The 72089-nt window shown below is 38.6% G+C and overlaps 1 protein-coding gene and 1 long non-coding RNA gene across 2 annotated transcripts; one reads left to right on the forward strand and one right to left on the reverse strand.

The window, feature by feature from the left end:
* Positions 1 to 27188: 27188 nt before the first annotated feature.
* Positions 27189 to 32242, reverse strand: CBLN2 (cerebellin 2 precursor). Its single transcript, XM_038175356.2, has 3 exons — positions 31855 to 32242; positions 29707 to 29826; positions 27189 to 29387 (listed from the first exon to the last, which is right to left on the reverse strand). The coding sequence occupies exons 1-3, from the start codon at positions 32179 to 32181 to the stop codon at positions 29190 to 29192; spliced, it is 645 nt and encodes a 214-aa protein (XP_038031284.1). The 5' UTR covers positions 32182 to 32242; the 3' UTR covers positions 27189 to 29189.
* A 169-nt stretch (positions 32243 to 32411) lies between these two features.
* LOC140001893 (uncharacterized) lies at positions 32412 to 59130 on the forward strand. The gene is made up of 3 exons (XR_011807605.1): positions 32412 to 32502; positions 33058 to 33165; positions 58721 to 59130. It is a non-coding gene; the product is annotated as an uncharacterized lncRNA (long non-coding RNA).
* Positions 59131 to 72089: the final 12959 nt, after the last annotated feature.

Below are 72089 nucleotides of genomic sequence, written 5' to 3' on the forward strand. Positions count from 1 at the left end.
TACCATTTCTGTGTTTCATTTATATATAATAAAAAATATTCACAGAATAACTTTAATAAAATTATTATATTTAATTTATTATATTATTATGAATAATTATATTTAATAAATTTATTATAAATTTTAATAAAATTTATTCACAGAAATTTCCATTTTTGTATTTCATTTATATATAATAAAAATGTACCTCAGTAAGAAACGGTAACTAAGATAAAGGGTACCACACATGTGAAGCATACATGTGATTTTCCACTGACAAAGTTCATTAGAAATACATTCCATGTGCCAGCAGTCAGACACCAAAAACAAAGACATGGTTTGATATGAGTAGAAACAATTTAGAAAAAGCACAAGTTATTTCTTGGAAATTGTCTGAGGAAAAGGCCATTCTCTCAAATATAGAAGCTTTAATTTGGACTTTTGAAGTCACTTATTACTTGTTACTTGTCTCTCTTGTTTGCAAGAGCCTTAAGTCCAAGCCTGGAATCTCCTTTTCTGAGGAATGGGCTGAGGAATCTGATTTGCTACCAACACACAAGGTTTGACACTCACTGCTTTGTGAAAGTTTGAAGATGAAACCTTTCTTCTTTGAAGTCTTTGCGTTGTCACAAAGCTGTAAGAATATGAGTAAGAAAGAAAGGGGAAAAAATAATAATAATAATAATAAAAAAAAATGAGCAAGGATAGACTGGGAATTCAGAGAAGGAAACAAAATAGAATGAATGAATAACACCAGTACATTACTGTTGTTCAAAGGACATTAAATAAATAAATAAATAAATAAATATATAAATTGTGTGATCACTACAGGAATCATATATCTTAATTGTTAACCAAAAGAACAGGACTGCAAAATAGTGTTCATACACAACCCTGAGCACAAGAAAATACAGGGAGGTGCTCTGTTGAAAATTAATTTTAACATATAAAAGTCTGAAAGCATGAACAACTATATTTACAGGTAAAGTTGTTTTTGAGTAATATATTACAATGAAAATATCGTTATGTAAGTCAGTTTTGAAAATTTATATCTTCAGATTAATTGATCTCTTTAAAGCACCAATATTATATTAAATATTCTGTTGAGTTTGCAGGAGTATTTTGGTTTTATTTATTTATTCATTTATTATTTTTGTTTTATTTTTTATGTTGAGATAATAAAACAGATTATACAGTTCAATAGTAAAAAAAAACACAAAAAAACAAACAAACAAACAAACAAAAAACATAAATCATTTTGCATTTTCCAAGATCTGAGATGTTCCATAGCCAGGAATTCAATCTGGCTATTCACTGGATCCAGATAATGAAATATTTAAATATTTTTCTTCTAAATTTATAAGAAAGTATTCAAAGGACCACTACCTTAGTGTTTCTGAGTACTTCCACAGCTGAAACCTGAGCAAAGATTGATTACTGCATGCAAGATTAACTTGTGCAAGCTGATTCATCATCTTCTAACTAACACATGGTAAAGAAGATGGAGGGGAAATCCCCTTTGTAAAGCCTGTTCTTCCTACCTCTTCCAAATATGCTTTAAAGAAGAAAAAATAATGTATTCAATAAAGCAATAAGGCTATATAAATCTAAATAAATAAAGGTGAGTGAAGTGAATTATAATAAGCACTTTTGACAGGGACATCAAATGGAAAAGAAGTTACCATGTTTCAAACAGAAAGAACAAGCCAGCTGGGATAAGTTTTACTTTTTGTTTTGGAAACATTTGCAATTAATCAGTACACTTAAACCATCTGTATAATGAATAGCTGATAGCATATAAATGAAAATAGATTAGACAGATTGGTAAAGTGAGAACAAGAACATCTATAGCATTTTGTCCTTTTTTGAAAAGACAACAGTGAAATTGCTTTAGATAATATTGTCAATGTAATATTCCTCTAGAGCTTCCTGGAGAAAGCAAAAGAAACTGTGACCCAGTTCAACACTCTGTGTTCATTAATATTCTAATTTGACAATAAGATATTTGCCATTAAAATATATTAATCAGCAGAAGGTTACTACCTTCTTTTTTCAGTATTTCTGAATTTAATTGCAAACTAAAAGTCTTATTAGGTATACCCAGCAGTAAACTGATAATACTAGCTAAATGTTCAACAGATGTCTATAACTAGAAGCATAAAATTTTAATAGTCTATTTCTTCAGTATTTAAAGACTATATTGTTATCAACATATTTTTCATAAAGGAAGTCATGCACTTCTGTCAGTTATATTTATTACACTAAGGAACATTTTAATATAATAATGCAGATGTCTTCATTCCATAAACCCCAATGGTACTTAAAGCTAGGATTTTATTACTTGTGCCTAGGGCCAAACAAAGCTATAAGCCTGCTACATTCTAATTCAGATACTGCTGGTGGGGTTTGCATTTTTGTACCATAAATTACAATACAATGTAATCAAATATGTGTAGAAATGGTATCCATAGAAACAGCATTTTCAATTGAGAAAATTTTAAGATAAATGAAAAAAATGATTTATGAACACTTATTTTTATTCTGGAATAACATATTTCTCTTCAAAATGTATGCAAGCTAATATTATTCCAGCAGTATAGGATATTAAATACCTTTGGATATGAAGTGCCACTCAAAGCTACTCACGCTATTTTGTTATACCACCTGCTCCATTCTGACAATATGAACGATCAGTTGCATCAGCTTTGTGTTTTAAATTGACTACTATTGACCAAGTGTTTTATGTAGTAATAATATATCAAGACAATTGAAGTCTATCATGATATTACTTTGTTTAAAATAAGATCATATGCAGCAGTCCAAAAGCCTACCTAATAAAAAGAATCACAAGAACAGGAAGCTCTCTAGTACATTCTGTTACTTGAAGCTACAAAACTTTATAAATAAATAAATAAATAATTAAAACACTGGGATTCCCATAGTATTACATTAAAGCATACACGGTTTTTATATCTAGCAAAACTTTGTTTTTGGTTTTGATTTTGGTGTTGTGTTTTTTTGTGTGTGAGTTCAGTTTAAGATGTGTAGTGCTTGGTAATGCTCATAAGGGAAAATATAGAGCTTGCTTTACAAAAACTGTACTGCTAGACCCATTTTAGTAGTGTTTTTTAAGGCACTTTGGAACAATTATTTATCATGTTGAAGAACAATCACCAGCATGTTGGACTTTGCTGCATTTGGTGCCATACAGTAACATAATATATGGCAGTCTGAGACACATCAGATCTTACAGAAGGATACATATGTGCATATATATATATATAATCATGTATAAATATAAATATAATACTTTAATTTTACAGTGCTACACTGTCTTTCTCATGATAGTAATAGAAATATGGGCTTTTCTTAATGTAAGCAACAAACAGGCCCAGACTGCTTTATAAACTCTCCTATTTTTATTTGCAGTCATGGGGTGGGAGTTGTGGAAGACCCCTCTAACCATCACCTAAAGTGAATGGAAACATGCAAAAATAAGTAAAGTTTGAAAGAGACAAATACCCTTCAGAGTCCATTGTGAAAACAAGTTTTAACATAGAAAAGTGCAAAACAGAGGTCAAGAGGTAGCACATATCAATGCTTATTCCTGACAGCAAAAAGTAGATGCCTCTGAGTAAAGGATCAGAGTTGCAAGTGCTATCCCAACAGTTGAACACATGCTGGTTTCTAGTACTTAGTTTTATTCTGAACCAGGCAACATCCTTCATTTGTGTTCCAACTTGAACTTTTTTCAAACTCTAAAAAACAGATTACAATAGAAACAATAGCTATTGTTATTGAAAACAGCATACAAACCAAGATTTGCAAACACCAAGCAACTTTTTCATCACTCAAAAATGAGTTTTAGCTAGATTCACTATATTAAGAGCAAAAAGTGTATAATGGAGTATGTGCCACCTGTCAGTTAGAAGTTGTGCCAACTCTCTAAAGAAAACATGCCACAATTCTGAACACAATAGAAGAGCTTGAAGTTACAAAACAAAAGAAGACAATTTCCAAGAGGTACATGCATGAGTGCATGCAAAACTTCCTTTCTTCATTTTCTTCCCTTCCCACAGCACAGCAGGAGCAGATTAATTAACAGCATTGATTTATTTAAAACATATAAGAGGGCATAGCATTTTGAATTCAGAATAGAATCATAGAAGGATAGAACATCCTGAGTTGTAAGGGACCAATGAGTCCAACTGCTCACTGTGCACAGGGCAACCTAAGAGTTGTACCGTATATCTAAGAGCATTGCTCAAATGCTTCTCAAGCACTAACTGGCTTGGGGGCATGACAACTTCGCCGAGGAACCTGACCCCCTCAGTGAAGAACTTTTCCCTGGTGTTCAATCTGAACTTCTCCTACCACAAATTTTACCGGTCCCCTTTCATCCAGTCAGCAGACACTAGAGAGAAAAGACCAGCTTCTTTCTCTCAACTTCTCTTTGTGAGGAAGTTGTAGACAGCAATGATGTTACCCCTCAGTCTCCTCTCTAAGCAAAATTAGTTATCCTTACTTCAAAGAACTTGGTGCAGAGAAGCCACAATACATAGTTAATCACTCATCTGAAGAGAACAGTTCCCTCATCATAAAATAACATCACCTCTGCTTTTACAGTTCCTCTGAAGGCACTCTTGTAGGACATGATAAGAATACAATACTGAAATAATGTATTCGGAATTTATGCAGTGGCCTACAATAGTCATTTCAATAGAGAATCACAGAATCACAGAATCACAGAATTTCTAGGTTGGAAGAGACCTCAAGATCATCGAGTCCAACCTCTGACCTAACACTAACAGTCCCCACTAAACCATATCCCTAAGCTCTACATCTAAATGTCTTTTTTTTTTTTTTGACACGGTTTCCCATAGGATCCTACTGGACAAAATGTCCACCATACAGCTAAATAAAAACATCATACGATGGGTGAGCAATTGGCTAACGGGCAGGGCCCAAAGGGTTATGGTGAATGGCGCTGCGTCAGGCTGGCGGGCGGTCACTAGTGGGGTCCTTCAAGGCTCCATTTTAGGGCCGGTACTTTTCAATATTTTTATAAACGATCTGGATGTAGGAATAGAAGGTATTTTGAGCAAGTTTGCTGATGACACCAAACTTGGAGGAGTTGTGGACTCGAATGAGGGTGGAAAGGCCTTGCAGAGGGATCTGGATATGTTGGAGAGCTGGGCGATTACCAACCGCATGAAGTTCAATAAGAGCAAGTGCCGGGTCCTGCACCTGGGACGGAAAAACCCTGGCTGCATGTACAGACTGGGCGATGAGACGCTGGAGAGCAGCCTAGAAGAGAGGGATCTGGGGGTCGTGGTAGACAGCAAGTTGAATATGAGCCAGCAGTGTGCCCTGGCAGCCAGGAGGGCCAACCGTGTCCTGGGGTGCATCAAGCACGGCATCGCTAGTAGGTCGAGGGAGGTGATTGTCCCGCTCTACTCTGCGCTGGTGCGGCCTCACCTCGAGTACTGTGTGCAGTTCTGGGCACCACAGTATAAAAAGGACATGAAACTGTTGGAGAGTGTCCAGAGGAGGGCTACGAAGATGGTGAAAGGCCTGGAGGGGAAGACGTACGAGGAACGGCTGAGGTCACTGGGCCTGTTCAGCCTGGAGAAGAAGAGGCTGAGGGGAGACCTCATCACAGTCTACAACTTCCTCGTAAGGGGGTGTCGAGAGGCAGGAGACCTTTTCTCCATTAACACCAGCGACAGGACCCACGGGAACGGGGTTAAGCTGAGGCAGGGGAAGTTTAGGCTTGACATCAGGAGGGGGTTCTTCACAGAGAGAGTGGTTGCACACTGGAACAGGCTCCCCAGGGAAGTGGTCACTGCACCGAGCCTGTCTGAATTTAAGAAGAGATTGGACTGTGCGCTTAGTCACATGGTCTGAACTTTTGGGTAGACCTGTGCGGTGTCAAGAGTTGGACTTGATGATCCTTAAGGGTCCCTTCCAACTCAGGATATTCTACGATTCTATGATTTTTAAAGACTTCCAGGGATGGTGACTCCACCACTTCCCTGGGCAACCTGTTCCAATGTCTAACAACCCTTTCGGTAAGGAAGTTCTTCCTAAGATCCAACCTAAAACTCCCCTGGCGTAACTTTAGCCCATTCCCCCTCGTCCTGTCACCAGGTACGTGGGAGAACAGACCAACCCCCACCTCTCTACAGCCTCCTTTGAGGTATCTGTAGAGAGCAATAAGGTTGCCCCTGAGCCTCCTCTTCTCCAGGCTGAACAAGCCCAGCTCCCTCAGCCGTTCCTCATAGGACTTGTTCTCCAGGCCCCTCACCAGCTTCGTCGCCCTTCTCTGGACCCGCTCAAGCACCTCGATGTCCTTCTTGTAGCGAGGGGCCCAAAACTGAACACAGTATTCAAGGTGCGGCCTCACCAGAGCCGAGTACAGGGGGACAATCACCTCTCTAGCCCTGCTGGTCACACTGTTTCTTATGCAAGCCAGGATGCCGTTGGTCTTCTTGGCCACCTGAGCACACTGCTGGCTCATATTCAGCCGACTATCAACCATCACTCCTGGGTCTTTCTCCGCCAGGCAGCTCTCCAACCACTCATCTCCCAGCCTGTAGCTCTGCTTGGGGTTATTGCACCCCAGGTGCAGGACCCAGCACTTGGCCTTGTTGAATTTCATGCAGTTGACCTCAGCCCATCGGTGCAGCCTATCCAGATCCTCCTGCAGAGCCTTCCTACCCTCGAGCAGATCGACACATGCACCTAACTTGGTGTCATCTGTGAACTCACTGAGGGTGCACTCAATGCCCTCGTTCAGATCATCAATGAAGATATTAAAGAGGACCGGCCCCAGCACTGAGCCCTGGGGAATGCCACTAGTGACTGGCCTCCAACTGGACTTGACTCCATTTACCACAACTCTTTGGGCCCGGCTATCCAGCCAGTTTCTAACCCAACGAAGCGTGCGCCAGTCCAAGCCAAGAGCAGCCAGTTTCTTGAGGAGAATGCCGTGGGAAACGGTGTCAAAAGCCTTGCTGAAGTCAAGGTAGACCACATCCACAGCCTTTCCCTCATCCACCCAGTGTGTCACTTTGTCATAGAAGGAGATCAGGTTTGTCAAGCAGGACCTGCCTTTCATAAACCCATGCTGACTGGGCCTGATCGCCTGCTTGCCCTGCAAGTGCTGCGTGATGACTCTCAAGAGGATCTGCTCCATGAGCTTCCCTGGCACTGAGGTCAAACTAACAGGCCTGTAGTTTCCCGCGTCAGTCCTCCGGCCCTTCTTGTAGATGGGCATCACGTTTGCTAGCTGCCAGTCAACTGGGACCTCCCCCGATAGCCAGGACTGTTGATAAATGATGGTAAGCGGCTTGGCCAGCTCCTCTGCCAGTTGTCTCAGTACCCTTGGGTGGATCCCATCCGGCCCCATCGACTTGTGCACATCCAAGTGCCGTACCAGGTCACCAACCATTTCTTCACAGATAGTGAGGGCCACATCCTGCTCCCCATCCCCTTCCACCAGCTCAGGGTACTGGGTATCCAGAGAACAACCGGTATTGCCGCTAAAGACTGAGGCGAAGAAGGCATTAAGCACCTCCACCTTTTCCTCATCTCTTGTAACTAAGTTTCCCCCTGCATCCAGTAAAGGATGGAGATTCTCCTTAGTCCTTCTTTTTGTGTTGATGTATTTATAAAAACATTTTTTGTTATCTTTAATGGCAGTAGCCAGATTGAGCTCCAGATGAGCTTTGGCCTTTCTAATTTTGTCCCTGCAAAGTCAATATATGAACTCAGTTGAGCCAAATAATCTGTTGTCAGTCATTTGATTCTACACCAGTGAGAGTGCAAACCTGTTTGTCACTGCTTCTATGCCAAAACCTACCACTCCACGAAGATAGCTCCTGACTCCACACAAGAACACCCAAAAAATCAATCCAGATTTCTGAATGTTGTCCAAACACTTCTTGAACATTGTTATGTGCCTAGATGTCTTTCCCTAAGAAGCCAGAGCATAGGGATGCAAGGATTGATCCATATCTAGTTTTTAGTTCTGCATGGAACTGGAATTCAGCAAATAAGTATTGGGAGTACTAGGATTAACCCAGTGTTGAGAAGTGCAGTCATCAGTCCCATAGTTTAGGTAAAATCACAAATAGCTTAACCTAATCTTCATTTATAAATTCTTCTTCAGACAAACAGATGTTGAGTGAACAATATTGCACAGCAGCACATTAGGGATGTTCCAACAAGATATTGTAAAATAGGGAGGCAAGATTCATCATTCTGTGATCTGAGCCACTCCTCTAGAAGGCCAAGGAGCTATTAGGTTTGCCTGGATTTTGGTGCTAAGGTGGAATGGTTTCTCATATCACTGATGGTGATAAGATTGTTAGATAATTTTCATTAGTCTGCTGCTATTGTTCTATGTTTACTATGAATCTCTCTTACATCTCACTATCATTCACCTCTATCAGTACTGTATATATATAGAGAGGGAGGGAGAAGGTTTCATATACATGTATGTGTGTGTGTGTATACACACTGTATATATAATGAGTTCAGGTGGCAAGGTTTTGGTAGCTGGAGGGGCTGCAGGGGTGGCTTCTGTCAGAAGAGTCCAGAAGTTGCTCCATGTTAGATTAGAGTCCGTTCCAGCCAACTCCAAAAGGGAGTGCCACTGGCCAGAGACAAGCTTGTTAGCAATGCTGGTTGGGCCTCTGAAAGAGCAGATTAAAGAAATTGAAATAAAAAATAAAAATGAAAAGTAAATAAATAAAAAAATAAAATAAAATAAATAAATAAGTAAATAAAAATGCTGCACAACAGCATCTGGGAGAGAAAGGAGTGAGAACCAGCCCTGCAGCCCCCAAGGTCAGTGTACAAGGAGAGCAGGAGGTGCTCCAAGTGCTGGAGCACAAGTTCCCTGTGGCCTATGGAGAGGCCCCTGGTGGAGCAGGCTGTCCCCCTGCAGCCCATGGGTCCCACATGGAGCAGATCTCCACACTGCAGCCCGTGGAGGAGCCCCCTGTGGAGCACGTGGATGTGTCCTGGAGGAGGCTGCGGCCCGTGGAGAGTGGATCCATGCGGCCCATGGGGCAGGATCAGGCCCCAGGCCTGTAATAAGTACTGGTATTTTAATATATTTTTTTTAAATAAATAAACAGCTATTTTTTATTTCTATGACTGCACTATGTGTGCCTTTTAGATAGGGGAATTCTGCTAGATACAGTGTATCTATCAATCAAGTGAAAAAACTGCAACTGCTGACAATATTATTTGCTATACAACCCCTTTTATTTGACTGTAGTACATTTTGATGATCTACTGAGTGCAGCCAACAAGCAGGAAAATACCACTACAACCAGACTCAAGGATGTAGTCAAATGTAACAAAGATAGAACATGCTGCATAGTCCCAGATATTTTCACTATGTATGTATTTTCATAATTTCACATTACAATACATTATTTTCATAATTTCACATTACAATACATTATTATTTACTGTGTTCAGGTTTGGGCTCCTCACTACAAGAAAGACATTAAGGCCTTGAAGCATGTTCAGAGAAAGGTTGTGAAGCTGGTGAAGAGCTTGGAACCCAGGTTCTGTGAGGATCAGAGACACAGTGGTGGCCTGGCTGAGGGAACTGGGGTTGTTTAGTCTGGAGAAGTGGCTCAAGGGAGACCTTATTGCTCTCTACAACTACCTGAAAGGAAGGCATGTGGAGCTGGGGGTCAGCCTCTTCTTGCAGATTAGTAGAGATAGAACTAGACAGAATGGATTCAAAGTTGCACCAGGGGAGGTTCAGGTTGGAAATAAGGAGAAATTTATTCTCAAGTAAGAGTGGTTAGGCATTGGAATGGGTTACCCAGGGCAGTGGTGGAATCACTGTCCCCAGGGGTGTTTAAGGAAAGGTTGGAAGTGATGCTTAGGGACGTGGTTTAGTGGGTGACAGTGTTAGTAGGGTGATGGTTGGATCAGATGATCTTGGAGGTCTTTTCCAACCTTAATGATTCAATGATTCGATGATTGAAGATGGTACACATATTATATAATAGCAGCCATATCAAAAAATATAATGTTTTTGGCCAATGTGTATTAAGTAACTTCTGTCCTTATCATACGCTGCACTGGGACATGTGCACTTCCCTGTATGAATCTTCTGGCTATCGCTAGGTTTTCCTGTTAAGGAAATGATAGAATGACTGTTAATGTAATGTTGAGGAAATTTCACAGCTGACACACATGTACACCAGGATCCTGGCATGGAATAATGAGCACCGGTCTCATCACATAAATTAAAGCTGGAATATTAAGTTACCTTTTTCTTTATAACATAGGGTGCCATGTTGTTTTCATAATCTGTTCAGATGTTGTTGTGTAATTCATGCAGGCTTAACAAACAAAGTGATGCACATTTGAGTCATTGTTGAGATTTGCCTATCCAGTTGATTTCCATATGCAAACAAATACAAATTAAACAACAAAGCAAAACTGCTTTCCTGACCAACATATGACACACAGATCTTTTTCTTTACGTCTATCTCCTCCATAACATCTTCTAAGAGAGAAAAAAAGGAAACAGTTTATCTTCTGAAATTTACCTCTAAAGACGCTCTGTAAAACTCATTTGATCCACAACAGTTGACTGCCATGACTTAAGAAGGGCAACCTATCCAGGGCAACCCTCAACCTATATCCAGTTCCTAAAGGCATATCTACAGCCTGATTCATACAACTATCAGTGTTCCCTCTACTAAAATCTAAAGCACACAAATGTGTAGCTTAATAAAAACTAAAGAAGCCTATGACATGTTAAATTTAAGGTCCTTTGATTTTACTGAATTATGACTATAAAATCCACCTGTTTTTTCCTGTCATCAAATGCTATCACCAACAAAACACAGAACCAATCTATTTTCTTCCCTTTCTCTTAGTACTCTCCACAACTTCTGCAGATCCTGCTTTAAAATGAACCACTCCAGACAGATGTAATTCATTCATTTAAGATGTTTCAGCAATGAAAACATTGAGATTAAGCATCCCATTTCACTGTCCTTGAGTTTTACTGTACTAGCTAGATAACAGACTTTAGCAGCCTGCAGATCTACCAGCTCCACATCACCTGTATGGATTTATTTCAGGGACTGGGTAAAATCTCAGTTTCAGCTGAGATTTCAGCTTTCCCTCTATTCCCTAGTCACTTCTGACCAGCTCGGTGAGCAATATCATTCTGTGATACAATTATGGTCTTAAAATCATGCAGTTCTTTTAGGCAAGGGATGTATCACAGATTTTGGTTAAAGTGGTTTTGGCATTTGATATATAAAACCACACTGAGTAGCTTGAAAGTAGTTGAGAGTAAAAAAGTTTCTAACAGAATAAAATATTGCCCTTTTGAATACATAAAACCAAATGCCAGGAAGGAAGGATCTCAGACTTTTCACTGTTGTTATTTAGGAATATAACTCAGATCAAAACAGATACCTGGAGGGTTGTTCATTCAATGATATGCATTATTATTTTGGCACATTGTGTTAATAGGAAGATAGAAAAGAAGAAAAAAAAAAAAAAAAAAAAAAAAAAAAAAACACATTAAAGAGGAAGAAATATAGAAATATCTTTTGAAATTATTCTCATTTCCTTCAAGCTCATGCTTAATATATATATATTTTTTTTTTTTTTTTCCCCTCCTTTGGTCCCCTTTTGCTAGTGCTCTACTCATCTGCCAGGGAAGACTAAAAAAAGGGAATAAAACTATATTTCAAGATTCATTAAATAATTCTATACCTATTTAGGAAAAGAGAGACCTTTTCTTAACAGCTAAATTAATATGTGCTTCTCAGGACAGTTCAAGAGCACATTTCTACATTTCTTTCTATGCTGGTAGGTTAGCCTTGGCATGGCCACCAGATACCTATCAAACTGCAGTCTCATCCCACCTCCTCAGCAAGGCAGGGGGAGAAAATAGGATGAAAAAAATCATGAATTGAAATAAGAACAGGGAAATCACTCACTAAGTCTAAACTCAGTTTGGAGGAGATTAATTCTATTGTCAATTAATAACAAAGTAGGGCAATGAGAAATAAAAAATAATGCAATATAAATAAGTAAAACTAAATCCACTTTCCCCTCACCCTTTTTGTTCCCAGACTTAACTTCAATCTATTCTACCTCCTTCCCCACTGAGTGGCACAGGGTGATGGAGAATAGGGATTGCCATACGAAAGTCCATAATGAAGTCTCTTCCACTTTTTCCTCCTCATGCTCTTCCCCTGCTCCAGTATGGGGTCCCTCCTATGGGATACAGTCCTTCATGGATGTTCCAGTGTAGGTCCTTCCCACAGAATGCACTTACTCAAGAAATACTCAACATAGGTCCTTCACACAGGATGCAGTCCTTCAGGAACAGACTGCTTCAGCATGAGTCCCCCCTGCAGTTACAGCGCAGGATTGTCTCTGCACACTGCAGCTCTGCCTAGAGCCTGTTCCTGCATGGGCTCTCCATGGGCTGCAGGGAACGTCCACTTGCTCCAGTGTCAGGCCCTCAATGGGCTGCAGAGTAGATATCTGCTCAAATGTGGTCCTCCATGGGCTGCAAGGGAAAAACTTGCTTCACCATGGTCTTCTCCACAAGATGCAGGGGAATCTCCTCCAGTTCCTTCTTCGCTGACTTTGGTGTCTAATTGCTTTTTTTATCACATTTTCTCACTCCTTGCTCTCACAGCTGTTGCACAGAGATTTTTCCCTTTCTTAAATATGTTCTCACCAAGATGCAATCAGCATCACTCATTGGCTCAGCTTTAGCCAAGAGCAGATCCCTTTTGGAGTTGGCTGAAGCTGGAATGGGGCAACTTCTAGACTCTTCTTACAAGGGTCACCCCTGCAGCCCCTACCACCCCTTCCCCTCCCCTTTCCCCCCCTTGCCACATAAACCCAACAATCTATATTTTCTCAACACAGCAATAGAGAAGTTCTTTTAACCTCCTCAAAATAGGTTAGAATTCCTTACAACTGGAGGCAGGAAAAATAAAAATTATGTATTTTAGGGAAGGACTACTGTCTCTTAAAATTTTATTTTCATGAAAGTTCAGTTCCCAGATTGCTAAAGCTTCCATGGAATTTTGTGGCTAAGGGCAACTATAGTTAGGAAAATTACAAGATTTAAAAGCAAGAACAAAAAGTAATTCCAAATCTATCTGTTTGACAAATATGTTCTGACAGACTATCCTTTGTTTCCCTTGTTTATTGTTTTTGGTTGGTTGGTTGGTTAGTTGGTTGTTGATGTTATTTTATTTTATTTTATTTTATTTTATTTTATTTTATTTTATTTTATTTTATTTTATTTTATTTTATTTTATTTTATTTTATTTTATTCCTGTTCAGTTTGTAAATTCTTCAGGTTGGGACCTTGTCTTCATATATTTCTATAAGGCACCTACAGCACAGCATATGGAATCACAATTAATAAACATCATCTCTCCAGAAAATCAACAGGGTTATTCTGCTGCTAAATTGATATTGAAAATATCAACATTAACATGCACAGACTCTCTCTTTGGCTTCAGGAAGCACTTGAAGAGGGATTTAGGTAGGATCACTCTAGGCTTCTGAGGCAGTGGATTTGCCATTAGGACTAGCTGCTTAGGGGATGCTGCAGAGAAGCTGTAACTCTACAATGATATCTATGCCTCAAAAGATCTCAGGTCATCCGTGAGCTGAGAGGGACATACTATTGCCAGAAGGCATATCATATTCCTTCACTGCAAGATAAAGTAAAAATGCTTCAGAAGGATCAGGTTTTGCTTCTCACAGCATCTTAGCCTGCTGTAGCAGTAGACAGATGACCTATGTACCAGCAGATCTGAAACCACTGCTAATATTGAAAAGAACAAGAATTTTATTCCAGCCAATGAAAACTATTTTAGCTACTTTTTTTTTTTTTTTTTCATTTTAAAAACAGGATTAAGAAGGCTATTTTATTCCTTCAAGAGAACTCTAATATTTCTCAAGCTCAAAGTGACATCTCTTGTCTTAGATAAAGTTAGCATATTCTTTGCAAGAAGAGTTCTGTATTCCATTACTTTGTGGTTTGTAGTTCTATGCAGAATATGAGTATAAAGTGGATAGTAAATTCTCCAGTTCACATTATTTTATAATCTTCCAATAAATTGAGATCAAGCTCCTTACACTGATTTAGTTATGAGATTACATAGTCCAGGAATTGTTTCCAGAGAGATGAATGGTGAATCTACTGGTGAATATAGTAATAATAATAATAATAAAGTAGACAAAGGTAATGATACTTTATTTCTTTATATATTTCTACAATTCTGCAAAAGTGACTTTCTGTGTCTCTATTTAATAATTATAAACAGTGGGTAACCATGCATATGCATGTTGTTGATGTGAAGTTTAGTTTCTAAAAGAAAAGTCTCAGCTAAAACAAAACAAGACAGATTCTGAGTACTGCAAGTCAATGCTACTATTTTACACAGATTAAAACACCCAGTTTCACAAAATAATAATCACAATATTAACAATAGTAACAATAGTAACAATAATAATAGCAATAATAATTATTATTGTTATTATTATTATTATCACAATTGCTATATCTTTGCTGTAGAGTTTGCTTAATCTATGGACTTGAAGAATTAGCAGACTCCACAGCATTAGGGAAGCCTCTTATAAATTGGCTTATTGATTCTGACCTCCAAACTCCTAAGATCTTGGGCTTAAGAAAGGCATCTCTGTAGAATACCCAGGAGTCCTCAATCTTCAAGTCCCACTGAAACACAACATTGACAATTTAGGTTCAAAGTTTCAGAATATATATTTCTGTTACTACCAAATATGCTGTTTTCTAAATCTCGTTGTGTTTGAAGATATTTTCCTTTCCTTTGGAAATGTTTAAATTAAAGATAAAACTTTTTTTTAATTTTTTTATTTTTTTTCAGATTTATACTTTCCTAATGAACAGAATTTCTGGAAAATAAGCCACTATAAATGCCAACATCATTTTATTAACTATAACATATTTTCAATTTTCTGTTAAAAAAGTTCACAAGTTTTTTGTCCCTCATAGACCGTGGACAAATTATCTCCACTCTTTTGATGTAGAAAAATGCTAGCAGTTTTTTTGTTGGTTTTGTTGTTGTTTGTTTGTTTGTTTGTTTGTTTTATTCTAAAGTATAATAGTTTGCCCCATCAGATCTAACTTGTGGATCTCCCATAGACATGCTACTACTACTAGAAAACACCAAATTCTCTTTTTCTGGGGCTGAGAAGAGTAGAAAGATCAAGGCATTATCTCCATAGCCTTTCTGAGGTACTGTGTCAATACACGTATCATCAATATAACTGAGAATTCCTAGCTGCTCGCAGATTTAGTATTATTACCTTAAGTATGTGATCTGGAATACATTACTCAGCATTGCTTTATGTGTAGTTGTGATGTTTCTCCTTAGCCTGCTTTCTGAACAGATGATATGCTGCCACCACGCATTGAAATTGCCACAATAAACCATCCTTCGCTATCCACACAGGATACAAGACAACTCTAATCCAAGAGAGACCTTCATTATGTCCTTAAGCCCTAATGATGCAGGAAATTATTGCTGTTTATTCTGTACTCCAGAGAAGTTTTCTGTGAACCACCTAATACATGACATTAAGATAAATGACCTTTAAAGAGATTTCTGTCAAACCATCTTTTGTGAAATGATCCTGTTAAAAAAATAAATAAATAAATCATGTAGGGACATAAATCTCTATTTTCAACCTTATAAGGAATCAAAACTTCCTAACTTATATATTTTATGCTGGTAGGAAAATGTTCTTCATTATAATTTAAGGAATGGTTTATGAAGTCACAAGAACCCAGTAATGGAGTCCTTTCTGATGTCATATAGAGAGAAATTCTCCGTAATATAGGGATTATTGATGAATTATTGATGACTTATGATTACTGATTACTGATTCTGATTAAGAAAGTTAAAATTATAATATTTCCGTACAGAAGCTGTGTATTCAGAACCTATGACATTTGAACTAGCAACAATTCAGAGAAGAGCAAAAGTGTTGTTGTTATGGAGTAGACAAACTAGTACTTTTGGAGTTTTATATGTTTTCCACAGTTTTAGCTTGATCATGTGTGCATCAGCTCTCTGGAGCAAACTGATCATACTTGTGGTATTTGATCTGTTTGGTTTTTTTTTATATTTTCTGAGCCAATAGAAATACATCTCCCCACAGTTTCAGCATTCAGAGAAAACTAGAGCCCCAATTTAAAAATGAGAATGCCCTGAAAAGCCTTTGTACACCTAAATCCCAGCAGGCAGGAATTTGCATATTAGTCAAGCAACAGTTTTAATCCCAGCACTGCCATCTACTGAAGAGATCATTATATGCTTTTCTGGAAGATTTACTTTAACTCATAGACAAATTATTATCTCAGTAACTGTATCACTGGATAAATGAAGTTCCTAACCAGATAAAACTGTAAACTACTCTGTACAGCCTGGCAAGATGATCAAATGACCTTAATATATACATAAATCCAATCAAAGGAATGGTGACATTTCAGCAATAGTGAACAGACAAATACCAACTCACTATACCTCAGCCTGCCTCACTCTAATCAAAGGAAAATAAATCCCAGATGAATTGAATGAGAATGGAATCAATTACTATTTCAAGTTAGTAAGAGTGAATAATAAACTCTTAATTGCTACATTAATAATAATAATATAACAACAAAACAACAAACAACAATAATATAACAACTACAAAGTAACAACAACAACTACAACAAAACAACAACAACAACAACAACAACAACAACAACAACAATAATAATAATAATAATAATAATAATAATAATAATAATAATAATCTAGTGTTCCAAACTGTAGAGGGATCCATGTAAATTGTACAGGAGAAATACTGCACTTACAAAATTCACTTTTCCCTAGAGCAAGATGTAATTTCTCATGAAAAAGTAGAGTAGTCCAAGTGGGGATGTGGCTTCCGGCTTGTTTTAGTGTGAATTGCACATACATTACACAAACAGCATACAAGATGTTGGACATTTTTCCATAGCCCAACAGTGTGTGTGTCGAGGCACCACAGAAGCTGGTAACTCCAGGGTGCTAGGACATCTCAAATGTGGGAGGCTCCCAATGGGACATCAGGACAGGGCCTGGAAGCCAGGCCCCATTTCACCACCCTACAAGAAGCAGGGCAGCTGGAGGCACTGGGGTAGCCTGGACAGCAGGAACCTCCAGGTGAAAAGAAAAGCCTGTGGTCAGGCCTGGATGTAGCCTGTAGATGAACCCAGCTGGGCAAGGCCTGTGGCCTGTCAGGGCCGGACTGTGAGGAGCTGTAAACCAGCCCTGCTGCAGTCTTGCTGTGGGGGCCGATGGCCCCCAGGGGCAATGTGGGGTCCTGGGTCATGGGCAGGGTATCAGAGCCCAGGGGGTCAGCCCTGCAGGGACAGTCAGGACTGGCAATGCCTAAGGGCCATGGCAGAGTGTTAGGATTGCTCCTCCTAAGTGTATTCTTCTTTTTTAAGTGTTTATATTCACTGTGTTTATCTGGTCACACAATTCACAGACTTTAATCAAAAAGAGATAAAAATAAAATCCATGAAAGCGTATTTAATATATATATTTTCCATTATAACCCCCCTCCCCAAATTGAGAACTGAAATATTTCAACTAAATCTACAGCAGATTTTAAAAATTGAGGCAAAATTATAAACTCAAAACATGCATCAATTATTTTTTTCTGTTGTTTTCAGTCAGCTTTTCGGGACCAGAAGAATTGTGGCTAACCAGACCCATCCACTTCATATGGACTTGGCAAAGAGGAGTGAAGAACAAGCACCCCTCTGGAAGAGCGTCATTCTTGCCAGAGACACACAGAGACCACCAAAGGGAAACAATGGGGAAGAGGAAGATTATCTGGCCCTAAATTAGTCTGATGGTGTCTTTCAATGGGCTAGCAGAAGAAACCCATTTTTATGAACACAAGCTTCGCTTCCCACTGGCATTGGCAGGCAGGAGCTACTCATACTGGCTATATTTTCAACAGTTGGTAGTACTGATGAGTCATTTGAAGAGAATGAAAGGAACTAACATAAATGGAGAGGTTGTTAAAAAGAAACAAGAGGGAACAAAAACCCTTGAAACAAACAGTAGTGAGAAAATAAAAATAAAGAAGTGCTCAGAATTCCATCCATTTGCTGCATTTTTGAGGCAAACACACAAAACCTTAAATATTTCACCTATTTTTGTGAATTGATTTTTTCCTTCTAACTTGGAAACAATCTGTAAAAGCTATGTCCCTTCTTTCATGCTCCACCACTGTTGCATCAGACTGTACATCTCTATGTTGCTTTGTCTTACCACATATTTTTGGTATTGTATAATTCACAGCTTCTTTCACTCTCTCTTTCCCTATACTCATTCTCATTGCAGTCTGACCAGATGCATTACAGACCTTGAAACCCAATTTATTTGTTCCCTTGCTCAGTCTATTTTTTTCTCTTTCCCTGCATTTTGTTACAACTTTTTCCTTGAGACTCTCATTCTGTAAATCTTTCTTTTCAACTCTTTGATAAAAAATACTAGTCTCTGATTCTTATTCTAGTATTTCAAGATATGCCCCATTTTTTACACATAATTTATCTCCCGCCCCCCCCCCCCCCATGTCCCATCTATCATTTCACTAATTTATTTTCAGCCCTACTAACAGCCCCCTCCAAACAGGATCCCTGCATTTCATTTGATACTGTTCTATTGTCTTCCATATTCTTCAACATGTCATTCATTTCATTTCATCTTATCTCGTCTGGAATATGCTTGTTTCTGTCTCTTCATATTTACCTGACTTTAAGGTGCTTTAAAGACACACAATGGTAAAAATATGAATGAATAAAGTACATTATTGTTCCTATTGTCAAATTAGCTGATGCTGAAGCATTTCGGTAGTGTCTAAATGTCACAGAGTGTAATCATAAATTTTCCTCTGCTCGCAACAAGCCTCAAAGAATTAGTATTGGAGGTGCCAGCTCCACATCCTTATCTCTTCATTCATTGCCTATTTCTAAGCAGATCTGGAGGACATATATAGGAATCTAGGAATCTGTAGGAATATTACAAAGGCTCAGCCAGTCTCTGAATTATATAATTCCTTGCTACTCATCCACGTGAATTCAAACAGCCCAGAGAAAATAAGTTTATCAAGGGGGGACAACCCTGAAGATTTTGAGAGACTATGTTTTGAGAGACTCCTCAGTCTTTCTAGTGAAAGGAAAAGGCTCAGGTAAACACAGAAGTGTCTTGTGTGTCAGTACCTGCCTGTGGGCTGGTATCCCATGCAAGGTTTTGGCATGCCCATAGGAACGCATAGGAACAAGCAATGGTTGGTTCCATCTGACAAAGTGGAGCAAAAGCAGTTTTTGCAAACAAGATTGCCAGCCTAATGGCAAAAGCTTTAAAGTAATTTGGTCTTGGTATCTTGTTTGGTTGCTTGGTTTTGGCTTTGGTTTCAAGGAATGAAGATGAAAGACTGAGAGAAGTGGAATAGGAGGCAAAAAGGTAAATGTCTGGGTGACAAGATGATAAAGAAGGTTCCCATATATTCCCTAAGAAGGCAGCATGGGGGCCTATCTCACCTCACACAAACTCCTCCAGCATGAGAAAAAATAAAAATAGAGGAATTAGAAGTTATGAGCAGTTGCAGGATAACTGAAACACTGCTCACATGACTGCACTGCAGTTTCTGGCTACAGGCTCTTTAGGAAGTACAGGTTGGGAACAGAAGAAATAGAAGTTATACTCTATGCAGAAGAGTAGCTTGAAATCATGGGGTTTTGCAATGTAATGGTTCACTAGCCAGCTGAGAGTTTATAGGTCAGGATCAAAGGGAGGGTAATGAAAATGCTGCTGTGATGGGTTTCTGCTACAGACCTTCCTATCAAGAGGAAAAAAAAAAAAAAAAAAAAAAAAAAAAAAAAAAAGAAGAATCCTTCTTTAGAATCCTTCTTTAGATGACTGAAAGAAGCCTTGCAATCAGGAAGAAGATTAAAAATATTGATTGGGCATAGAATTTAGGAAAGTCAAAATTCTGCTGCAATTGCAGTTGGCAAGGAAGGTGAATGGCAAAAAGGGAGGTGAAAGTAGTTGCAGAGGCAAGAGAGGTAAATGGCAAAAATTTACCAGAGGTGCAGAGGCAAGGAAGGTAAAAGGCAAAAGTTTACCTATGTAAATATGGCAGAGGAAGACTAGGGGATCTTGTGATAAAGATATGGAAATGACTCTAGTGCTCAAAGCTTTGTTTGCCAAAGTGTTTACTGCTAACATATGTCCTTAGGTTTTCCAGGTCTCTGTGCTTAGTGGCATTGCCTGGCGTATGCAGAGATGAGTTAAAGATCAGTTGAGCAAAGTGGATACATGGCAGTTCATGAGACCACATGAGATATATCTGAAGTCAATGAGGGATCTGGCCAAAGTCATCTTGCAAAACTAGGTGATCAGGAGAGGTCTGTAGTGACTAGAGAATGGGAAGTGTCATACATGTATTCCTCTTCAAGAACAGAAAGAGAGAAAAGAGGATATGGGACACTACAGGCTGCTCAGCCTCACCTCAGTCTCCTGAAGATCACAGAGAATAGCATCATATGAAAGTCATCCATAGACAGTGGTGAATGACCAGTCAAATAGGAACAGACAGAATGGATTTTAAAATGGACAATTACGCCTGATGGGGCTGATTGCCCTCTCTGATGATTGGTTTGATGGACAGAGGATGATGGTTACCTTGAATTTATCATGGCTGTCAGCATGGTCTCCTCTTTGCATTCAAGTTGGATGATAAGAACTTCACTGCATGTCAGCAGTAAAAACAAGATGTAATAATGGTTATGAGCAACAATTTGAAATACATTTTGCCAGATGGTTACAAATGGCTTTCCTCACAGATCAGTACTAAGGCTCACACCATTTTCTTCATTAGCCACCTGATTACAAGGCAATACAACTAGTCTGTGGACACCAAGTTTAGAGAAAGAAACGATTATGCTAAATATGAGGATTACTGTTCAGTGGTACTTTGGCAGTACTTTAACTAGAGAGCTGGGCTGACAGAAATTCGTGTAGTACAGCAAAGTAGGAAGTCCTGCACCTACAATGAAATATCTGCATGCAGCATTTACTGTCTGGGGCAAACTGGACAGACATAAACTTCGCAGGGAAAAAAAAAATAAAATAAAAAATGGAGTTTCTGGGGTAATAAGTAGAACCCCCAGCAGTGCAAACTCAAAGCAATGAAGGTTTATTGCATGGTTGGGTATATTAGCAAAAGCATAGTCAGCAGTACAAAGAAAATGCTTGTTTCTCTGTCTTTGACACTTGTAATCCCACCTGGAGTGTTGTGTCCAGTATTGGTTTCCCCATACAGGAAAGCACTGACACTGAGGAGACAGTCAAGCAGAGGAATATCAAAATGGGAGCCTACATGGGATTTTATGTTTGTTTGTTTGTTTCCCAAGAGATCATTAAATCTATGTTATTGGGGAATTAAATATGACTGGGAACTTCTTTTCAAGTCCAGATTAATTTACCATCTGTACTGTTACAAGAAAGCATATGCTGATTTCCAATCTTAAGTCCAGCACAAGGGCACTCTTGAAATACTAAGCCTAAACTTTGTCATGCCAATTAAATGTTGCTCCAAGTTGTCTTGCGCTACACCAGGCTGCCCTGTGCATTGATAGAGCCCACAGCAACTCAACTCCTATCTGAAATGTATGAGCCTAGTTATTTCCAAGCATGATGTAGATACTTTAAGCTTTATTTCCAATAAATCTGACAATCAGCAGTTTGGTAAGAGAGCCTGTTTCTCATGGGTTTAATATGTTAAAGTACACTTGCAAAACAGCCTCTAATCAGTTACTTCAGACATGACCTATGAAGACCTGAAAAACATTTATGTACAGGTGAAAAGCATGCTACAGGCAAAAACACTAGAGAGGATCTGGACATGAAGCCAAATAAGTCAGTCTCTTTCCATTAAAATTAATGGAAATTAATTAATTTAGAAAATATATATTTTTTTAAGAAAAAAAAAGAATTTTTCATTAAAAATTAGATCATGTTATATAATGCATGTGGGCTACATTTTTGCTTTCAGGTGGTAAACTATTTCTTGACTGAGGGGAAGAGAAAAATGCCAAAACATTTATCTTACTTTTTATAAAATGACCATTGGTCTGAAATGTGTTATCTGCCATTTTATCTCTGGCTCCTATAGCACTGTAAAGATAATTTTGTAAAGTTTGCTTGGGGATGGCTTATATATTTGTTATACAGTGAGGCATTCCACGCACGAGTGGGGTACACTGTGTAATAGATCTGTATTGAGCCACTATACTTTATAAACACTTTCATAAAATGAAATGTGTGTGTGTATCTACCCATACACTTTTGAGTTTGGCATATATGCAAGAACAGTTAGCTACCTTAATACTGTGTTAACAGCGTTTCTTCCCTTCCCCTCTAATTCCTGCACATTGTTCTCTCTTTCTCATAAAGTGCTCAATCAAACTGGGTACTTAAAAATCTGGTTTCTCATTCTTGACCAATGCCCTAACACGTAGACAAGAAGGTCTGTATTTTGTAAACACCCCATTAGAGAAAATAAATAAATAAATAAATAAATCCTAGCATCTCTATTGGTAGAATATTTTATGGGGATTTAGGAGAATCAAGAGATGCCAAGTCACTTAGTTATGTAAATTGTGCTTTCTGAGAAAACAAACTGAAATTGTTCAAAATATTTACTAGAAGTCACTGATTTATATACATAACAATTTCATTTTGTTTGCTTGTTTGTTTTTGTTTTTCTTTAATAGATTTCTATTTCTTCATTAACTAGGGTGAGTTCTCTTAACTGAGAGTTTTGGGTGATGAGATGCGGGATCAGACAACTTGTGAGCAACCAACTAAAGCTGTCATCATTTTGCATGAAGGATGTATTACATAGTTATGAATGACAAGTTGAATGGAAAAGCATTATCTTAAAAAATGCTCTTAGAAAATCAACATTAGACTTTCGAATATGAATTAAAGAGTAAGAGAGGAGAGAAAGAAATGAAAGTGTTGCTTACACAAGTATGAATGAAATCTTTTCTCTACTGGATAGTTTTAACACATGAAGTGTAGGAAAACAAAAGAAACCACTGTAAAGAAGAAGAAAAAAATGGATGCTTTCTCCATCCAGGTAAAGTAATTAGGGTCAGGATTCAGGGACAGTTGTATCTAGAGAGATTATAAGATTTAACTGAAAACACATGCCTCTCCACAAAAGTTAGGTGAGAGGAGCAAGCTGCTGGAGTCTATCTACATCCATTTAAACTACATCCTAAAATAGTTTTACTATTATGGAAAGGGCCTAGAAAATTCTGCAGCTGGTAACAATAAATAATTTAATAAAATTCAAAAGATACAAGATACTTTCTGAATTAAGTTCTTACATATTTTCTCTGAAAAAAAAAAAAAAAGGGGGGAAAAAAATGTAGCAGCAACATGAGTTCTGTGCTAGGTTATTTCTCTTAGAGAACATATATGAAATTGGAAAACTCTTTATCCTTTCTTCACTGAAGTCACCATAGGACTCTACATGACTCATTCTATGTGTCAATATAATGCATCATACAGAAAATGTTTGCACAATCTAAATTAAGTCAGCATATAAAAATTATTCCTGATAAACAAGTAAATATAATGGACATATTTTCACTTTCAGTTTAAATATGTTTTGTGGATTTCCTATCAATTGTCAATAGAAGGACAGACTGAATCTCCACCCTTTAACATCTCTTTCTGATATTCTGAAACAGTTCCCACAATGCATTACACAACACTAGAGGTTCACTCATAACAGAAGCTTAACTGTTATGAAGCTTAACATAACATTCAGAACTTGAGGCAATGAAGTCTTTTATTAATAACTCTGCTTCATTTTACCTTAATATTACCTGAACTATGGCAGTTCTCAGTGCTTAAATATATAAGGTCACTAGCTATTATTTTTTTGTACTTTTGGATGTAAGCAGAGATAAACAGTTTTATGTTTAGAATGACAATAAATGAAATAACAAGTTGTTTAGTTAATGTTTCAGAAAAAGGAAGGCCAAACAATATCAGAAAAAGTCATCTCTCTGTCCATCTACTTTAATATTTCCTGAGTTTTGGAGCATGATTCTCTACCACCTTGATATCATTGATACAGATTTATTTTTTTTACTTTTATTTCCTTGCTTATTTATTACTTACAGATTTAATTATAGTACTCAATTACTTCTCATTGTCTTGCTAAGCCATTATTTATATTATCTATGGCACGTAATCTGCAGAGACCCAGCAAGTTAGCCACCTTTATATTGCTGATGAAGAGCTGAGAGGGTTAGCTAAATACTCAGTGTATATTACTTGGAAAGAAAAGTGATATGCTACATGTTACTTGCTATGTAAAGTGCATTTTCATGATTACATTCAGATAGTATAAAATACAATTAGTGGTCTTTGAATTTTACTAATACTGGCTAACAAGGAAAAGATCAGCTATGTGAAACACTGGGAACAATGATGTTTTGAAAACGGATTTATAACACGAGTTCATGAGATATTTGTAGGATTTTGGTTACACTATCAGGTTTATGATTAGAATTGAAATAAATTTAAACTGAAAAATATTTTTCATGTTAATTAAGGCTTTGCAGTGATTATTATCACTCTTTTTTAAAGTAAACATAACTGAAATCCAGGCCCTACAATTCAGGCCCAACACTACTGATGCCTTTCATAAGATCTCTTATAGAGGAATAGACTATACAGAAGTAAAACAAGCAGAATTAGCCTCTTCATTCAAAAGACTATATATTTATTTTACTATGGTATGCTGGAATTTTGCTGATAATTGATTATATAAGCAGCTGATCAAAAGCTTCATCATCTGGAAAACTACCTAATCTGTGTCTAACTACAGTCATGATAGATATCGATAATTCTACGGAGTTTATAACCTGTTAATATGATTGAGTTAAAAGACAATTAGTAATCATAAATTTGTTTTGAACATTCTGACAAGTGAAGTCAAGCCAGACAAAAGAATCTGCTCCATTAAAATGGTGGTTATTTTACAATGGAGTATCATTATTTAACACCATTATTAAAAATGTACATAATTCATCTGATCAAAGATGGTACTGGAACAATTTTATAAGACAGCGTGAAGTTCAAAAACTAGGAATCACGCAATGACCCAGAGACCTTCCCTGGTGTTGCAATAGTATAAAAAAAAAATGGTGAAAAACAGGTGAATCTTTTTTTCTATTATTTATTTATATATAATTTCAATGGGCTTTGAGATGACAAGTCATTACCGATGAAAATCATAAATATCATAGTGATACTGATCTTTGGGTGCTTGTTAATACTACGAATATATCCTGGATTTAAATAAAATTATTAATTATAAGAATTATTTTTAATCAACTCTACCTGTGGCCCTGCCTATTCCAGAAACGAATGTCACAGTGCAAAGATATGAATCCACTTTCAGCTATTTCTGAATAACTTCATCAGTAAACAGGCCCTTTTAGCATATTTTCTACTTTGACAGCTTGTGAAATAGAAATTTGGTCAATAAAAACAAAATGTTCTTTTCAGAAGTTAAAAATGTCACAGTCAACAAGCAAAATATAACTGCTAAACATCTCCTTAGTGTCACCCTGTCTGTCTTTTTCCTCCTACCATCAGTATAAACTGATCCAGCTTCCAAGATGCTGACCAGTAATGAGAGACACGGCACATCCATCACACCCACTGAATCAGAAGAAGGTAAGGGCACACAGATTTTTGAAAGACCATGTTCAATCTATGGATATAAAAGTTGAAGATCTAGAGGAAGACAATGAAGTGTATGATGAGTATTTATAATTCTTGATCTATGTCTGGCTTCTAGTCTGACAAATGTCCACTGAAGGAACAATAAAACAATAGTTTCCAAATACACCCAGGTGAGAAGGACACAGCTGGTCCCTGGAAGGGAAACTAACAGTGTTCTCAGAGGAATAATTTATGACAGGGTTACACAGCAATTTATGAGAAAGTTTGAAAGTTGTTGGAAGGAATGTTGTGTTATTACTCCCACAGGAAGCAGAGCTGTCTTGTGCCACTGGCCTGCTTCCTTATGATGTGTTTTACTAAGTCTTGTAGTGACTCTCAACATGAACTTTGCACCAACTCTTAATGATACCCAATCAATTTATTTTTATAAATTACTTTAGATGATCCTTTTCTTTATGTGCCAGGAGGCTCCTTCAAGCAGCTTCACATATTATTTCTTGTTGCATTCTACAATGCTGCTAATGTATGTATACCTTCCCTAATACATATAAGGGTGTCTTTACTCCTTATATGTATATCAAAATGTCTACTGTTGCTAGTGACAGACAAATGCACCTACTCAGACTCAGGTACAAAATAAAGTGACAGGGGAAAAAGAACAAATATGCTCCCCCAACAAAACAACAACAACAACAACAACAACAACAACAACAACAACAACAACAACAACAACAACAACAACAAAAGACTCCAAAAAAGCCATGTAGCCATGTTTCTAATTAGTGTACCATAAGAATTTACTACCCTGTTTCCATTTAATGTAACAGTGGTATATTAGAGACCTTGCTTCATGTTCAGGAGGTTGGTAATCATATAAACATATTTAGCTTTATAACATAAACATGGCCAAAATTACTGAACTTTAATTTATGAAATGGGATATTCAGATTTTGCAGCTTCATTATCTTAAGAAAAATCCAAGAATATGTCCAAAGAAAACCTTGTCATTAGCCTTGTTTGGCTCAGGAGAGAGCTAGAGCTAAGACATCACTGTCTCATTTAAGGCAGATCAACCAAGATAAATGGGAAAACTGAATATGATTATGGTAGTCATAATTCCGAAATAACACTGAGGGAATGTAATACAAACTGAAAACTTGGGACTGTGAACAAAAATCAGTGTATATTTTCTTGAGAGATTAAAGCAAATTTTAAACACAAAAACCTAGACTTAAAAATAGTTTTACAGTTTATAGTTTACCATTGGAACAACTATTTTCATAATTATTTTTGTGTTTGAACAAAAAAAGGTTGTTGTTCACTCAGGTTTTATTTCTTCTATTTAAACATAGCCCTGTGATATTCGGCAAGTAGAAACATTACAATCATGCCAATGCACAAGAACCAGAAAATGCAACCCAGAGAAAAAACAAAACGTGAAACTCATTCATTCAGTAACCAGGTAAGTGAAATGCCGAAGCGAATAAATACCAACCATGAAAATATACCAAAATATTAAATATAAAATTGGCTTTAGTCATCTGAATTATCATAACCAACACAGATAACATTTTTTTAAGAATATATGACTTTAATTGATTTTATCCCTTTGATGATAAATTTACAATGAAAATGACATGTCCACCATAATTCTGAAATACATTAGCTACCATTGATTTGCTGGAAATGCCTTTTTATTTTATTTTTTTTGTGGCAGAGGAGTAAATCTGACAAAAATAAATTCTTATACACATCCACCCTAGTGGGATAGCAAGATGAAGTATTTTAAATTAAATTAATGAAGTTAAAATCATATGGAAAAATGCAAACGTTCTTTCTGGACCTCCTCATGCAAGAATTTCCGCAGCACACTGTCATAAATAAGTGAATAAATAAGGTTTATTTAATGAAAATGAGGTAAAAGTATGTATTTGATGTTGGCCTGGTATTTTACCTGTTGTCAATTGGAGTTATAACTTTTCATAACCACCAATACTGATCACATTCCAACCCTGCAATTCTGAGACTATTTGTATTGAGAAGAATACACATGACTAATAAATACACGGCATTTGCGTAACTTCAGGTGCATGTGCTGATCCTCTGAGGCCTCTCTCCCAAATGCTGTCAAAGATGTTAAGGGCAGCTCCTCAGATACTTGCCGTGGACAGGTCAATTGGAGATGATTTTAGTTAATTTGGAAGAGGAAAAATTTACTCCACCATCTTTCCGGGCTCCCACAATGTGTACTCAGGCATTAGTGAACAAACACATCAAATATAAACTAAAAGCACCCAAAACATGGTTGGTAAAGGATATCTTAGGGCACGTTCAAGTAAGATATTAAAAGCCTCCATTGTTGCTTCTAGAAATGTCAGGACAATTCAGAAATGTCAGTTCCTTTACTGGTTTCCAGATTGTAATTGAAGAATCATGTAGCTCTTTTGCTCTTTTTCTCTCTTTCTCTAAATAGGTCTATAAAGATCAGCTAGAAAGTGCAGACAGAATTGTTCACTGGTTAGCTTTACTTAGAGCTACAGGGTATATATGTGCTTTGTTTTGCCTTATTGATCAATCTAGCTTACATCTTTAGCGCACGCAAACAAAAATCAGAAAAAAAAAAAGTTGATGAAAAAACACGAACAACACAAAACAAATAAAGTTCCAATCGTGCAAATTTTGCTTCACTGGATAAAGCACTTCTTGACACAGTAATGTTCAGAATCCCCCTCCCCCATAAAAATACAGGATTGAGACTGAAGCCATTCTTTTTTTTTTCTTTTTTTTTTCTTTTTTTTTTCTTTTTTTTTTTTTTTCCTTAAGGCTATACAACACAAAGAAATAAAGCATGGAAAGAACACCTCATTGAGTTGAACACTTCATTCTTCTGGCTCTGGTGTGAGCCTTTGACAAAGCAATTGTGTGGTCCGAGTTATTTGTCTTATTGGGACACCAAGAAGAGAAAGAAAAGGGGAAAAAATTAAAGAGAGGGAAAAAATATTGGAAGAAGAAAGTCAATGATCCCAACAATAAAATCCAAAATTGACTTTACAATCACAGGTACAAATTGCTCAGGTCGATAATTTCATTTCTCCTAAAGATCACTGTCGTCTAAAACTAATTAGAGGCGCAGGTTCCCGAGGAATTGTCAATATTCAAAGTAAATATTGGAGTTTAGAAGGTTATCATTCTTCTACTGCTGCAGTCTGACAGGGTGACCAGAAATATTGTCATGTGTTGTCAAGTTCAGGATGTTGTTAACGACCGAATCCTTGCTCCAGCTCATGAATCTGTCTCCTATTTGGCCTTCTTTTATAGTGGAAAGACTAAGAAGCCAGAAAAGGTTGAATATTTCCACCCTCCCATGAGGTTACCCCTTTCCAGTTTGAGATGCACTTTGTCTTCTCTTTCCATGAGGAGCAAGACCCCATTGCTGGCTGCTTCTCTGGTGACGTCCTGATCCCCTGCAAAAGCTGAAATCACTGGGTAGCCGTTTTGCATTAAACTTACCTAAAAAGTGCAAAGAGAGAGAATCTAAGTTTCGTCAATGCTCTCGGTGACTTGTTTGTCCTGTGCATGTCATTAAACTTTTGCACAGGTTAGAAACGGATGAATTAAACTAAGGCAATGCATGATTTTTGTCATGCACGAACACCCCTTTAATTAATAACCTACAGCCTCATTCTTTACTTTCTGGGTTTGTTAAATAACAAAACAAAAACAAAAAGACGCACACAAAAACAAACAAACAACAAAAAAAAAAAAAAAACAGTCTAGAGATGAACATTTGAAAAAGGCAAGATACCATTTTCTTTAGATCACAACCCACCTGGATGGTTTGTCTGTTATAGACCTTGACCACGTGGAAACTGAAACTATATATCCCTTTTCTTGGTGCTACAAATATACTGGAAGCAAGATCAAAATGGTTGCCAATATTAACTAATACCTGGAAAGTAAACAAAGGGGGAAAAAAAGAGGGGGGGATGTGGAGGAGAGACACAGAAAGAAAGAAAGATTAGACCCCGCCTTAGCAAAGTGACTGTGAAAATCAGACACAAGTTCCATGACCAATATAAAGTGTACTCCAAATGGCATTTTCAGTGCAATTAAAAGTGCACTGCAGGAGAAAGGAGACAAGTTACAGAGGTATTTAAAATGCACCACAGATCATAAATGATTCAGTTACACAATGATGATCTCCAAACCCTGTAGGATGAAGTGCAAATGTCCACACAGCGCTGTCAATGAAGCAAAGGTTGCAAGGGGTGGTGGTGGTGAGGAGTGAAGCAAAAATACAAACCCAGAACTTATCAGCAAAAGTACATTTTCAGCTAGCACTACTGAAAACAGACTTGTCCTCGAGTTTAATAGAATATACAACTAAAATCGGACCATGATATTTTTCATCTGAGAGGAACCAAGAAAAAGATCCTCAGCACCAGCATCTGCCTCCCATGCCTCTCCATCCCTCTGGACGGCTGTGTCGGCTGGCGCGCAACCTCCTCAGGTGGCTGGCAAGAACCTACACCTCTTTCCCGACAACAGTCTCAGTTTGCCATATATTTCAACGGTTCTTAAATCAAAACAAAATAAAAAATAAAAAGAATAAATAAATATTAAATTAAAAGAAAAAAAAAGAGCTGAGCCCTCTGGCAGAAGTTGCAACAGAAAATAATAATAATAATAATAATAAAGAATATATAAATAAATAACACGTTCCTGCGGTGCTCCCGTGGGGTGAGCCCCTGCTGTCTGCTCCGCTGTGCTTGCCCCCAACGGGTCTTGGCTGCATCCCCGCTCCCGCCTGGCCCGGCGGCTGTCACTGTTTCCTGCGCAGCTTCACTCAGTTTTGCAGTCTGCGATCTCGGTATTAATGAAGAAAAATAAAATGCAGGAAAAAAAAAAAAAAAAGAGAGAGAGAGGCACCACGAGGGGCAAAACCCCATTGTTTCGAAGAAAGGGGGAAAATTTAATCCGTTATTGTGAGAACCGAGGGAACAATGCCTTCAAACTCCCGAGAACTGAGCATTGTCGGGTAAAGCATATATAAAATACGCTATACATGAAGAAACTTTTTTTTTTTCCTCTGCTGGTCTGACATTATGGGATCTTGTACACGAGGAATAACTGTGGAAACTCATTAGGCGGAACAGACAGACAGATGAATGACAGGTGGACAGACAGATTGGAAAAAAAAAAAAAAAGAGAAAAAGAAAAAAAAACGATAGAGAGAAAACTGTGTGTGTTCACATTTTGTCTGACCCTGAAATACCACTTCAGGCATCGGGAACAGTAAAACAAAACAAAACAAGTACACTTAATCGCAAAAAAAATCAAGCGTAACGACGGGGCATGGACTCCGGGAGGCAGGCAAGACGACGGGGAAAGGGCAGAGCGACCAGTTCGGGATGCTTGATGCTCTGTCCATCTGTCCGGCATAAACTGTGAAGGATAACCCCGCTCCTAACCCACCGGGGCCACCGCCCGCCTCGTCTGATAACGTGGGTGTTGTACACGGGGAACACCCTCTTCTTCCTCTGCCCTCCCATCCCCCGGGAGGTGCCGTGACACTGCCAGACACGCTCGGAAGCGGCAGATCTGGCGACTGCCCATCAGCTAGCGGCTTTCCTCCCTTTGTCCCCCAAAAGAGGATGCGCTCCCTCTCCGCGGGGTCACCCCTGACTGCCCAGGGCAATCCTCTGCTGTGGGACGCCCCCGCCAGAGTCCGAGGCACGGGGTCCCAGGGCAGGGGTCCCCTCTGTACGTGTTAGCGATGGGACAGGACCGTTCAGCCCCCCCACGCTGCCCCAGGAAAGCCCGGCTGCCACCTACGAGAACTTCCCAAACTCCTCCTGGGGAGCTGTGAAGTGGTTACGGAGCGGGTGGGTCGGCATTAGCAGGCGGCGGGGGAGCGAGAAAGAAATCAGGCGTGTAATACTGGGGGGCAGCGAAGGCAAAGCGGGCAGCGTCTGACCTGGTCGAAGTAGATGGTCATGGTGCGGTTGCTCATCTCGGAGGGCTCGTGGTTGGTGCTGCGGGTGGCCGAGAAGGCCACCTTGGCGCTGCCCGAGCGCACCGAGATCCCCAGGGAGGAGGTGATGGCGCCGTCGGCCGAGGGGCTGGAGTCGCACACCACCAGGCACTTCCCCTCCAGGACGATGGGCTCCGTGTCGTTCTGCGCCCGCACCGGGCACCCGGCGGGCAGCAGCAGCAGCAGCAGCGGCAGCGCCGCCGCCAGGCAGCAGCAGCACCCGCCGCCCGCCGGCTCCGCCAGCGCCCCCCGCCGCCGCCGCCGCCCCATGCCCAGCGCCGGGACGCCGCCGCCGCTTGGGCTCGCCGTCGCCGTGCGGGCGCCCCGAGCCGCTGCCGCCGCCGCCGCCGCCGCGGGCGGGCGGGCGCGGGGAAGCGGAGGGGGCTGCGCGCCTGCTGCCGCCGCGGCGCCCCGCGGCCAGCGCTCTGCGGGACGGCGGCTGGGCGGCGGCGGCTGGGGCCGCGCCTTCCTCCCTTATCCTTATCCTCCTCCTCCGCCTCCTCCTCCTCCTCCTCCTCTTCCTCCGCGCGGGGCGAAGGAGCCTCCTCAGAGGGCGGGTGGCGCGCAGCCTGGCAAGGGCAAAAGACGGCGGTGAGGAAGGGGGGAGACGGGCACCGGCGGCGGTTCCCCACCCGCACCCTCCCCCAGACGGCACAACAGGTTTGGGAGACGCCGCGCTGCCCGGCGCCTCCCCTCCTCAGCTCTACTCTTTCCCCCGTGCAGCCCCAGCGGCACTCGGAGGCGGCAGGGAGGCAGAGCTCGCCTCCGACCCTACTGCCGAGCACCCCGGGGGCGCGGCGGGCGGTCCACTCCCGGCCCCACACCGAGAGGGGAGCTCCAGCACCCCACTAGTTCCCGCAGCCCCGTTATTATTATTATTATTAATTTATGTATTTATTTTTACCTCGATCACCTAACGCCCCAGCCACTAGGGAAGATTCTCTAAACAGATTTTTATGCCCCCTCTCGCCCTGCCTTGCGCTGCCTCTTCATCCCTGGGGCTCGCAGGACACCGGGCACCCCGGAGCCCGCGCCCCTCCGCAGCGCTGCCCTGGCCGGGCTCCGGCAGCCGCCGCCCTCCTTCCTCCCCGCCCGGGGGCTGCTGCACTTGGGGATCTCTCATACTTCCCAACCCTTTGTCCCCAGGCCAGGCTACCGTCGTTGCCGCCGATCCCTGGGGCTCCCTAAACTCTAGGGAAGGAAACGGCCGGCTCAGGCATCCCGCGGCTCCCGCCCCAGCATGCAGAACACATCGTAAGTGGCAAAACCTCACCCGGCGTCTCCCTGGGAAGTTGCATCTCAGTTTTCTCCGCTCAGCAGAACACACTGTGCTCTCGCTGCAGGCAGATCCCCCCTACGCTTCCCCCGAGGTATCTCTGCCACTCACCTTACTCCGCACCTTATCACTGCTAGCATTTAAAATCGTATTTTGCAAAGGGAACGGCCGGCAGGGAGGGGAACGGCCTTTTTACCTGGGAGGTCCATGACGGGAGAAGAGGGCTGGCTAGGTAGCGCGTCCGTGAACTTGTATTGCTTAGAGAAAATGAGCCGAGATCGCGCTGGCAGAAAGAAAAGGAAACAGGAGTCGCCTTTTTTCTCTCCCGCCCATCGCCAATAATCCACCTCCCCCCCCCCCACCCCGGCCGGCACCACCACCCCACTTCCTCCCTCCTCCCCTCACCACACACGCACACACACACACATTGACACACGGACACACGCACACTCGCTCGCCCCTGGCAGGGATCCGGGTGCCGGCAGCGGAGCTCCGGCACCTCCCGCTCCGGCACCGCGGGCAGCAGCGGCAGGGCGCGGGGCTCCTACCGGGGCGGTCTCCCAGCTGCAGCTCGTCGCCGGCAGCTGGGAAGAGCCGTGCCGGCTCCGTCCCCCCGTTCCGGGCAGTTCAACCCGTCGAGTTGAAACGCCGCGGTGCAAACACGCCACCGAGGCGTTAGCGCGTACTGGCAGCCGCTGCGGCGACACGGCGCAGCACGGCGAGCTGGAAGCTGCTCGGATTCACAGACTTTAACCGCCGATAATAGTGACGATAGGAATCGTTCAGGTGGACGCCTCGTTTGGGGCGCGCCAAGCCCAAAGGCTGCCCACGACGCCCCGATGGGTTTCCCGGGCGGACTCCGCTCAGCGGCGGCTCCCCCTTCAGCCAAGCATTTCTATCCCGGCTCCCGGCTCCGCTCCCGGGCCAGGACCCGCACCCGCACCCGCTTCCAGCCCCGCACCCGCACCGCACCCGCACCGCCCGCGGCTCGGCGCTAAGCGCGGGCGGGCGGCGCCACCTGGCGGCGGCGGGACCGGGAGTTTGGGAGGGAGGGAAAATCCCGAAGGGCCGAGGAATGGGGGTGGCCGCCCCCTCCCGCTGCCCGCGGGGCCAGGGAGAGTTGGGCTTGCGGGGCCCTCCGGCCTCGCAGGGCGGTCGTGATGCTGCATGTGGCCGCCGATGTCAGCATCCGCTACCGCCGGCTGCAAATGTTTCATGCGTCTCGGCTGCTGAGACGGAGGGGAAGGTCTGGCAGTGAAGTTTTGTGAAAAAAAAAAAGCATCACCTTTCAATGCATTTCTCTGTTGTAAATTGGTTTTCTGGATGCATATGGCGTTTTCCTGTACATCCTGATAGCAGATTTCAGCGTCTGAAAGTAACTTGTCAGAAAACTGCATATAAATCTAAATGGTAGCCCTAACACTCTTTAGCTGGAGAAAAAATTGCAGGTGTATCTCCATAGTAAAATTACGATCTCATCTATGAATGAGCACTCCTGTTTCAATCTTCTGCTTTAACCACCAGTAAGGAACCCCTGCGGGTGTCTGCCTGATGATTTGCACTGAGAAATTAATCATGCCCTGAAAGCACGGCTAAGCAGTGTGCAGGGAATTCCAAACCTATAGCTCTTTATTTCAAATGAGAATTTTATACTAAGCCTGAAATACTTGTGTTTGATGGTCTTTTTTCTGAGTTTGAGCATGGAGGGATGACAGTAGAAAGCTGAAAAGTGTGGTGCATTAACAAATATGAGAAATCAGAGCAGGAACCAGTCTGTGGCTGTGAGGAAGAACCTATTCTGCAATGCCATGAAAAGGACCACAGAAATTCCTCCAGAAGACATCTACACTCAATCTCACATAGGTCTAGTACACTGGGGAGCTGCTATTATTTCTCTTTAGATCAGACTAGTCATTGATTATTACTCTGTTGTGTAAACAAGGGATGAAAGCAGAGCCAAAAGATTTGTTCCTTCTTTTATGTGACTTGCAACATAAGGCCCAGTGGTGAGGGAGTGATGGCACATCATCACTTCTTTATGCTGCTTTCAAGAAAGATGAGCATAAAAACTAAAGGCAATTGGAAGGCCCTTGAATCTACTGTTCATCTACAGAATAAATAAATAAATACATAAATACATAAATAAATAAACACGAAATCTTGCTTCTCTTTTACTACAAGGAATGAATCCCACACTTACTGAATCCCTCTTCTCTATAGATAGTAAAAGAACTGTCAGTAAAGCATGAATGGAAAGAAGAAATAACAATAAGAATATTTATTTCTAAACAAATACATAATTATATGTACATTAGAGTGTTTATTAAAAAATAAAATAAAAATCTCCACTTATTATTTCTAATTAAATGCCATCCTTAAGGGATAAATCTGCAGCTTTCTTGAAACTCTGTTACCATAAGAATTATGTTTGCATTTTCCTTTCTTTTTGCTAGGCTGAAAACGCAACATTTGGAATTACTAGTTGCAGTTCACTCAGTTATGATGTGACTTCAGAAAGTGTAACTTTTAAAGAAAATAGATAAGGTAAATACAGTCCTCTTTTTTGAGCCCAAAGAAATGCTTTATGTCAGAAAAGAACTGCATGTTATCAAGCTCGTGCCATTTCTAATCACTTTGTTAAGACTGCTAGGAATATAAACATTTCTACCAGGGACACCTGATGGCATGGAACTTCTACAAGAAACGAAACTGTTCACTTCTTTGGGGTTAGCATTCACCTTGAACTCATTTAAGCCAATGGCTTCAAGGGAAAAAACTTTTTCTTAACTACTAAATCAGCAGAAAGGTATTTTGGTAAGTCCAACTGTTTTGCATGCATTATTTACATTAATGCCTAACAAAATGCAACACTTCTTTCCCCAAGAAAGCACATACATATCCGTTCCTCAGATTAGTTCACAGATATTTGTATATACCTGGATGTTACATATATAAATAGATGAATAAAACACAGAAAAAGGAGGAATGTTCACTTAGTGTGAAACACACTTTTGTCTTCCCATAATATTAGTATGTTTGTGACAGGAATATATATATATATATATATATATTTTTTTTTTTTTTTTTTTTTTTTTGATCATCCAGGATACAGACTAATGGTAAATAGACTACCATTTCACTTGTTAAACATTGTCTTCATGAATTATATCCTTCAAAAATTTGTACTGTAAAACATAAACAAATAGAATATAATAAATCTGATTCTTGTTTTCTTTGCAAACAGCTACTGGTAGAGAAAATATTAACCACAAATTGTGGTTAATTAAGGTAATACCTATCCGCAAATTGTTTTAGATCTACCAGCTATGGCATTATACCTACCAACTACGGCAAAGATTATATAACTTTCTGATGATAACATGCACAATATTTTCAAGTGTACACAACACAGGAAAAACAAAACAAACAAAACAACAAACATAATAAATTAGAATTTGTTCACAGAGATGCTTAGGTTTCTTTTCTCCTGAGCCTTAATTCCTCACACATCAACCAAGGCAGTTATGTTATATTTTCTCCTGCAGAGGAAGATTTATCATGAGTGTTTCTGAGGTGTCAGTTCTTAATTGCAGAAGTACTTCTTTCATAGGAAGGTCAGGACTTTTGCATGACACATCCTCATATGGAATATGATGTCTGATATAATTTCAGAAATATTTGCATAAGGTTTTGTACATTGAAAGAAATATGTGTAATTCTCAAGAACACATTATTTGCTCTCATAAAAATGTCAAAACAATCCAAGACAGCAGTCTGTTTTGATATATGAAATTTTCTCCATAAAATAACTCTATTTCCTAATAACTTGATTTAATACCATTTAATATCAGATTAGATCTCTGAATGTCATTGCATTTTAACATTCAAAATTACTTGGATAATACTTTTTCTTCAGATGTACAAACTTACTGAAATATTATCAAAGCTTTTCTTCAGTAAAATTTTAATGTGGCAATTCTTTTATTAAAATGTTGTTGAATAGAGTCTTGTACATCCCATGGAGATGAAATGCACATGAAATACTGTGTAACTGTGGTGGTACCAGAGCTGTGCTGTGATATTTAAATACATTCTTCTAAGACAAATTTGTGATGCTGCTACCTTACATACTATACCAGATATGTTCAATAAATAGTCCCCGCAGTGGAATCATTTGTACTTAGCAATATGCTGCTCTACTCTGTTTAATCTCTCTCATTTCATAGAATTTGAGCTCCAGGAGGAGAGGGGATTAATAGTTTCTAAATGAAAGTTATTCTTTTTTTCTAATATAACATTCTGACTCTATCACCATCCTCCTTGACCAACAAATTTTTAGGCCGTTCTGGTGTGCTTGAGATAATTTAGAAATGCAGATGTCAAATAATTTGAAAAATAGTGCAGATATTTTTATTTTTATTTTTCTAATCAGAAAAATCAGAAATGTTCAGGCAATGTGCATGCAGTATCCTGTAGAGTCAGTGCATTCAACACTTAAATTCAGTCATGATTTGGTCATGTCCTCAGAACAAACTTTAACAATGATGTTGAGCACTTTTTTTCTATTGCCTGAGATCATTCTTTCTAAAATATCAGTTTTTAACTTGATAACAAAAGAGAGCAACCCAGTGTCCCCTAATGTTTCAGGGTGTGATTTTTGTTTGTTTGTTTGTTTGTTTTAATATAAAAAGAGAAAACATTTGGGGTAAATGTTTATCACATTAGACTAGTAGCAATACTTATTTCTTTTATATGCAATGCTCGGCACTGCCTGTGTGCCTAAGCTTTGTGTCTGCACCTTCCAGTCATACCAAATTACAATTTGATGTTTTAAATTAGGGAAGCATATTTTTTAAATGTATCTCTACACTAACAGAACTTAAGATTTCATCTATACTATTGCACCTGCAAAAATGTATGTGTGTACCTAATATCTTCCCTCTGAGACTCCCAAAAGAATTCAGAGACTGAAAACTTTAAATGAAAATTTTAATCAAAAAGTTGCTATAAACATATCACATTTGTGAATTTCCTTTCAGGAAATCCCTTCAGAATCAGAACCAATATATACAAAGTTATTTGAAGTGAATGTATGTTAGATGGACAGATAGATAGATAAATAGATAGCATAGGTATATATTAGGTACTTATATTATTAGGTATTTATTATTAGGTATTTATACTATGCATTAGTTCCATGTGAGATTCATGAAGGACTAATGTTTTTTAAAAATAGCTTTTGCATTGACTTGCTTGCTACAGGTGAGATGTGGCTATATATTGTCACACAGATGCTAATTTTACAACTGAGATACGGACTATTTATTTTTGTAAGATTCTGAAAACTGGGCTTTGATATACAGCAAAGAGATGACACAGCCTTCAATTGCATTACTTGGTTTCTATAGTCCATTCATCTAGATTTCAAAGTGGGTCTTCCAGTTCTATTTGAAAAGAGTTACACCAAATTTCATGTTTTTACTAATGCATGATAATTTGCTTTATCAGGGATAACTGTAACATTTCTGAGAACAATCCAGATAAATAAAAATAGCACAGATAGAAGACAACACCATTAACTATTTTATTTAGTTACCTCTCAGTTCAGCCTTTCAGAATACAAAGTCAGTTTTGAAAAGCAATGCTGTAGAAGACTGCCTAATGACATACATGGAAGAAAATCTATAACTCTTTGTTAATATAATTTTTATTGTTGTTGTTACTTCAGTTTTTGATTCTGCTTGAAAGAGGAAAACCTTTTCTGAGAAAGCAACTGCTCTGTAAAGAGACCTCTGTATACTGTCTCAAGTTGCATTTATAAAGCAATAATACCAACCAACCAAAAAAAAAAAAAAAAAAAAAAAAAAAAAACCAACAAACTACTTGTTTTAGAAACCTTATCTGTTATATAGAGCTATAACCATTCTGAAACAGAGCAAAACTAGCTAGGTTCAGTCTGTGTAAAATTCATCAAATAGAACTGTGATTCAGCCAAGAGACTAATTATAGCTTTAGAAAATTAAAACAGATGTACTGGTCACCTCTACATGCTCATTCCACCTCAGCACAGGGGCTGTTGAGAATGCTCTGATGACATTTGAGAGACCCAAAAGATTTGAGTCTCTAAGCTTTCCTCACTGTGTAATGAAAAAGATCCCTGTCAATGACTTATTCATGAGCATTTCTTCTAACTTGTTATGCCATGCTTTTTCACTTTTCCTCCACATGAGTTCATTATTTTCTCTGATAATTAAACTAATATATCCAAATGTAGACATAAAGTTGTACACATTACAGGACTGTAGCATTTCTCAAGTTACTACAACAGCTGACGTGAAATCCAAAGTAGCTGGTGGCTGTCAAAATGAGGTTGTATTTAGAATAGAATGAACAGTAGTTCAGTTGTAAGGGATCCTACAAAGATTGTCAAGTCCAACTGTCTGATCACTACATGGCTAACAAAAATTCAAAGCATTTCAGTGAAAGCATTGGTCAAATGCATCTTGAACACTGACAGGCATAATGCATTGTAGAATCATAGAATCATTAAGGTTGAAAAAGACCTCCAGGATAATCTGGTCCAACCATCCCCCTATCACCAATGTCACCCACTAAAGGGTATCCCTGAGCACCACATCTAACCTTTCCTTAAACACCCCCAGGGATGGTGACTCCACCACCTCCCTGGGCAACCCGTTCCAATGCCTGACTACTCTTTCTGAGAAGAAATGTCTCCTAATTTCTGATCTGAACCTCCCCTGGTGCAACTTGAGGCCATTACCTCTAGTCCTATCACTAGTTATGTGTGAGAAGACGCCAACCCCCAGCTCCCCACAACTTCCTTTCAGGTAGTTGTAGAGAGCAACAAAGTCTCCCCTGAGCCTCCTCTTCTCCAGACTAAAAACCCCAGTTTTCTCAGCCAGACCACCACTGTATCTCTGATGGCCTTGTGTTCCAGGCCACCAGTGTATCAACCACTTCTCTAGGAAGCCTTTTCCAGTATTTGAACATCCTCACAGTAAATAATTTTTTCCTGATGTCCAATCTGACCCTTCCCTGGTGCAGATTTGTGCTATTCCTGGGTGTCCTGTCTTTGGTTCCCAGGGAGAAGAGACCAGCAACTCCCTCTCCATTTCCCTTCCTCAGGAAGTTATAGAGAGCAATGAGATCACCTTGGAGTCTTCTGTTCACCAGACTAGACAACCTAAGTGTCCTCAGTCTCTCCTCATAGGATATGCCTTCCACCCCTTTTACCAGCTTTGTTGTCCTTCTATGGACTCTTTCATGTATCTCAACATTTTATTTATTTATTTATTTATTTATTTATTTATTTATTTATTTATTTAGATAGGGGAGCTCAGAACTGCAGACAACAATCCAGGTGAGGTTACAACAATATAATAGGAGAATCACCTCTTTTCACTGTCTGTTTATGCTATGCTTAATGCACCCCAAAATGTGATTTGCCCTCTTGGCTGCCATGAGAGGAGAAGTATTTGGTTTGCATGGGTATTACAAGGTATTATGAAGGTATTTAGTTTATGTGGCAAGGTTTTGGTAATGGAGGGACTGCAGGGATTGTGTCTGTAAGAAGAGACCTGGGGCTGCCCCCACATTAGACAGATCTGGTTTCAGCCAACTCCAAAATGGACTTACTACTGTCCAAAGCTGAGTCTATCAGCCAAGCTGGTGATATATCTATGGTAACATATTTAAGAAAGGATAAAAAAACACTGTGCAGCAGCTATGCCAATGAAGAGTGGAAAAAAAAAGAAAAAAAAAAATGAGACACACAGCCCTGTAGATAGCAATGTCAGAAAAGAAGGAAGGAGGAGAAGTGCTCCAGGTGCCAGAACAGAGACCATGTTGAAGAAGGCTGCTCCTACAAACCACGGCACACCTCACGATAAGATCACCCATATGGTGGACCAAGGGAAACCAGCTGATGTGATTTTTTTGGACTTCAGCAAGGCTTTTGACACGGTTTCCCATAGGATCCTACTGGACAAAATGTCCACCATACAGCTAAATTAAAACATCATACGATGGGTGAGCAATTGGCTAACGGGCAGGGCCCAAAGGGTTATGGTGAATGGCGTTGCGTCAGGCTGGCGGGCGGTCACCAGTGGGGTCCCTCAAGGCTCCATTTTAGGGCCGGTACTTTTCAATATTTTTATAAACGATCTGGATGTAGGAATAGAAGGTATTTTGAGCAAGTTTGCTGATGACACCAAACTTGGAGGAGTTGTGGACTCGAATGAGGGTGGAAAGGCCTTGCAGAGGGATCTGGATAGGTTGGAGAGCTGGGAGATCGCCAACCGCATGAAGTTCAATAAGAGCAAGCGCCGGGTCCTGCACCTGGGACAGGGAAACCCTGGCTGCACGTACAGACTGGGCGATGAGACGCTGGAGAGCAGCCTAGAAGAGAGGGATCTGGGGGTCGTGGTAGACAGCAAGTTGAATATGAGCCAGCAGTGTGCCCTGTCAGCCAGGAGGGCCAACCGTGTCCTGGGGTGCATCAAGCACGGCATCGCTAGTAGGTCGAGGGAGGTGATTGTCCCGCTCTACTCTGCGCTGGTGCGGCCTCACCTCGAGTACTGTGTGCAGTTCTGGGCACCACAGTATAAAAAGGACATGAAACTGTTGGAGAGTGTCCAGAGGAGGGCTACGAAGATGGTGAAAGGCCTGGAGGGGAAGACGTACGAGGAACGGCTGAGGTCACTGGGCCTGTTCAGCCTGGAGAAGAGGAGGCTGAGGGGAGACCTCATTGCAGTCTACAACTTCCTCGTAAGGGGGTGTCAAGAGGCAGGAGACCTTTTCTCCATTAACACCAGCGACAGGACCCGCGGGAACGGGGTTAAGCTGAGGCAGGGGAAGTTTAGGCTTGACATCAGGAGGGGGTTCTTCACAGAGAGAGTGGTTGCACACTGGAACAGGCTCCCCAGGGAAGTGGTCACTGCACCGAGCCTGTCTGAATTTAAGAAGAGATTGGACTGTGCACTTAGTCACACGGTCTGAACTTTTGGGTAGACCTGTGCGGTGTCAAGAGTTGGACTTGATGATCCTTAAGGGTCCCTTCCAACTCAGGATATTCTATGATTCTATGATTCTATGATTCTATGTGCCCTGGAGGAAACTGCAGGTCATGGATAGCCCACCGTGGAGTCAGGAACTGCAGCCCGTGGAGGACCCATGATGGAGCACTCTGTTCTTGATTGATTGTATCTCACGGAAAGTGCCCATGCTGAAGCAGTTCTTGAAGAACTACAGCCTGTGGGAAGAACCCATATAGGAGTAGTTCGTGAAGGACTGCAGCTCACAGGCAAGATCCCTCACTGGAGCAGGGGAAGAGTATGTGGAAGAAGGAGCAGAAGAGGAGCTGTTTTGGCTCCCCCTTTCCCCATCCTGCATATTACTCAGCAGGAAAAAAGTGGAAGACTCAGGAGTGAAGGAAGGAGGAGGAGTGGGGGGAAGGTGTTTTTAGTTTTGTTTTTATGACTTACTGCCTTACTCTGTTATCAACCAACGACAAATTAAATTAATCTTCCCCAAGTTGAGTTCCTTTTGCCAATGATGATAACTGGCAAGCAACACCCTTCTTCTTATCTTGACCCATGAGCTTTTTTATCTTATTTCTGCCCTCCCCCCCCCCCATCTTGCTGAGGAGGAGGAGTGAGAGAGCAGTACAGTGGGCACCAGAAAGCCAGAAAAGGTCAATCCACGCCTGTCCTCTAGGATGCAGGAAGATTTATGTCCATTCATGGAGTTCACATCCCTGATGTGAGTTAGATATACCTCAATTCAGATCTGTGCTGCTGTGTGTTTCAGCTCCAACACTTACGACAAAATTTCTTACCTCTTTTGCTTTGGCAGTTCTGCAAAGACTTATGTTCTTACCTCATTAGAAATTGTTCTGAATAGCAATCTTTGTCTCCTTTGAAAGCATCAGGAAATGTATAGCCAGTCCAAATCCAGTCATTGTGCATCAGTCCAGCATTACATTGTTCTCTTCCAGAATCTAAAGCTTTTATCAAAAAAAAAAGGTTTTAGCTGTTATGGCGATAGAGATAGCCTCACAAACCATGGCAATAGATGCAATGGTAACTCTCTGCTACTTTAAACATTGTGTTTTGAGGTATGACCTATCCTATTCATCTTAGTGGGTGCTAAATTGGATATCTCTGAAAACACTCATTACATGCCGCTTCTTTCAGTCCTCATCAAAGCAGGTAGGAAAGGAGATGAAACATTTGTGTTAGTTTAACACAGCTAGGCAGCTAAGCTCCACCATGCCCCTCTCTCACTCTCTGTCCTCAAGAGAACAGGTAGAGAAAATAAGATGAAAAAAGCTCATGGGTTGCAGTAAGGACAGGGAGATTGCTCACCAATTATCATCATGGTCAAAACAGACTTAGCATAAGGGAGATTAATGTAATTTACTATCTGTTGATAACTGACTAGAGAAGTGAGAGCTAGAAGAAAACTAAAAACACCTTCCCCAAATCCATTCTGTCCTACCTCTTCCCCCTGTGAGGTTCAGGGAAATGGGGAATGGGGGCTGTGGTCAATCCCTAAAGCTTCATCTCCACTGCTCCTTCACTGTTACTCTCTGCCCCTGCTCCATGCGGGGCCACTCCCATGGGATGCTGTCCTTCCCAAACTGAGCCTGTGGGGGCTTCCCACAGGCAGCAGCTTTTCAAGAACTGCTCCCACATGGCTCTGTACCATGGGGTCCATCCATCAGGAGCAAACTGCTCCAGCACACGTCCCTCATGGGCAGCAGCTCCCTCCAGGCCCCCTGCTCCTGTGGGGGCTCTCCATGGGCCACAGCCTCCTCTAGGCCACATCCACCTGCTCCACCGGGGGCTCCTCCGCGGGCTGCAGCATGGAGATCTTCTCCAAGTGGGACCCATGGGCTGCAGGGGGACAGCCTGCTCCACCAGGGGCCTCTCCACAGGCTGCAGGGAACTTGTGCTCCAGCATTCTCCTTCTTCACTGATTTTGTTGTCTAAAAAATTGTTCGTCTACATTTTCTCATTTCTCTCTCCCAGCTGCTTCTGCAGATTTTCCCTTCCTTAAATATGCTCTCACAGAGGCCCAACCAGCATCTCTCACTAGGTTGGCTCTTGCCAGCAGCAGATGCCTTTGGAGCTGGCTGGAGCTGGCTCTGATCTGACATTCAGCAGCTGCTGGATTCTTCTCACGGAGGCCACCCTTTCAGCCCTCCCCAGCTATCAAGACCTTGCCACATAAAGCCAATACAACATTACCCGTTGAACATTTCTACAATACACTGTGAATCATTTGGGCTGGATAAGGGCATCTAAGAGCACCAGTGTTTGTCTTTCCTTGAAACCAGAGTCCAGTAAAGGTCTGAGGTCCTCAAAGAAATAAACAGGAGAAGCCACTGAAGAAAATCTAGTATATTTGATGCCAAAGTAGTAGAGAGCCAAGTGCAGGGGCCTGAGTAGTATAAGTTATTGTGCCTGGAATAGCTATATAGGCTTTACTTCTACCAGCTTCATATTTCCTATGAAGGAAGAAGAACTGAAAATTAATTTTCTGACCCAATTTGAACCTTTGTCATATATTTCTGTTTAGTCATTCCTTTTTTTTTCTTATGTACTGTTGTTAAAGGTGAGAGAGCTGTTTTTATAAAGTAACTTCTTGATCCGTTTTGAAGGATCTTTACTTGTGTTTGCGCCATTTCTCTGAGAAACGACATACACATCTGGTCACATCCCTTGATTCAAGCAGAACTGTGAGTGGTAGACCCAGGCAATCTTTAACAGTAAAGGGGCTCATATAGCTTGATCTGTGCTTGTCCCAAACACTGAGCATTCAATATATTCTATTGCATATGGCTACATAGAAAAATTGTGACACCTGAAGACACAGACAAAAAGAGGTGATATGGAAAAAGTCATTCCAATCACTTCACACTTTTTCTTCCAGGGAATTGCTGAAATACTCAGTACAAGAAAACAACTGTAAAATTTTAGACATTTACATTAGGGACCTTAAGGCAGACTTAGCATTTCCAATTCTACTATCGAGGCCTTGATGAGGGATTTCACAACTGAAGTTTTTTGAATGCATTAGACTGAACGACACTAAATGCGATGACTTTAAATTAAAGAAAAATTACAGAAATGTGATGTACTTTTGCCACATGCAAGGACAAAATGTGTTTTAAAATCAAATGTATTGTACATTACTAACCATTGCTTCAAATAGCAATTTTTATATATGTATTATGTTTATTATGTAATGTGTGTGTGTTACATATAGTATTCATTACATACTTGAAAGGGAACTTAATGTATAGATAGGCCGAACTGAAGGTCTCAGGTCTACAACAATTTAGTCTGTGTTTTAACTGAGGTGCAGGAACATTCCCACTGAGCTTCACTGTTTATGTATTTAAACCTTTGTAGACCTCAAGCCATAGCATAGGCGTGAAAAGTACCAAAAGAAATAAGTATTTATTTTCATGACTTTGTGCTTGTGATGCTCTTGAATCAGTATTATTATTACTTTATTATGTGCTGTCAGTGTGATGACAAAAACAATTTTGGTGCAGCTCTGTAGAGACTCTTGTGCCAGCCATCTCTCTCAGATATCAGCTCTATTCTATCTCAAGGGAGAAACTGATTCTGGAGATAGTTTTTTTTTTGCAAGGACTTCAAAGCAGCTGGCATCTCTGTAACTGTCTCTTTTCAAGACAAAGCAAAGTTTGTTGATTTCTTTTACAGCTATTCTTAAATGTAACGTGATAATGGCAGATACATATAAACTATTACATCCTTTTATTTGGGTAGGATCATAGAATCACAGAATCATTCAGTTGGAAAAGATCTCTAAGATAATCTACTCCAACATTTAACCTAGTAGTTTCCACCAAAGACCAAACAAAATGGCTATTTCTGTCTTCAAGAAGAGAAGGGGAGGCATGATTAAGCCATTCATCCAGACTTGAGGTAATTAGTTTTCAAAGAGAAGACAGAGATCCAGGTCATGTGTAGTGACATACCAGCACTAAGTAAAGTACTGGGCCTGACTGTAACCCCTTTCCAGTGTCCCAGTGGCACAGGGGCCATGACAAACCTTCACTCTACCAAAATCACCACGTTCAGCTTCCTCATGGCTACTGGCAAAGAGATTATCTCCAAAAACATTCCAAGTATGATGAAAATGAGCAGGGTTGTTCATGGAAGAGCACTACAGACAGTGACAAAGGCAGTGTCTCTCCATGCACTATGTATGCATACAGTATATATATATATATATATATATATATTATTTTTTTTTTCTCTCAGTAGCTTTTCTTTTTCCTGCTTTACAAGAACTTGATGACATTTTATAGTTTACAATGTGTAGGATTTCATGAATATGGAATTTAAGGCTACCTCAATATTGTGCATTCAGATGAGGTCTAAGGCCACTCTTGAGTCTGCTTCCCATCTATACTGTTCAGTTGCTATTATTTAGGGATTTGCCCGCTCCCTAGTATTTAGGCCTAGAAACACTCTAGTCAGAGTAATGCCAGCTGGCTGTGCCAGGAAGTAGAGGACAGTGCTGCCAAACCTGTGAGTTCCAGATAGGAGGCAGAGATTTCACCTTTTAACTTGAAACTTAAGGGAAAAAAAAATAAAAAAATCCATAAACTATTTAGTCCAAAAAAAACCAACACGTAAATAGTTGATTCCCGGGATCCAAAATTATATAAAAGCAGACTCTAAGATCAGAATAACTGAAAATAATGTATCTCTATTAGTTTTGTTTTGTTTTGTTTTGTTTTTTTAAAGAAATACTTCTTGATTTGTCAAAAATTATGAACTCATTGAAAATAGTCACAATTCAGTTGATGGCTGTCTGCTTACACAATATGATTGTTTTTTTCTTCTCCTTACTGTCTTTTAGTTATAACTTAAGTTATAAGCAGTAAATGCTAAAAATCAAACACAGGTTACTTCCTAGCAACAATTGGGCTGAAGAATGACTCCCTATGACTTCCCCACTGTTTTTGTTTAGTTGGTCTTGGTTTTGTCTTGTTTTTCAAATAAGGGCTAGAAATTCTATGAAAATGCACCTAAGCCTGTACTGATTTTCAAATCCAGAAGTGCTTTGTCTCCTTTTTCTCCATTATACACATTTTCCACCTGAAGCATAATTGCTTCCAGTCATAGTCACTCTCTTACTGTTCATTCTGACAGTTTGTATCATCCTCTGTTCATAAGATTTTCCTCAGCTATAATCAGGTAAGTTACCTCACACTTAACTTTATTCACGGTTTATATCTCATGGTTTCTCCCAGAAAAAAAAAAAAAAAAAAAATTCCAATTCATTGAATTAATTTCATTCTGAATTCATCTTGAATCTTTAGTTCATTCTGAAACCTCTTGACCCATGATGGCATCTACACCTTTTAATCAATATTTTCTCAGTAAACAAAATAAAATGTAAAATGGATAGCCATGGTGCCAGTACGAAAGAAGGAAGAAGGCATGGCTGTATGAAGAACAGTAGATTCATGTGAAAATTCATGAAAAATTGTAGAAAAATACATTCTAAGTTTAAACACAGCTAATCAGTTAATTTCATGCTGAACGTTAATCAAATAAGCAAATCTCATTTGAATGGAAATAAACTAAAAAAATAACTGAGTACAGCTGGGCTGCTCAGGCTTGTCTTCTTCATTCACTTGCATGTTTTGAAATCAGAGGTCTTTGTGCTACAGTTTACATACACCTGTCCATCCATCCTATAGTTGGCACACCTACAACCCTTAACTATGAAGAAAGAATTTGAATTTTCATATTCTGCTGCTGATCCTCAATGGAATCTCCCTTCCTACATGTACAGACATGGACACACACGGACTATTCTTGAGTAAAAGCAACACTTCACACACTCTTTTTTTTCACTGTAACCTCTGTAACTCTGAAAAAAAAATTTAACAACAATAATAATAATAATAATAATAATAATAATAATAATAATAATAATAATAATAATAAAAAGTATCACTTGGGTTTAGCTTTAATGTTTACAGAAGCAGAAATATTTTGAGCACAGTTTGCATATCACTGCTATAGTTTGTGAAGAATAGCTGGTGTTGCACTAAGTTTCAACTTTTATACATTCGTAATAGTAAAAAGGCTATCTATTGCAATGGGAAATAAAAATAAGAACCACTGAGAGGTTTCTTGATTTTTTTTTTTTCATTGATTTATCTGTTTTACTCTTAAATTTTTACTCTTTCTTATACTGCTTGTAACATGATATATATCTAAACATAGTGTAGAGTTGTTATATCCGTCTTATGAAGCAGCTTGCAACACAAGATAAAACTCATCTTCATGGCTTTCTGAACCTGGTTACAGCTATTGGTCCACACAGCTAATAGATAATAATTCCTCTGTTGGGAACTCCATGAACTCATGCAGAAAAATAAAATAATAATAAAAAAAATCATTAGGCAGATACTTATGAACTAAAACAACATTATGGGATTAGTAGAAGGCCTTTGCTACTCAAATGAATTTCTACAAGCAGGAATAATTCTGAAGATGAAATGAGTTAAAGATAAAACTCTTCCTTAAAATTAGGTACTTTGGATGAATAATTCCACTGCAGAGAACAGCATTGTTTATTTCATTGTTCAATCTTGTGTGTGCGCGCATGTCATAGACAACAAGTAGCTAGAATATTTGGGCTTCTCAACAACTGAAATTGAATAAAGCAAAAGAAAAATGATCAATTATAGTAAATATTTGTTGCAATTTAAGACCAAATTGACAGAAAGGAAATGAGATAGACTCAGATAACCAAACTCTTTACTTACAGAAATATGCAGAGTTTTACAGTATTCAGTACTACAGCTTGTCTCCATATTTGGTTTTGATTAGTCTATTCTCCTTAAATAGATGAGGTTATAAATGATCCCCAAGCTTTTTGCAGACCAGTAAAATCTGCAGCTTGCAAGTGGCCTTTATTTCCTAGAGATTCAAATTTAACAACACACTACAGTTTCAGGATTGAGCCTTACAATTGTCTTCTTCAGCATACAGAATGACTGTCAAGAGATTTATATTGCATGTCTTGTACATTAACTTTCAGTATTAATGATTCTTGTTACTTTTATAAGGGGCAACAGAATGGTAAATAAATGGTAAATAAGGTAAGGAATGTATTTTTTTCCCCCAAGTTCTAGGTAAAGTGCATTTTCTTTATTATTTTCCTTTTGTAGAAGACACATTCTAGCCTCAGTCTGTGACGTCATTGGTATCAAGAAGTTTTTTCCCTATGAACATAGAGCAGTTGGTGACTAAATTAACTGAATTAAATGTTTGTGAAAGGAACCAGATGATAGCCTCAAGACTGAAAGTATTCTTCTCAATACAGTACTAACTGTATTGAGACTAACTGAGGAGCAAATGCAACACCAATCAAATGCAAAATGGTGGATTAACTACATATTCTTGTATTGATCAACTTTTTTTGTCTGAAGTCAGTAGCAGCAATAAACATCTTCAAATATTCTACAAGACCATAAAGGTATTTTTGTTTGTATTGCATTTAGTTAAAAAAAAAATAAAAAATGATTATGTGTGGAAGCTTCTCAAAACACAGGACAAACCCATATCTATGAATGATATGAGTATTAAAATATTTACAAAGCATTTTTAAGTTTGTAACTGGAATAGCCATTAGAGTTTCAGATTTTGTTTTCACCTAGTTGAATTTAAGTTCTTCTGATCTCCTAGTGAATATCTATTAATTTAAACAATTTGTAGTTATTTTGATCTAAAATAATATTAAATAAGTAACTTACTGTTCCATTCTACTGTCTGGATAATTGATACCTTACTTTTATCTGAGATCTCGTAAATAGCAAGCTCATCTTGGACTTGCTCAAGTAGTGTCTCAACTAGTGTGTCAAAGATCAGTTTGGATCCTCTCTTTTTTATTATTTATCTTTTTTTTTTGTTTGTTTTCCTTTTTTGTTTGTTGCTTTTTTTTTGTTGTTGTTCTTTTGGTTTTGACCTGGACAGTATATGTAATAAAGTCAAAAATTAAAATTCCCACTTAGGCAACACACTTGGAATCTGAATTTGTGGATGGAGAGCTTCTCCATGAAAATTTTGAGATTTTTCAAATTCTCTAATGAAAGGATTTACAAAAGACACTCAGACTGAGATGATCGTTATTTTTTTATTGTGGCTTTGTTATGTTTCCCCCCCCTCCCCCCCTTCAGATTTTCTTTTATTTCTTTTATAATTCAGTGATGACAGTCTGTAATTGTAATTACTGTGTTCATTTTTTTTATTTTTATGTTTAAGTTTGGATATTAGTTTGGATATTAGTGTAGCACGGCAAAAATGTAAAATACTACAAATCTCAAAAGGCATTAAAAGGCATAATTATGAGAATTGGCCTACAAATTTATTTAGAATTCAGTAATTTAAAACACCTCTTCCTTTGTAAGACTGAATCCTTTAAATCTAACTAAGGTGTAGGTTGTGTGTTAGGAAAGTTGCTTTTGAAGGAGCAATTTTCATTAAATTCCAGATCAGTAAGAATTCAGGGACAGCAGCTCTAGTTTAACAAACATGCTTGACTTTTCTAAGGATAATTGAGCAAAGTGATGGAGGGATGTAGCTGACATTATTTTGTTTAGAGTTCTAACATATTTTATTTTGCATGACAGGTAAAAGTCATCTTGAAAATAAAGTCTCTTGAGGCTATAAGAATAATAAAGTAAACTGGAACATGGCTAGAAGAAAGAAGTAAATATCTATGATTTATGTAGTAAACATAGGCTAAAAGGCAGTAATTTTTGCAGTCCCTTAGACAAGGCACAAATTTGTACATTTGTTATTTTTTATGTAGATCCTTAATCTCTTTTCTACCAGTAAACTATAGAGTTTGTAAAGTATACTAATTAGTTTTTAATCCCTACAGAATGTAATTATACATTAGCAACCTAATTCCCATTCTTGGTGAAGCTCGGTAATCAAAGTCAACATAAATTAATTAGGTAACAAGTGTCAATTTATTTGATCTCATTTAAAAATATTTATTTTAATGAAACATTATGATACTTAGGCAGAAAAAAAAAAAATCTTTAGCTATTTATGTTAAAAAAGATACAAAAAGTGTTAATAATTGATTTAATAGTTGTATAATAATGTATGTTATTTGCTTGCCTGCTGCTGTTGGTGGTTAAATTCAAAGTGCTGACTTATGTTGAATTATCAAGGTTTTTTTTTGTCTTTACATTAGATTGGATCTAGAAACCAAACTTTTACAACTCTAGACAAAAGTGAAACTTGGTAAATGAAAGAGAAGCCTGAGCAGAAATGTACAGTAATCATTTTTCTTTAATAGAATCATATTTCTGCAGAACTCTTACACTTATTTGAACTATATGCATGGTATGGTTGAGCATATTCCTAATTTTGCTGTTTTGGCAAAATGGTTCTAAGACACCTTCTTTTGAAGGAAGACTGTGACTGACTCTTTAAGGAACTCTGGAAATGTAGAGGACAAACCATTTAAGCCCAAAGCCTGAAATGTACAGGAACAGTGTGGGAACAAAGAGTGGAAGAATGAAACAGAAGTCAAACTTGTAGTTCTTTGCCTTAACAATGCATGCACAGCTAGAATCCTAGAATGGTTTGGGTTAGAAGAGACCTTAAAGATTATCTAATTCCAACCCCCCTGCTATGGGCAGGGTCAACTTCCCATAGACGAAATCAAAGCCCCATCCACCTGGCCTTAAACGCTTCCAGGGGTGGGGCATCTACAGCTTCTCTGGGCAACCTGTTCCTCAGAGCTCAGTGAAGAATTTCTTCCTTATATCTAATTTAAATCTACCCTAATTTAATTTAAAGTCATTACTCCTTGTCCTAGCACTGCACTCCCTGACAAAGAGTTCCTCCCCAGCTTTCCTGTAGGCCCCCTCTAGGTATTGGAAGGTTGTTATAAGGTTTCCCTTGAGCCTTCCTTCCTCCAGGCTGAACCAGTGCAACTCTCTCAGCCTGTTTTTATAGGAGAGGTCCAGTAACCATCCTTGTGGCCCTCCTCTGGACTTGTTCTAACATTTCCATGTCCTTGTGCTGGGCGCCCCAGAGCTGAACGCAATACTCCAGGTGGGGTCTCAGAAGGGCAGAGTAGAGAGAGGGGAAGAATCACCTTCCTCAGCCTGCTGGCCGTGCTTCTTTTGATGCAACCCAGGTGGGCTTTCCAGGCAGCAAGAACACATTGCCTGCTCATGTAGAGCTTCTCATCAACCAGTCAAAGATTTATGCTAAACAGAGTCAAAGGTTTATGGCAGCTGCTTTCTTACTCCTACATGATATAATAAGCATGGAATCTCAAATAATTTTTGCAGCTATGATTAGGAAATACCGATGAGTATTTGGGCAACAAGCTTGTTATTAAATGACTGTGAAAGTTCTATTTGTAGTTTTTACTGACAACCAAGTGCTTGGGATGCGTAGTACAAAAACACTCTGAGAAAACATCATAAAGCACTTTACCTCAATATTATTATATATTTTTTGGCTTTTTCATTATTAAGTCTGGATGACTTGGCACAATATACTTCTACAAAAGGAAATTCAGATTTTGGATCTATTAACAGTGCATAAAATATTTATTAACTTACGGTATATCATGAGTAAATTGGCAAGTGGCAGGCATCAGTGAGTCATAGATTAACATAACACCACTGTTGTATTCAATGCTTTCTAAGCAATCTATTTCAGACCAGAATTTTTTAACAGACACTTCTTTTATTCTTCACTAGAGGTATAAAAGGCATTTAAGTTGGTCTGTTCATTTGCTATTGCTTTGTCTGTAGGCATAACTCTATGTTTTGTATTGACTGGAAGAAAAGATTTAGCATGTCATCAATCATTTCTGAGATTGCCATCACATCTAGCTATTTAGCATAGGAAGGGATTTTCACTATGTAAAAATCAGCAACAGAACCTGCTGTTAGGTTCTGGAACAATTTTGTGATCTTGTTACAATAGGGGGTGGGGGAAGAAGTGGCAATAACAGCACAATGTGACTGTAGATTAGCAAGGGCCTGTTTCTTCAGCATGATCTCAGAAAGGTTATCATTCTTGTTGAAGAGTGGCTTGCTTCCCAAATGACTTGTGCCAGGCAAACTTTCTCAGATAAATAATTATCAACATGCTGAGAGAGCAAGAGAGAGAATTTTCCAGTTCACTCATTGTTTTAACTATGCATTCCTACTCCATATCATGCAACTCTTAGATCAACAGCATGCTACTTTCTCTAGCTGCTGCTGCTATTCCTCCATAGAGTAATTCAAAAAAACTGATAGCTTAGAAACTTTAAGGTACTTCAGAAAGCAGTAAAAATCTCAGAGGCTGTCTGACATTTTGGGATCACTGACACTTTTACCCCCTGCAATTTTATCTTATCATACTAGGTCAAGAGCTTGAAAAAAAATATAGGTATATTCCTTTTAAAATGTACTCTACTGGTGGGAAAAAAAAAAAAAAAAAAAAGGTTCAGCAGAATTGGATTTACCCCAAGATTGTAGTGAAAATTTCACTGTGAATTTTAAAATAGGCCCTATCCCTACTGAGTGTCCCAAGTTAAGCAAAGTAAAAAGAACAGACAAGGATTTCTTTCAAAAGTTTTCTTTTGGCTTAAAGTTTTTGGATATCGAGTTTAAAATGTTCAGTAATGTTTTCATTTGCTTAAAATACATATCTACATACTTTTTTTTTTTTTTCCCAATGAGAACATCAGAAAGTCTTATTTCTTATAGACATGTTCTGAGTAAGATGTGGATCTCTTGATTTAATTTAGAAAGAAATGTTAAATATCCCCAAAATTGTTCACACAGACTTTTCTCAACCAAAAATAAAGTTTTAATTAAATCATATTTTTGACAGGAATAGTCAAAGTTAAAGACTAGTTATAGTCAATATAAGTCTTTAACAGGAAATATTAAATTTATTTTCATTCAAATTAACTTTTAAAACTGCACGCAACAGTTTTCATTTAGTATAATTTTTGCTTTATCTTATAAAAAACAACCCCCCAAAACACAAAGAAACAAAACCTCCCTACACAAATTAATGTGGTATGGCATACTGAAAGGCTTATTAAAACTGACAAAAAAATAAATCTTACAAACATATTTTTTTTTCTAATAGATTATTTTAACTATCTGAATAATCATTAACTAACCTTGTTGTGTTTTTTGTTTGTTTGTTTGTTTGCCTTTTGTAAATTTTGTTTTTATTTCTTTGGCAGTATTAAGTCCATCTCACAAAAAAAAAAAAATAATTGATGGGTCGTAAATATGAAATTAGTCAGTTTTGTTCAAACCAATACATTTGTAACTTATTTTTATGTTAACTTGAAGTTATCAAAAGATTACTCACAGCAAAACACAAATCTGAAACTTCTTATGAGTTTTATGAATGAATAAAATTCACATTGATTCAGTCTGATATAAATAGATCAGAAATTTAAATAAAAAGGAAACAAGGACAAACAATATTTCTTTAAAAATAAATAAAAATCATTGATCTTTCATTAGGACTGATAAACCTATGCCATGTCTATATCTGTGTTAGCTGATGTATATTGTGTTATTCCTATTTGTTCTAATTGGTCTTATGTCATGGAAACATACCTGACTTCTCTGCTCACCTACAGTTTATTCCCTCCAAATTAAAATTCTTACTGTTGTAAATAAGTATAGAAATGGTAATGGATCCAGCTCATTAAGTAGTTTTTGTGCATATGTTAAGTTAGAATAGTATTTCACTTTTCAAAACAGTAATAAACAGTTAATAAAGACTGCTGATTAAATACTAATTTTCTTATCAGTGATATTTAAAGGTTAAAAAATAAATAAAAATAAAACAAACAACAGATCTCCAATAAAAGGGAAAAACAGCCCAGCCAATATCAGTGTATAATTCATGAGGGATACCGAAATTGTACAGGGTACTTTAATACAAGGTATAAACCCTGAGAGCTCGTCAGAATAGAAGACAGCTTGGGGTGATTAACCATGCAGTGATAGCCACTCCTAGCTTATAGTGTATGCATAGCATGTACTGTGATTAACCATATTATACACGTTTTCTTCATCAGAGACAAGCAGAACTAAATATAGAAGTACTTATTAACATGCAATGCTCACTAAGAAATCAAATGATATTGATAACATTTGTGTAATTTTGTAACACTTCCATTCATGCACCAGTAATACATGGTTTCTGCCACCAATCACAACACATGAAGATCTTGATATTTGTGGAATAAGCTGAGGGATCTTTCCGAGTCGCATAAATCTTTTGATCATTATCAGAGTGCAACAACTGAACAAAAAAATGTCATGCTAAAGGGTAAATGCTGAGAAGCAGCAAATCTGAGCTCCCACCTTAGGTAAAGCTATAGGTATAGGGTAATATGCTGGAAAAGTATGAAGGAACTAATTTAATGAAAGATAAAAAGGTAATTTTTATGTTGAATCCTAGTTATTTTGAAAGTCTTCTTCTCTGCTAAGAATGTTGTTAATAAAGCAAAATACAATAGTATTTCTGATCATGGACAACTCATTCTTTATATTTTACTGCAATGTTTTTTCCTGTCTTTCACAGCATATGGCTGGCTAGTTTTAAGACATAATATTTGCTGTTATAGAGACTATACAAACACAGCACAGCTCCAGGGTATGAAATGGTTCGTAAATGTTTGAAAAGGGATTCCTGCCTCATTGGTTTTCATAATGTATCACTGCCCCGCAAGCAAAAGGTTATCTTCTTCTGACACCCCCAGTGACTGCTAAGAGGAAGGATACCGGTCTGACAAATGAGCAGTTTTAGTTTGGCAAATTTTTGTTTCTAGTTCTATTTAGATTAAAACTGGGGGAAGAAGTGGGGGAGGGGGGAAAAGGGGAAGGTTGTTGGTGTTTTCAGTTCTAGTGTTTTTGTTCTTTTTTTTTTTTTTTTTCATCTCAAAGTATGCCCATCCTGCAGGAGTACTATGGATTGACATTTCTAAAATAAACCCCTTGGAGATCCACAAAGCAGGCAGCTGGAAAGCTGACACATAAAGGAAAGAATAAAGGCACTTTTATATTTTTTTTGCTGAAGCAAATGATGGCACTTAAAAGCCCTCAGTCCATTTTTAAGTCAATCTCTATTTTTTTGTGTTTTGTTTTTGTTTGTTTGTTTTTGTCTTTCTTTTTCCCTCTACCCTACTATTATTATAAAAAATGTGTCAGATTATGGTAATGAAAAAAGATTAGTAGGGAGAGAAGCTCATCTTTCCATTGACAGAAATGCATATACTTAGGCATCATACAGAGTTGTGTTCAGTTCTTTATACTCATCTGATCTGATTTATTGGCCATTCACCTACAACAGAAAACTCAAAAGCTTAAATTACCCTTCTAAAACTGACATTTTGGCAAAGGAATTCAGAATGGGAATCACAGTGCCTGAAATTCCTTAAATTCATGTCAGTATACACATCCATATCCAAATACACAGATCAGATTTAAAAGGTTTTCACTGGTTGGAAATATGAATATACATGTATATATACACGTATAAATATATGTATATAAGTAACAACAAATACCACCATAAAATAAATAATTAAACAAACAGACCAAAGAACAAAAAACTAAGGGCCAGGACAGACCAGGATTTTCTGTGTAAGGAAGCAGGGAAATGAATCCCTGGGAAGAAAACAGAAACAACGTTTTCAGGGAGGGTTTTAGCTTGGTAAGACAGAAAACAAAAACAAAACAAAAAAAATGGTTTGAAACAGTTAACAGTGACACAAAAAGTGAGACAGGAAGAAAACAGTTAATGTTATATTGCACTAGGATAAGTTATAGAAAAATAAATTAAGGAAAATGTACAGAAATGTATAAATGAAGACTTATAAACCATAAATAATTTAGGTTTTGAGACAGGAGAAAACATGAAGTATACAAAAACAGTTTAGCCAGCAGTAGGGAAAGATTTTAAAAAATAGCAAATCACTGAACTTTCATAAAAGTTAATCAGGTAATGGTAACAGTAGTAGATCTCCATATTGGATAAGTTAATTTGCAGCCATACTGTTTCCAGAAACTGAGTCAGCTTTTGGTACATGAACTACTCTGCCCACATACTCTTTTTTTAAAACGTTCCTGGAAGGAAAAGTATGTGATTAGGTTCCTTCCTTCCTTCCTTCCTTCCTTCCTTCCTTCCTTCCTTCCTTCCTTCCTTCCTTCCTTCCTTCCTTCCTTCCTTCCTTCCTTCCTTCCAGCTTTTATAAGGAGAGATTGTCATATGACTTATCAATATTACACTGTAAACCAGAATTAGATAGGTAGGAATACTCATATTTAACTTAAATCATCTGAATAGTCAAATGCAATGCTAAGTTAGCTAAGAACTGCTAGTAACAGAACGGATACAATTTTCAAATGCAGATATGAAGTGTGGACATCTATCTAACAAGGTCTGATCTGTAGGTACACCACTGCTGAATCATCTACCACCTTTTCCTTGTCTGAACAGACAAGAGTTTAACTTTGCCATGTGGTTAAAAACTCTGCCAGCAAGGGGCTGGGTTGCAGAGGGCTGCTATACTTTCTATTAGATTCCTTGTCTTTTACATACCCTGCATGGCCCAGGGATGGAATCTACTTTGGTCTGATACAGATCAGAATAAATAGCTGATCTTGAATATGGAGTTCCAGGAAGCACTGTCCCTGACTCAGTATTGGAATGCCAGAATTTAGATTAATTAAATGATTAAGACTAATAATATTTGATGGATGAAAGGATAATGGAATCATTCCTAAAATAAATAAATAAATAATCTTGTAGAGTAGTGGACGTAAATGTATGTAAATGTACAAATGGATATAAATGTTACATACGCATAGGCAAGTAATGCAGCTCAATAGCAGGGAATCTACCAGGTGAAACAGATGGTGTTAAAGATCCAGTGTCCACACCACTAATATAATGTTGAGGTTTACTTTATATTTGTTGTAATTTGATCCTGAGGCCTAATTTCCCAATAGCTATTGGATTGCATTTAACGTGGTCCTAGGCCACATCGTCCAGATAAGTTCATCTGAAAGAAATCTAGCTCTTATACTCCTGAGATTGCCCTACTGTGAGAAACAAAACAGTTTGAAAAAAATATATAAAATAAAATATATAAAATAAAATAAAATAAAATAAAATAAAATAAAATAAAATAAAATAAAATAAAATAAAATAAAATAAAATAAAATACAGCTTTCAAACACAAGTATACAACCTTATTTTATTCCTATGTTTGAAAATGAAGAGAACTCTGCTTCCTCTGAGAGATCCAGAAAGGATATTCAAGAAAATTTTCTCCTATCATCTTCACTCATAGACTCCAAATATGACGTTTAGCTTGAGCCAGATTGAGGGATATATTGATTTGACAGCCACTATTTATGATAACACACATTGTTTTCTCTTACAGGGAGCTGACATCTGCTTTTCTCTGATGGAAATGAAATTATAGAGAAGAGAGAAAAAGGAAGTCATTCATGACTCATTACATTTTCATGACAATGAATGTTTTTATAGACAACAGAAGACAAATGTTCACCACATACATTTTAATATTTTAAATTATCATGCCTTACTCCTAAAATTTATGTGTTTATTGTGTTATTACCTGCAAAATACCGGGGTCACATCTAAAAATATCTGCCTGTTTTTGTATAAAAAGTGTATATCCTAGAGTAGGACATGCAAACCTTAGAACCAAACTCCATAGAAACCTGTTTGTACCCTATAAACTTAAATAATAAGCCCTTCTCTGTCATTTAATTTGCTTTCCTGTTGTATATATTTTTGCAATTATCAGAATGTCTGCACCTTATTAATATCAACATAAAATCTATAGCTTATCTCCTGACCTGCTCTTCAGAATATACATATCTAAGATATCTTTTTATAAGTTTAATGGTCAAGTTAGAATCATAGAATCATTAAGGTTGGAAGAGACCTTCAAGATCATCTGGTCCAATTATCACCCTACTACCAATATCACTCACTAAACCACATCCCTAAGCACCAGATCAAACCTTTCCTTGAACACCCCCAGAGATGTTGATGCTATCATTTCCATGGGCAACCCATTCCAATGCCTGACTACTCTTTCTGAGAAGAAATGTCTCCTAATTTCTAACCTAAACCTTCCCTGGCGACACTTGAGCTCATTCCCTCCAGTCCTATCGCTAGTTATCTGTGAGAAGAGGCAGATGCCCAACTCCCTACAATTTCCTTTAAGGTACCTATAAGAGAGCAATAAGGTCACCCCTGAGACTTCTCTTCTCCAGTCTAAACAACCCCAGTTCCCTCAGCTGATCCTCATAGGACCTGTCTTCCTAGGCCCTTCACCAGCTTCACAGCCCTTCTCTGGACATGTTCCAGGGCCTCGATGTCTGTCTTGTAGTGAGGGGCCTAAAGCTGAACACAGTACTCAAGGTACAGCCTCACCAGCACTGAGTACAGGGGTACAACCACCTCCCTGGTCCTGCTGGTTACACTATTCCTGATACAAGCCAGGATGATGTTGGCCCTCTTGGCCACCTGGGCACACTGCTGGCTCATGTTCAGATGAGCATCAATCAGCACCCCCAGATCCTTTTCCTCTGTACCCCAGGCCTATAACACTGCATGGGGTTGTTGTGGCCAAAGTGCAGGACCCGCCACTTAGCCATGTTGAACCTTATCCCATTGGCCTCTGCCAATCGACCCATCCTGTCCATGTCCCTCTGCAGGGCCTTTCTACCCTCCAGATCAACACTTTCCCCTTTGGTGTTGTCTGCAATCTTTCAGAGGATGCACCTAATCCAAATCATCAATAAAGATATTAAAATGGATGGACCCTAACACCAATCCCCAGGGAACACCACTGGTGACCAGTCGCCAGCTGGATTTCATTTCATTCACCACCACTCTCTCAGCCCAGCTCTCCAGCCAGTCTTTAACCCAGCAAAGTGTGTACCTGTCCAAGCCATGGGCTGCCAGCTTCTCCAGAAGACTGTGAGAGACCATGTCAAAGGCCTTGCTGAACTCTAGGTAGACTATGTCAACAGGCTTTCCTTCATTCACCAGACGGGTCACCCAGTCATAGAAGGAGGAGATGAGGTAGGTCAGGCAGGACTTGCCTTTCATGAACCCATGCTGATTGGGCCTGATCCCCTGGTGGTCCCACATAAATTGTGTGATCTAATTCAAGATGACCTGTTCCACCACCTTTCCTGGCACCGAGGTCAAGCTGACAGGCCTGTAGTTCCCTGGGTCCTCCTTGCAACCCTTTTATAGATGGGCATCACATTAGCAAGTCTCCAGACATCCGGGATCACTCCAGATGATCAAGACCACTGACAGACAATGGAAAGAGGCCCAGCAATCACATCTGCCAACTCCCTCAGCACCCTCATGTGGATCTCATCTGGTACCATGGATTTGTTACAGTCCATGTGGAACAGCAGGTCTCTGTTTCCATCTGAACTGTGGAGGAGTTCTTCTGCTCCTCATCCCAGACTTCCAGGTTGGGAGGCTGACCACATCTAATCCACCAGAGTAGTCCACAAGTCTATGGTTTCTCTTCTTTTAACATTCTGATTCAGAAGTGCTGAAATAATCTTAAGGATACTTTTATTAAATTAAATCCATTTTGCTTGAACTTTACTATTTGTCAACATCTTCCTAGAATTCAGTTTGTTGTCCAGGCTAATCTATATGAAAGGATCAGATCTGATTTAGTTTTATTGATTCAAGAGTGAAAGTGGTCTGAAGGACTATAAGCTGTGAAACAAGAAGCTGTACTATTTTATAGAAATTCATTCTCTCTTGTATACACAGACAAACATGCTTATTTCTGTATTTTCCACAAAGCTGAGATGGTCTGGGCAAGAACAATTCTTAACAGGTCTATCCATACTATCCATAGCTTTTAAATCCATTGTGGGCTAAAATAATGGTCATTAAAGTAGATTGCTCCTAAACATAAAACAACTTACATTTAAAAATGCATATTTTCTTCAGGGATATGCACAAATGGTTTTAAGAAATCTGGTTTATCATGGTCCCTCAAATCTATCTTGCTAAAACACATGTATGGCACTAAAACACAAATAATTTTATGTACAAATATATAGATATATATAGACATTCATGTTTACACACTCTCACATTTACATTTATACATTTTACGTATTTATATAAGTCCTTTAATCGATGAAATGGTTTTTGGCTTTGATTTTTTTGACTTCATAAACGATAAGATAAGAAATGCATTTGTATTCAACTACTTCCTGATGTTAAATACCAAATATTTTTGTTTAAAACAAAATATATTGCAGGTTAGATACAGTTGTGTTTTTTTTTTTTTTTAATACCTTGAGACTGCAGTTTTTCAAAACGCTTATGATTTTAGTTCAGCAATAAAGAAAGTTGTGCCAGGAAGTACCATTCTATACTTATTTCAGTATTTCTGAATGTATTTCAATTTCTATTCTGCATAAATATCAAGTCACATCAAAAGAAAGTTACGATATGAAACCAGGAAATATTTTATTCTTCAAGAAATGTGTGAAAACTATCCTATGGCCACTCGTGCCCTATATTCCTGTGCAAAACTTCTGCACTGTTAGACTAAACTGAGAACATAGATAACATGCCTGAAAGTAGTGTTATTTCCCTGTGAAAATGCAAGGAGATGGAGTCAGACTTTATCCTTTATTGTTTCAAAATGAAATATCATTTGCATAGTTAAAACTTCTTAGCTTAAAAAATCTCTTCTGAAAAAGCATTTTGTAGTGATGTTGAGTACATTCTTTCATATTTTAACTCTGGGTATGAAATTTTGTCTCAGCCAAAGTAAAATCTTCTACTCACTTTATCAGGGTTGAAGCTGCATTAATATTTTTCAAAAGCTTGTAACAGAAATGTATTTCTTACCTATAAACTAAGGATTTCTCTGTAACACAATCCTGTGATAGTTAAAAATACCAGATCATCTTCTACTCTGAAATTACTATTCTTTTTACTGAAAACATAAAAACCAGATGACCATATAAAGCCAGCTATAGCTTGTCTGTGGAAACATAGCACCTTCAAAATATTCTGAATCTATCTGTATTTCATAGAATCATAGAATCATAGAATATCCTGAGTTGGAAGGGACCCTTAAGGATCATCAAGTCCAACTCTTGACACCGCACAGGTCTACCCAAGTTCAGACCATGTGACTAAGTGCACAGTCCAATCTCTTCTTAAATTCAGTCAGGCTCGGTGCAGTGACCACTTCCCTGGGGAGCCTGTTCCAGTGTGCAACTACTCTCTCTGTGAAGAACCCCTTCCTGATGTCCAGCCTAAACTTCCCCTGCCTCAGCTTAACTCCATTCCCGCGGGTCCTGCCGCTGGTGTTAATGGAGAAAAGGTCTCCTGCCTCTCGACACCCCCTTACGAGGAAGTTGTAGACTGCGATGAGGTCTCCCCTCAGCCTCCTCTTCTCCAGGCTGAACAGGCCCAGTGCCCTCAGCCGTTCCTCATACGTCTTCCCCTCCAGGCCTTTCACCATCTTCGTAGCCCTCCTCTGGACACTCTCCAACAGTTTCATGTCCTTTTTATACTGTGGTGTTTCTTGGTGTTTCATGTCCTTTTTATACTGTGTATTTCTCAGAGATGATGTTAAAATTAACAACAACAACAACAAAAAGTCAATCAAACAAACAAAAAAAGCAATGGTATATTGCTTCAAAACATTTATTAACAATGTGGGATTGCTGGAAAAATCTTTCTCCAGCACCCTGTTCCGTTCCGCCATGTTCCGCTGTCACTCCGTATGACAGTCAGTGCATAAAGTTGTTTAATGTAATTATTTTTCCTATAAAGGCAAAATTCACCTGAGAACTTTTCAATCATACTTCATTTTTATGTCAGAATGCACTCCTCCTTTGAGCGAGAGGAGGAATTGTTATACAAGTAAAAAAAATGAAGTTAAGGTGGGCTTTTTACTGTTAGTAGTCCAATGAAGGAGTCACAATGTGCTGAAGTGCAAAAGCGGCCAACAACAGACATATGCATATCATAGAAGTGGTTGAGATACAACACTTATACCAATCATTACAGTCTGTCATATACAGGGATTCCTGTACAACACAATTATTGCAGAACATGAATTAGACATCCAAGTTGAAGCAGCATACACACACAAAGAAAATGCATAGCTACCCATCAGTGATTTTAAAAAGAACTCAAAAAATTATGTCTATTAAAATATACTATACTCTACATGATTATCTTATTTGAAATGTGGAGCTATTCACCTGCCAAGTTGGGAAGTTCTGAACTTTTCATTAAAGAACTGTATATCTAAAATTGTTTCAGTACACTGTTGGTTTTTTGTTTGTTTGTTTGTTTTAATTGTACATTTGTGTGCCAGTAAAAAAGGAAGAAAACTATCAGATTAATATAACTTTTCCCTATTTAACATATATGTTGTATACATTCTGTCTATCCAGAGCTTATTTACATCTTAAGAAAGAAACACTTATCTCAATGTTTCTTAGGTAGTCTTTTCATGTCACTGAATTCTGAAACCCTGTGGCATTTTATAAATGTCTTTAGAAAAGGCTGAAAATTTTTCCAATTGAAGAAGATATATACTCCTAGTTTATGGAGTATATGTTATAGAGGTTGTTGGTGACTTTACACAATTACGTCATCTTTCCTCTATGAGCATTTACAGACCTTGAAAGAACTTATAAGTGTTACTTTTAGAATGAATTTATGGTTTAAAACCAACCTATCACAGTAAGAAAACACATCCATAATGAGATTCTTATCTTGTGATATACTTCTGATGCAATGGTAACTCAACTGCCTGTCTTATGGGTTCTTATTACTCTCACTTCTCCTTAGAATGTCAACATTTCCATAAAGAAATCATGCAGTTACTAATTCCTAAGGCTTTTATTTTTATTTATTTATTTATTTATTTTCTTTTAAATCAGGATAACGTCTTCCACCAAATTTCAAAAGTGTTTTTATTATTATTTATTTATTTATTTATTAGACAATTGTGTTAAGAATGTCACCTATCCTTTTTGTCGGAAGGAAGGAAGGAAGGAAGGAAGGAAGGAAGGAAGGAAGGAAGGAAGGAAGGAAGGAAGGAAGAAAAAGGAATAAAACAAAAACAAAATACACTTTCATGAAATAAGGACCAGCTCAAGCCAGCTCTTATTTCTTGGGAATAAGCTGGGGGAGAGCAAGATGTAGACTATCACATGGAGTGTGCTGAAAGAAAGAAAAAAAAAGTTGAGAAACCAGCAGAAGAGGATCTTTAGCATGGTGACCATGAGGCAGATGGAGAATTTCTGTATTTCTTTTAACATAGTTGGATAGAAAAGGAAGTCTGAACCATGAGCAAAGAAACTGCTTTCTGGTATTTGCCCCTGCTGGGTTCAAAGAAAGAGTATATTCTTTTTGCGTGTTCTGTCTATATAAGCAGATCTGTACTAATAAAATATTCAGGTGAACTTCTAACGGAAAGCTATCTTATGAGCTTGAATATTAGTTAAGCATCCACACAGAAAGGGAAAATGTTTTAGCATATAACCGCCAAATAATTTAGGTTGGAGGGACCTCTGGAGGTTATCTGGTTCACCTTTCTTCTCAGAGCAGGGACAATTTAGGTCAGACTGCTCATCACCTATATTGTACTTTCTTACAATAAAAAACTTTTACCTAGTATGTAATCAGAGTTTTACTTGAGACAATTTTTTATTTTTTTTAATGTCTCTCATCCTGTCTCTGTACCTTTCAGACTGGCACCATATTCAACTGTACCTTTTATTAGGATATATTTGAAGGCAGCAGCTAGATCTCTTAACCTTCTCTTTTTTAGAATTGAATAAAGCCAGTTTTTTCAGCCTCTCTTTGCACTTCAAGTGCTGCATTCCCTTGTTCTTTTTGGTGCCTCTCTGCTGGATCCACTCCAGTATGTCCATGTTTTTCATGTACTGGGGAGCCCCAAACTGTACATCACCACAAGGGCATACTGCTGTCTCATACTGCTTGTGGACCACCAGGATACTGAAGTCATTTTGTACTGAGCTGCTTTCTCTGGCTGTACTGTAGTATGGGGTTATTCCTTCTCAGGTATGGGATTTCTCATTTCCTTTTGTTGAACTTCTCTAAGTTTTTGTCAGCCCACCTTTCCAGCCTGTAAAGGTCCCTCTGAAGAGTAGCTCTGCATTCCGAAGTAGTGACTGTTCTCTCCAGTTTGGTATAATCTGAAAGTTTCCTGAGATTACATTCTGCCCCATTATCCAGGTTGTTATTAATGGCATTGAAAATTATTGGCCACAGTGTGAAATTAAGAGATGCATCTACTAACTTACTCCGACTTGTGTAACTCTGATCACAACTCTCAATTCAGGGTTCCAGTAATTTTCCATCAAGCTTCTCATTCATCTATCCATTCATTATCTCACAAATTTGCCTCTAACTGGAGGCCATGTCAAAAGCCTTCCTGAAATCAAGGTCAACAACATACATGGCTTTCACCTTTTAGTGCCAATAATCTCATTACAGGATGTAGTCAAGTTGGCCAAGCATAATTTGCCCTTTTTAAACCTGTACTTGGTGTTCCCAGTGACCTATGTGCTTTTTGAGTCTGGCCATGGCTTCAGCAACTGTATACTACACATTACCAGGAACAAGTTCTAAATGACTTCCGTTGCGCAATATGGTAACTTTTTAGACCTGAGCAACCTTTACCTTTTTTACCTTTTTTTTTTTTTTTTTTAATACAAAGTCTGTACATTATGTGGAGTGAAAATTCACCATCTTGCTAGAGCTTTATGTTTCTGACAAAGATGAAAATAATGTTAAAATGTTCAGCTCAAACTTTTCTCTGGCCTCAACTGCTCTAAGTATTGCTATCTTAGGACTTTTTTCTTTTTTTCCTATAAAAGTTGTTATTTTTGAGACTCATTTAACATTTTCTATCTGCAACAAAAGGAAAATGTTCCAGACAAATCCTACTAGTTTGCACTCTAAATCAAACAGCAAGGTAAGACACATTATTATGAACATGCATTGAGCCTGAAGGTACTGAAATGTGCAACTCAGTTTTTCCTTTCTTTTTAGCTTCCAATTAAATTAACAGATTGAGCGAGCTTTCTGTCTATCTGACAATAGTGCATATTTTATCTGACAATGTTTGTTTTGAGAAAACCACAGGGAAATCCCAAGTTGGAATTTTGATTTTTCTCTTCATAATGGTCTCTGGCTGCTATACTGCCTCATAATTAAGTACGCTGTCAATATATATTGCATCCACTTGAGAAGGATACTCTGTCAACACTTTTCCCAGATGAGAAGCACATTAGAAGCACTTCCACATCTGGCTGAAAAAGGTGGGAACTGGAAAATACAAAGAAAACTCAATGCATTGATTTCCTGTATTAATATTAACAAATTAATATTAACAATCAAAGTTCTTTATTTTTACTAAACCTAATCAATCAAGTCTTTTGGTACCCTCTCAGAGGTAAATGAGTAACTGTGGAGAAAACTGCATTAATTAGTGGATAAAATTAACTGAGAATCACAGAAAAGCATGAATGGTCTGATAGCTGTATTGGGACGGGAAAAACAATTTTTATAAGGTTTGAATAAACATTTTGGTTTTAGCTTTATTATTATTATTACTACTTGGAAAGAGGTCAGGAGAAGACCACATAAGCTGAAACACGTTATTAGGAATTATACATATATTATAATCCTTACCCCGATAAATATGAGCAACATAAATGGTTAAAAACAACAAACAAACAAACAAACAAATAAATGAAAAGGTAGCAAAATAAGAGAGTATACATAAAATTAGAATACAGAAGGTGGGTGCCTTATTCTTTATAAAAATTGATGTAGTTATTTGAGACATACAAGGAAAGTAAAGCAAGATTTACAGGTGTTCTGAAAGGTGTTTTGCCTACAAGACAACAAGCAAAGTCTAAGAACTATGGCAGGCTGAACTGACTAATGAAATTAACACATAATTAATTGCCTGTCTTGATAGTTCTTGATAGTTTAACATTTGGAATGTTAGAGTCTTTCAACCCAGGCGAGAAGAGAAGAGAAGAGAAGAGAAGAGAAGAGAAGAGAAGAGAAGAGAAGAGAAGAGAAGAGAAGAGAAGAGAAGAGAAGAGAAGAGAAGAGAAGAGAAGAGAAGAGAAGAGAAGAGAAGAGAAGAGAAGAGAAGAGAAGAGAAGAGAAAAAGAAAAAACAACCCTGCTATTTAGCAGTATTAACAATACAAATATTCTGTTGTTGTTGTATAAACAAGGACTTTTTTTCCCCACGATTAGTGGCACACAAACCACCTGGGGCACACAAAATACCTGGGTCTCAGAGATGCTGCATTAACCTTTTTCTACCCTAGAATCAATTCAACAATCTAAGACTTGAGAGAAAATATCTTTAGGCAATGGTATACAAATGAAACAAAATTTCTAGTGTTGCTTCTCCAATATTAATATGAAAGGATGAAATCGGATTTGGTACTTCCACTATTCATGATAGGACAATACTGTCTTGTAAAATTTACAAAGCACATATAGACCAAACCATGCAGCATTAGAGAAGTTAGAAGTACTAGTATTTCCTTTGTTTCTCTGGTAAGTATCAAAAATAAGTATAAAAACTCTGTTCCATCATGCTCTGTTTAAACATATGACACTGAAAGTCCTCTCCTTGGTAGGCTTTTCAAGACATTGCCATGTAATATATTTAGTCCCTGCAAGATTAAAGGAGCCTTTCAAACAGTGTCATAAGAGCAAAGGAAATTAGAAATATTTTTTACCTTATGAATTAAAAGAAATTAGTACAATACTTTAAGTGAATCCTTCTAAAGGAACCTTATTGATTACCAAAAAAGCTTTGGCTGCACCCTACTAAGACTCAAGACAGAACTAACTCACACTAAGACAGAACTTTCTGCTCATGTACATATACATACCACCCAGATAGAAGTCTGACTTGCAAGAGATCTTAGATGGTTAAAATCTGAAAAATAAGTTTGTGTATTTTAACTACTTGCACTAACATCTCTTTCACATTCAGTGATTTGAGAATCTCAGCTCATGCCCAAAAAAAAAAAAAAAAAAAAAGCATGAAATTAATTGTCAGCCTAGAGGAAAACACAGCCAGTGAAAACAGATTTACATCCTTTCCCTGGTACTGAAGCATTTTTAGGACCTTCTCTGTATTTTACAGAATCACAGAATCGTCTAGGTTGGAAGAGACCTCCAAGGTCACTGAGTCCAACTTCTGACCTAACACTAACAGGTCCTCCACTAAACCATATCACTAAGCTCTACATTTAAACATCTTTTAAAGACTTCCAGGGATGGTGACCCCACCACTTCCCTGGGCAGCCCATTCCAATGCTTACAACTCTTTCAGTAAAGAAGATTTTCCTAGTATCCAACCTAAACCTCCCCTAGCACAACTTTAGCCCATCCCCCCTCATCTTATCACTGGGAATGTGCAAGAACAGACCAATCCCCACCTCACTACAGCCTCCTTTAAGGTACCTGTAGAGAGCAATAATGTCACCCATAAGCCTCCTCTCCTCCAGGCTAAAAAAAAACAGCTCCCTCAGCCGTTCCTCATAAGACTTGTTCTCCATACCCCTCACCAGCTTTGTTGCCCTTATCTGGACTTGCTTGAGCACCTCGATGTCCTTCTTGTAGCGAGGGGCTCAAAACTGAACACAGTACTCAAGGTGCAGCCTCACCAGAGCCAAGTACAGGTGTGTATGGACAATCACTTCCTTAGTCCTGCTGGCCACATTGTTTGTTATGCAAGCCAGGATGCCGTTGGCCTTCTTGGCCACCTGAGCACACTTCTGGCTCATATTCAGCTGACTATCAACCAATACTCCTAGGTCCTTCTCTGCCAGGCAGCTTTCCAACCACTCATCTCCCAGCCTGTAGCGCTGCTTGGGGTTGTTGTGCCCCAGGTGCAGGACCCGGCACTTGGCCTTGTTGAACTTCATCCAGTTGGGCTCAGCCCACCGGTCCAACCTATCCAGATCCTTCTGCAGGACCTTCTTACCCTTGAGCAGATAGACACATGCACCTAACTTGGTGTCGTCTTCAAAATTACTGAGGGTGTACTCAATCCAGTTATCTAGATAATCAGTAAAGATATTAAAGAGAACTGGTGCTAGTACTGAGTCACAGAATCACAGAATCACAGAATTTTCTAGGTTGGAAGAGACCTCAAGATCATCGAGTCCAACCTCTAACCTAACACTAACAGTCCCCACTAAACCATATCCCTAAGCTCTACATCTAAACGTCTTTTGAAGACTTCCAGGGATGGTGACTCCACCACCTCCCTGGGCAGCCTGTTCCAGTGCCTAACAACCCTTTCAGTAAAGAAGTCCTGGGGGACTCCACTAGTGACCAGCCTCCAACTGGATTTAAACCCATTCACCATGACTCTTTGGGCCTGGCTACCCAGCCAGATTTTAACCCAAGAAAGTATACACCAGTCCAAGCCTTGAGCAGCCAGTTTCTTCAGGAGAATGCTGTGGGAATCTTGATCCCTTTAACGTCTTTCCAAGGGACATAAAGTCCATTCTGATATTTCAGAGTCTCTCTGTTGCAGCCTCATTTGTTACTACATGAAAGAGTAGGAAGAGGTGGTAGTCTTTTGGCTCCACCAGTCTGGATAGCCACTTTGTAGTATCATGAATGTGGGCCCCAGGCTGGCAGCAAACCTGTCTGGAGAGATTATCTGGATGATTTAGAATTAATAATTTCTTGCAAAATATTAATCATTAATCTTGCATACTATGAAAAACATAAAGAAAACAAGAACACAGCTTAAAATTAATTCTATCCAAAATATTTATAATGCTATACTAACTCTTATGAAATACCAACCTATAAGGTCCAAGAAAAACGAATCAGTGGATGAGCATGCATCACAATATGCCAAGAAAGTTGTATCATTTTGGTTAATAGGTACTCTTACATACCAAAAAAAAAACAACGAGGCCAGAACAATAAACCTGCTTAAAATCACCTGAAATGGTCCTTCTTCAGAGTATGGAATAATGTCCACCTGCTCTTTAACTCAAAATAAATCTGGTGCTGATTTCATTCAAGGACCACTTAGTTCTTGTAATTAATATATAAAGGCAATAGAACACTAACAACTACAGGACTTATAAATTTGCAAGAACTGCTAACAGCACCCATTTTGTTCTGATGTTGTATTTCATAATGTAAGGTTGAATTTTTTTTCAGGGAATTCTAATTCACCAGTTTAAAAGGAATGAATAAACTGTTGCAATATCTTCTTTTTAAAGTACTTCATAGTCTGTGTACGTAGCCCTGTCTTGAGGATTAAAAGTTACAAGAATAATTTAATGTCACAACAATCCAAATTCCACTCCAGAGCAGACTTTAAACATAATCCATCATCTCTCCATGTGAGTTATTTTTGTTATTCCATAAATACCCCAACAAATATTCCTGTATATTAAATGAAACGCTTACATAAAATCAATAGATTTTTACATTATTAATTTAAAATACTTATCAAAAATGGAGAGTAAGTTCTATAAATAATCAGGGCAGAGAGTTCACATTCCATAATTTATGAATTATAAATCACCATTGTAGAACATAGAAGAGCAACACAAAGACAATGGATAAGACAGCATTCCTTCATCTTAGGACTAAGCTACTAAGGAAACCAAAGAGACTGATATCCATGATTTACCACAACACCTCACTATAAGAATATTACAAGTTGTAGAGTTAGTCCTCGTATTTTGTGGTTAACAATCAAAACCTGACTTGGTATCTTCAGAGCGGATACTATGAAAAGGGTGGAAGCTTGTATGCTTCAAGACCAAATCCTTTAGTGCTGTTTTCACAGCATAGCCATAACATGGGGTAAAGTTGTACATTAGGAAAGGCTGACATGGATTTGCTTCCATTATCCTTTCACACACCATACTTAAAAGTGCTGAAAGCAAGAAAGCCAAACTTTTAGCCTGTAATGCCTCTCTTCTCTGTCTTCAATGAGATTGAAACAATGAGAGTTTATAGACTGAATATTATGGTGCTTGAGGGAAACATGAATATAAGAAGAACATTAGGGGTTGACATCATTAGAGTACTTTTGAAGAAGGCAGTTCCATATACTTTACTCTTTTGCCTTCAGAACGTACTAAGAGCTCATTGTTATGTTATTTTAATAAAATACCTAATTACCATGAGTTACAGGGATGATTTGTTTCCCTTTGTCTCTTCTATTTCTTATCCTCTAAGCCAAAGAACTAACATTCGGCAATGATTATAAATGCTGCATTAGGATATTTTAGCTGAAAGCAGCACAAACTTCAAATAATGGCAATTTACATACTAAGTTAGGTAAATATAATGAAAATAAATATATAAATGAATGTCTATGCCATTCAGGCATGAAGACAGAAGGAGTCTGAGTCAGCATAATACTTTATTTTGCTTTGGGGAATATTAAGGTCATCATCGAAATGCTCAGTATCTAAACCCCATATTATGCATGTGACAGAAAAAAAAAAAGGAGCTTCACATCATTAATCCTAACTATCAACACTTAAAAGCTATTGTATTAAAGACTCTATGCATAATGTTTATTTCTTTTGCTATATAAAGCTCTATTAAAATACGTCTTTCCTAAACTGACATTGTTAAATATGCTCTGTATCCTCTTTTATTGCTGTTTCATAGGCAATTGTTTTGATTGTGAAAGGATAT

Source organism: Anas platyrhynchos, chromosome 2 (assembly GCF_047663525.1).
Source record: "Anas platyrhynchos isolate ZD024472 breed Pekin duck chromosome 2, IASCAAS_PekinDuck_T2T, whole genome shotgun sequence".
In the NCBI taxonomy this organism is placed as follows: domain Eukaryota; kingdom Metazoa; phylum Chordata; class Aves; order Anseriformes; family Anatidae; genus Anas; species Anas platyrhynchos.

Excerpts from the sequence above, each read along its gene's own strand:
- CBLN2 (XM_038175356.2), bottom strand. The coding sequence starts at position 32,181 with ATGGGGCGGCGGCGGCGGCGGGGGGCGCTGGCGGAGCCGGCGGGCGGC. Across the intron at positions 29,827-31,854 it reads TGACCATCTACTTCGACCAG|GTATTAGTTAATATTGGCAA; the intron begins GTCAGACGCTGC and ends TTTACTTTCCAG. Across the intron at positions 29,388-29,706 it reads ATAACAGACAAACCATCCAG|GTAAGTTTAATGCAAAACGG; the intron begins GTGGGTTGTGAT and ends TGCACTTTTTAG.